Below are 72089 nucleotides of genomic sequence, written 5' to 3' on the forward strand. Positions count from 1 at the left end.
CCCGAACCTAAGAATCTAAATTAAGGTCTTTCCTGTTCTTTTCCACCTTTCCTTATTGGATAAAAGAAAAGTCGGTGGCGACTCTTGCTAACCGCGACATTGCGATTAAAAACACATTAAAGCCAGTTCACCGTATGACAGAACTGGCGACTCTGCTGGGGACGATAAAGAGAGGTCCACCTTAAAAATCATTTATGTTTGAATTTGTTCTTTCGTTTTAAGGGATTGTCTGAGTGAAAGATCCTACACCCGGATCTAGTGTACCTTAGGTAAGTAGCAATAGATCATCGCGACTATCCGGCGTATACTGGAATGGTCAAAATGATGGCTACGGTTAATGTGGCGCTTTGGTCGTCCTGATGTTCCTCATGTTCACTTGAGGAAAAATTTGGCTTCCGCGTGGTGTCATCAAAGCATTAACCAGACCTTTAGAACCCTAATTGACTCATCCTAGCCTTTAGAAAGTAGTGAGATAACTGGCTTCGGTTCCGACTGAGGTTGGTTGATACTCGATACTACACTCTTTGAGATTGGACTTTAGGGAAGCTTCGGTCAACCACTTGGTGTTGCACTGAAGTGGACTTAAGGAAAGGTCGATGATTTGAGATCCTTCTAGAACCCGGTTACTATTCTAGGACAGGTTGAACCAACCAAACTTCAGTGGGGAGGGTATTTACCTATGGAACTCATGCAAGCCTTAAAACCTAGGATTGATTGTTGTGTGACATGTCTTTGCTTGCATAACATCATAACATCATAACATCATGGCATTATACTAACCATTTCAAGGACTTAGGAATTTAGCTTTGCTCTGTTAAACAGGTTATGGCTTCCAGGAAGACTATCCGGATCAATCTTGTAACGATCTCTCCTCAACTCAAGGATTTGGTGTTAGAACTTCCCGATCATGCTCAGTTCAACAAGAAACATGGTCATCTTCTCAACTTAGTTACCACTGGTTTCAAAGAAGATATGATGAGAGTCCTATTCCAGTTCTTCGATCCTAAACATCATTGCTTCACTTTCCCAGATTATCAGTTGGTACCCACGTTAGAAGAATTCTCCCAGCTGCTCGGGATACCTATCCTGGACCAAATACCTTTCAGTGGTTTAGAAAAGATGCCAAAGTCTGAAGAAGTTGCCGCAGCTTTATGCATGACAAAATCTGACATTGAGACCAATTGGGTAACAAGGAGTGGAACGAAAGGTTTACTTGCCAAATTTCTGATAAGTAAGGCCCGAGAATTCCTAAAAGTGGTGAATGTCCATGCTTTTGAAGATGTTTTAGCATTGCTAATCTATGGTTTGGTGTTATTCCCTAATCCGGACCAATTCATAGATGTGAATACTATTAAGATATTCCTCACACATAATCCTGTGCCTACCTTGCTTGGAGATGTCTTGCATTCCCTTCACACTCGTACTATGAGGAGGCAAGGGACTCTCATGTGCTGTGTACCTTTGTTGTCTAGGTGGTTTATTTCGCACCTCCCTCAATCAGTCTTGAAGAATGATCAAAATCCGAAATGGTCTCAAAGGATAATGGCACTCTCCCATTCAGACATCCGTTGGTGTTCCAATCTCAGAGAAAACGTCACCCTCATCGACCGTTGTGGAGAATTCCCTAATGTACCACTCCTGGGGATAAGGGGAGGTATTACTTATAATCCTGCCTTAGCCCTACGTCAGTTTGGGCATGCTCGAAGAGATGGTCCACATGAAATGATTATTCAAGGTACAGTGTTTGACTATGACAATGACTCTCAAGGTCTCCGCCAAAGGTTTGTACGAGCTTGGGGCATGGTGAAAAGAAGCAATTTAGGAAAGAAAAATTCTATTCCTATGGAGCCTTATCTCAGATGGGTGCGCGCCAGAGCTCGCGAACTTGTCATGCCATATCTTGCAGTCGGACCATTGACTGTTGAATCAGAGGCCGAAGGAGCTACTTCCCAGATCATTCCTTATCCAGATATGCCTACTGATGTTGAGGAATTGAAAAAATCCTGGACCCAGTTGAGAGAAGAGAGAGATACTTTCGAAGCTCAGTTCAATGCAGAAAGGAAGAAAGTGTTAGAGCTCACCAGTCAGCTTAATGAGGAACGAAGACTCAATGCATATCTTCGCCCGAAAAGAAGTCGCCCCTGGGAGACTTGAGCTTTCATTGTATTTTTACTATTATTCCTTTTGTAATGAACATTGATCAAAAAAAGAGTAGCAATAAAACATTTCCCTCTTGTTGGGGATTTATGCAGAGTTAAATTCCAAAAGTCCTTGAAAACATTTCATACATTGCATCGCATAACATAACATTGCATAACAGGTGTTCTAAAGGACCGTATTCTCACGGTCTGCCTCTTAAACAGAAAAATGGATCTCGAACAGACTGTCAAAGATCTCCAGACTCAGAATGCTCAATTCAAGGAGATGATGCTAAGCTTGTCCAAGGGGCAGGAGGAGCTGAAGGCTCTTTTGGCTGAAAAGAAGAAGGACAAGAAAGCTGTGAGCTTCATTAACCCGGGCAGAAGGCGTAAAGGACAGGCTACGGGAATCAAATTTGGAATCCCGAATGGCCCAGAAGAGGGGGCGGAAAATGATTCAGAGGAGGAGAATGTTGATTTCTCTAACCCTGAGGATGATGATGAGGAGTATGAAAATGAACAGTACTCTCCAAGAGATGATAAGTACAAATTGCTGGAAGAACGCATGCTAGCCATGGAGGGTCAGAAGACACCTGGTCTGGATTTCGAAAGTTTGGGTCTGGTCTCCGATGTGACCATTCCTCGCAAATTCAAAATCCCCACTTTCAATAAGTACGATGGTGCGTCTTGTCCTCAGATGCATCTAAGGGCTTATGTGAGAAAGATCCAGCCGCATACCACTGATAAGAAACTGTGGATCCATTTCTTCCAAGAGAGTCTATCTGGCACTCAGTTGGAATGGTATTATCAGCTCGAGAGCTCTGACATCCGCACCTGGACTGATCTAGCAACGGCTTTCTACAAGCAGTACCAGTACAATTCTGAATTAGCACCTACTCGGCTACAGTTGCAGAATATGGCCATGGGATCTAAAGAAAGCTTCAAAGAGTATGCTCAGAAATGGAGAGATTTGGCCGGCAGGGTCAAACCCCCTATGACTGACCGAGAATTAGTAGACCTGTTCATGGGTACTCTGACTGGCCCATTCTACAGCCACCTACTGGGGAGTTCTTCATCAGGTTTCACTGAACTTATACTGACAGGTGAACGGGTGGAGAGCGGCATTCGAAGTGGAAAGTTACAGGCAGCTACTTCTACAAGCAGTAAAAAGTCCTACCATGGGAAGAATGAATCGAATGCTGTGTATGGTCAAAGGAATCATAACAAGAAAAATGGTGACCATGCCGTTGGAGCAGTGACAATCGCCGCCCCGCCGGCTCAAAACTTCCAGCAAAGACCAGACAGACCAAGAAGGCAGTTTACCAAGCTCAATATGACTTTAGCACAAGCACTGCAAAATATGCTAAAGGTAAACTTAATCACTCTCAGAGGTCCTCCTGCAAATGTCAACACTGCTTCGCCTCGTTATAATCCCAATGCCAGGTGTGCGTATCACTCCGATAGCCCCGGGCACGATACAAACGATTGTTGGTTTTTGAAGAACAAAATTCAGGATATGATCGACGCTGGGGAAATTGAGTTCGAGCCTCCGGAGACTCCTAATGTCATCACTGCCCCTCTGCCTAATCATGACGATACTGTTAATGCTGTAGAAGATGCTGATAGCGATTGCAACCTGGATAGCCGGATTTTCCCAACAATTGGTGACGGACTCAATGATGGGAAGGCTGAAGACACTATCCCGATTTCCTTTAGTCAGGAATAATTGTTATTGCTCATCTAATGTATCAAATTTGGTTAAATGTTTGTCATTTTCATAAGCATATTCATATTCAATAAATCAATGGACCTTTTGCATTCAAATATTGCGCTCTTTATCTTTCCTGTCATTTTTTTCAAACAAGCTATGTTTTCTTGCACACACTCACGTAACAATTTGCCGATCCATATCCACTCTGGATCTTGTTGGTAATGACTCTGCTACTGTTCATTATGACTTTGAAAATCCGATCTACCCAGCCGAGGATGGAAGTGAGGAAGATTGTGAAGTCCCTAGAGAACTTGCCAGACTGGTACTACAAAAGACTATACAGCCGCATGAGGAATCAATTGAAATTGTAAATCTGGGTACTGAAATAAACAAGAGAGAAGTCAGAAGTTTCTTGGGGCACTCGAATTACATTGCCCGATTCATTCCACACTTGACTGCTACTGGCAAACCCATCTTCAAATTACTAAAAAGGAAAAATCAAGAGATGGTATGGAATGATGAATAACAAAATCAGGAAATATCTCCAAGAACCTCCAATTCTGATGCTACCAGTTGAAGGAAGACCTCTAACTATGTATTTGACCGTGTTAGAAAATTCAATAGGGTGTGCTGGGGCAACATGACGAGTCTGGTCGAAAAGAGCATGTCATACACTGCCTTAGCAAAAGGTACCGACTGTGAAACAAGATACTCACGGCTCGAGAAAGCTTGCTACGCTTTGGCCTAGGCTGCTCGCCGACTAAGACAGTCTATGTTGAATCATACCACTTTATTGATTTCTAAGATGGATTCTATCAAATATCTACTTGAGAAACCTGCTGTCTCCTGAGAGAGTTATCACTGATAATGGTACTAAACTGAACTCTACACGCAGTTCAAAATAAAGCACCATAACTCTTCTCCGTACCGGCCAAAGACGAACGACGCCGTGGAGACTGCTAATAAGAATATCAAGAAGATCATACAAAAAATGACATCACGTACAAAGACTGGCATGAGATGTTACCTCTTGCTCTTCATGGTTGCGTACTTCGACAGGGGGCAACTCCGTTCTCTTTAGTCTAGGAATGGAAGCCGTTTTACCAGTGGAAGTTCAGATTCCCTCTCTAAGAATTATGAAAGATGCAGGCTTAGATGAGGATGAATGGATTCAGACTCGACTCGATCAGATAAATTTGATTGATGAGAAGAGACTTGCGGCTGTTTGTCATGGGCAGGTATATCAGAAGCGCATGACCCAAGCATTCAACGAAAAGGTCAAGAGACGAGTGTACCAAATCGACAACTTAGTTATCAAGCGTATCATTCTACCACAAGGTGATCCCAGGGGCAAATGGACTCCCACATACGAAGGGCCATCTGTAGTTAAGAAGGTATTCTCTGGTGGAGCCATGATGCTTGCTACAATGGATGGCGAAGAGTTCCCGCATCCTGTGAACGCTGACATAGTTAAAAAAATACTACGCATAAAAGAGACCCGCTAGGTCGACGTACCTAGGCAAAAGTAAGGGCATCCCGGCGAACCAAAAGGGTTCGGGCAAAAATTAGGGATAAACATATAAAGATGTACACCCGGCAAGTCGAAAACCTGAAAAGGCGGCTTGGGCAAAAACAGGTATCCTGGTGGACTGAAAACCTGAAAAGGCGGTCCAGGCAAAAATTAGGGATTCAAGCGTATGACTATGTCCCGTTCTCTGTCAGCTTCAACCAAGTTCAGGGGACTGAACAGGCCAATCACCTCTATCCGACAGCAGAAGATGAGATGCTTGAAGACATGATGACAGTAGTGGAATTAAAATCAATAGGACTTTTTCTGCATAGTTTTCTCTTTGCTTTCTTGACAATTTCCTCTTACTAGGATTTCTGTCTCCTTGTACTCACTTGCCTATTTATAGGCCCTCTTTCAAAATCAGTACAATTTCATTTCCAAAAAGATGCTTTTGTTTCTACCTTTTCTGTTTTGTTTGCGTAAACGTCCATTGATTTAACTTGAATTGACTTATGCACTTGAATATGACCCATGTTTACAAAAATGCATGCCTAAAATAGCAATAGCAATTACTACACGACTTCAGGATCGAGGAGAAGGTCTAACCACGCTTTCCAAGGAGGCTGTTACTAATTTGATTCCCCGGCAACGCCAATTATTCCCCAGAAGAGGTCGGCACCGCCCTACCGAAAGGTCATCCCTTCCATCCCCAGCCAGGCCCCGTTGGGACAGAACCCAAATCCCCAGCTAAGGAGGGGCCATCAATACCAATGTCTCCGACCAGCAGACTGAGATCTATCTCCCCAGTAGTGTCCCCTGGAAGAATGTTTCAGACGCCTAATGCATTCATTACATCATTTCATATTACACATCTACATACAATCAGTTCCTAACATATACATGCATACAATGCTCTCATTTATTCCAGACGCATAATTCACCCATCACATCATTTCACAGCACACGCATGCATACAACATTTGCATCTCATGCATCATGATATTGCATAAAGCTAACTTTATTTTTCAGGCTGATTATCCTTCTGATCACATTCAAGGTTCGAGTACAGCTCTCAGATATACTCCGTGTCAACATTCATTCTGACATCCTCCCAACGATGGCATCTATAAGCCCATCCCAGACATTTATCGCAAATACAACATATACAAATACTATCAGATATAGCCTAGCGTATGGTTCATCCTGATTCATCTCAACACATGACTCCTTCAACTCAGATACGATCTAGCGTACGATCCATTCTGACCTTCGATAACTCAAAGACAGTCTAATGTACGACCAAGTTAGACCTTCAAATCTTCAAATACCACTCAAATACAGTCTAATGTACGACCAAGTTAGACCTTCAAGTCAGATTCTGCAGATACAGTCTAATGTACGACCAAGTTAGACCAGATTCTGCTCAGTGACAGTCTAATGTACGACCAAGTTAGACCGTCAAGTCCTCGGATTCTGCCCAGATACAGTCTAATGTACGACCAAGTTAGACCAGATTCTGCTCAGTGACAGTCTAATGTACGACCAAGTTAGACCCTCTTCCCTTGCTCAGGTGCTACCTTCGGACAGGTACATTCCTGAATAGTAGTCTGGTATACGGCTACTCCCCTTGCTCAGGTGCTACCTTCGGACAGGTACATTCCTGAATGGTAGTCTGGTATACGGCTACTCCCTTTCTCAGGTGCTACCTTCGGACAGGTACATTCCTGAATGGTAGTCTAGTATACGGCTACTCCCTTTCTCAGGTGCTACCTTCGGACAGGTACATTCCTGAATGGTAGTCTAGTATACGGCTACTCCCTTTCTTAGGTGCTACCTTCGGACAGGTACATTCCTGAATGGTAGTCTAGTATACGGCTACTCCCTTTCTCAGGTGCTACCTTCGGACAGGTACATTCCTGAATGGTAGTCTAGTATACGGCTACTCCCTTTCTCAGGTGCTACCTTCGGACAGGTACATTCCTGAATGGTAGTCTAGTATACGGCTACTCCCTTTCTTAGGTGCTACCTTCGGACAGGTACATTCCTGAATGGTAGTCTAGTATACGGCTACTCCCTTTCTCAGGTGCTACCTTCGGACAGGTACATTCCTGAATGGTAGTCTAGTATACGGCTACTCCCTTTCTCAGGTGCTACCTTCGGACAGGTACATTCCAGAATGGTAGTCTAGTATACGGCTACTCCCTTTTTCAGGTGCTACCTTCGGACAGGTACATTCCTGAATGGTAGTCTAGTATACGGCTACTCCCTTTCTCAGGTGCTACCTTCGGACAGGTACATTCCTGAATGGTAGTCTAGTATACGGCTGCTCCCTTACTCAGATGCTACCTTCGGACAGGTACATTTCTGAATGGTAGTCTAGTATACGACTACTCCCTTTTCAGCAAATTCAGCCTAACGGACGGCTCATTCTGCTCAGATATGGTTTAATGTACGACCAAGTTAGACCTTCATCCCCTCAGATGCTACCTAGTGACAGATACGATCTAGCGTACGATCCATTCTGATATTTCATCCCCAGCAAAGTCATCCGCCTAATGAACAGCTCACTCTGGTATTCAGACACGGTCTAACGTATGACCCATTCTGATCCCTTATCCCCAGCAGCATAGCATGCTCTGACTCCCCAGCGAAGTCAACAGCATAATGGAGGATTCACTACACGGTCTAGCGTATGACCCGGTATGACATCCATGTCTTCAGACATCGTCTAACGTACGACACCATCTGGAAATCTCCTCAGCAAGTTTCTTGGATGGCATCTCTAAGCCCATCTCCGTCAAGACTGATGGACAAGCGCAAATTTTCGGGGCATTCTAGTGTTCAATAATCTTTCACCTCCAGACCACGAACGGCACATGCCATTCTACTCTCTCGGTTCGAGAATATTGAACAGGGGCAGCTGTCATACCCCAAAATTTGCCCGTTGGCATTACAAAGCATTTTCCAAGACCCTCTGACTTGTTCTGCAAGGCACTGATATCAAATGGACAAAGGCCCACTCACAACAGGCCCAATCCACAGGCGGCCCAAAACAGCTGGCTCGCTAGGCGAGCACCTCCTTCGCCTAGCGAACATTGCATCATGTCACTCGCCCAGCGAAGCGTTGGATCCAGGAAAAAGCCCAGACCTAGTTTGCTCGCTAGGCGAGCAATTCCTTCGCCTAGCGAAGCTTGCGAAAGTTTGAGATTTTTGGACCTCATTTTAAGCCCATTAGGTCACCATTACCACTACTATAAATACATGCTCCTCTGCCACGAAAAAGGGGAGACGGACGGAAAACAGAGACAGAGACGGACGAAGACGGACGGAAACACACATCCAGAAGGAGAAACACCGAAACCCTGCTGATCCAAAGAGTTCAGAAGGCGAAAACCCTGAAGGCCGCTCACCCGCTCCGAAGCTACCGCCGCCCAACTCAATCCGGCTCGCCAACTCAAGGTTGCAACTCGATTTGTAAACAGGTTTGCATCACTGCTATCGCTTTAGTTTCTTAATTGGCATATGATATCCCTTTAGGGTCTTAAGCTATCTATGATTATCACTTTGTATTCTTATTTTGCATGTGGTACCGCTTTAGTGTCTTAATTTGCATGTGATATTGTTTGGTACTCTCATTTGGCATATGGTACCACTTCATGTTCTTAATTTGTGGAGGATATTATAATTGAATTCATAAACATTTTGAAGTTTTGCATGAGAATTTAAATGTGCTCGAATATTGTGAAACTGAACCATATAATTATGTGTTGGATGCCATAAGCCATGCTGCAGGTTGAGGTCATAATGTTCTCAAATTCCAAACCCGTGGCTGCTCGCTAGCTCATCGCTAGGCGAGCCTGCAGCGAGCCTTCGCTGAGCCTTCGCTAGGCGAAGCAGAGGCGAACGGGACAGGGGCTGCTTTGTCTCTTTGTTGCCCATTTTATGTTTACCTAATGATGATTCTGCATTATTTGGCTTAAATTCCTGGCTGTTATATTTATCTTATGGTGCAATTTCCAATTGTATTTTACCTCGATGCTTTAATCCGTGTGTTCATGGTGTAAAGGCTAACATTCTTCCGAAGAAATAGTTGGCTAGGTACTCCGCTTTATGCATGGGAAGCCTTCATGGAGATGGATTCTAAATTATTTCACTTTAATGTGAAGATTCATATTGATGGCCCAATTAATCTTAATGTAGTGATCCTTAATGTGTTGATTTTAATGTATCGATTTAATGCGGTATCACCATAATTACCTAATGAACGTAAAACATGGACTTTAAATAAATGATATCGGACCTCTCTTTATTACCCCCCCGATTACAATATTACGGTCATGCCCCGCGAATGTGGGATATCCTTAGCAAAGACCCTTCGGTTAAATCATCATAGTCCCTCGGATGTTGCCTTCGGAAATACGACTTTGTCCCTCGATGACCCTTCGGTGTAGCCTACGGTTAAATGATGATAGTCCCTTCGAATGCTAAGGTATCCTCACAACTGTTGCCTTCAATGACCAATCGATGACCCTACGATGACCCTTCTACATCCCAAGGATAAAACTACTTACTTCTCAATAGTAAGGACAGTTTTACCCTCATAAGGATAGGAAACGCCCGGAAAGACCTCGGACAGGTATAACCTTAATTGCTCACTCATAACAAAAAAATATACTTTTCACCTCACACCTTTCAAACATCTTTTTGGAAAATCACCACTTAGCATACATCCGCACTAGGATCATTGCCGAGTTATATTTTTCTAAACTATTTTCTAAATTAAAACGAGATAACCACTTTGTATACATTCATGCAAGAATCATTACAAAGTTAAATTCTCATTTTGCAAAACATTTTTCACACCTTTCTCAACCACCTTTTTCAAACTAGAAAACATAAATGATTGAGCAATTAAGAGCCCATGGATAACCATGGATACAAAGGGTGCTAATACCTTCCCTTTGTATAAAGTACCTCCCGAACCTAAGAATCTAAATTAAGGTCTTTCCTGTTCTTTTCCACCTTTCCTTATTGGATAAAAGAAAAGTCGGTGGCGACTCTTGCTAACCGCGACATTGCGATTAAAAACACATTAAAGCCAGTTCACCGTATGACATTAGTGACACATTTTTGTGTTTTTGGTTAGTAAACAAAAGTAAGAGAAACAATGATGTATAATTCAAGCATGCTTGGTGATCTCAAACCAATCACAAGGAGTCCCACCCAAAGGCAAAGGGAACCAAGATGCTAAAGATCCTTGAGGCAATGCAAATGCAATGTTATGATGCCATGAGGGATCTTAGGGTCAAAATTGGGGTCTTACAACCCTCATTCTCCAAAACGAACCTCTCTCTTCCTCTTAGAGCAAACACAAGCTCTGCAACTTCTAAACACCTCCGATTGCAACCTACCGGAGAAGACGGTAGTTGCCGGCCAACGGCGGCGGCGCCACCTTCTTCTCCGGCGAACCACCACTCAAAAACCTAAATCTCAAATACTAACTCCCCTTCATTCGGGCTCGTGATTACGAATTCGGCCACAAAAACACCAAAATCCCAACCAAAACCCCATATCGGAAGCCCTAACACAGAAAACCTAACTTACACAAAACGAAATTAAACCCAATATCGACGGAGTCTCAAGAAATTACCAAAGGAAAAAGGGTCAACGAGAAGAGCTCTACATCAAGACAAATTTAAAAGGGTAAAAAGAAACTCAAGACTACCTACTCGGAGAGATTCCGACGTGATTCCGGCGACAAACTCGAAGGTAATGTAATTATTTTCTGATGATGAGTTTGAGCGGTTAATGAAAAATGAGCTTTAGGGTTGGTGAGGGGTGAGCGTTTTCTGCAGCGTAATGATAGGCTCCCTTTCTCAATTCCCGTCCTCCTCTATTTATAGGAGAATACTCTTAGATTTGGTGAGCTGTTTTAGCCGTTAGGATCAATCCGTTGGGGGATTTCATCCACCCCTGATTTCGTGGGATTCCATTTGCGTTGATCTGTTCTTGTTTTAGACCAATTTTTGACATGCTTTTTGGATATTCATGTTCGTCTTCTGGGTAAAGTTTTGAACCAAGTAATTTATTTAGTTATTTTTCAGTTCCTTAAGTGCTTCTGAAAAGTGCTTTTTAATTAAGCTGTTTTTTTCTCTTTGCAGGTTACAGGAATGAAGTGACCCCTATTGAAGGGTGAAGTCTGCGCCAACCCTATTAAGGAGGGGGTTGGATTTTAAGGCGCTTTGGCCTAGACGACGGTCTTGGGCGCTGGCTTTTGAGAGTTCTATTTCCAAATTACTGGATTTTCAGCAGCTTTTAATTTTTCAATTTTAGTCATCAAGATGTAACTTTGGACCCTTTGGATAATTGTGTCAACTTTGAAATTTATTTGTAATATCCTAGACCAAAAAGCATTTATGTAATTAATCTCTTTTCAAACATTTAAACTTTATTTTAATATTTCAATTAGGAACTTGCTAATCAATTAAATCATTTTGAACTTTGTCCTCTTATTTTAATTGGCAACCTACTTGGGCCACCATGAACATCCAACCAAAAATTGTTTCTAGCATATTATCATTTAATCAAAATCTAACTATGACCAGAAATTTAAAATGAGGCGTGTCAATGCAAATTTCAACTTTTAAAAACAACACACTTTCAACTTAGGTACAAAGAAACCAAATATAGTGATTTAATTTAAAAAACAACACAATCTAACTTAGGTACAAAGAAACCAAATATAATGATTTAATTTAAAAACAACACAATTCTAAATATGATGCTTTAATTTAAAACCAACATATACATGTCTCAAAAAAAATGCAAATTTAATTTAGGAACCTATGAAGGATTTAGAACTTGGCATAAATATTTGGGGTGTGTAAATGGACTAATAAATAGTGATCATAGAAATAATAATATGGCTCTTAATACTTACTAATAAGAAAATAGGTTTTGGATTAGTAATGTAAAAAGATTCAAACCACATTTTAGATCATGAACACTCTTATGCAAATGGGCCTTTGAAACAAAGAGATCTCATGGGTAAACCACAAATGGCCGGACAAAATTGGGGTATGACAGTACCTTATGCATCTCCTTTAGCTGTTGTGGAAGTTTTGATAACTGCTTAGTGAGTTCTTCCATGGTCTAAGTAAGTAACTTATTTTGAGCCAAGGTTGCATCATTTGTTCCTAATTCAAGTATCCCGACTTTTTTCTGTGAAGGCATGCACCTAATGGTCGTTGAGTGCCATTTGATCAATGATGGTTATTGCGTCTTATGCACTCTGTGACATTCAAGAACCTCATGCAAGCGCACCTAACAAAAGCTTTGGTTATGGTTAAATACCGTTACGGAAAATATGAATCTGACCGAGATCATCGAGCCTATGGTTTGGGACATTTCCGCGGCATGGACTTGTACCGCCCCCATGCTTCACAAATTGTTTCATTAGAACCTTGAGAAGATACAAAAATTGTTGTCTTGGCCTCCATGAACTTGTTGTGTGGAAAAAACCTGTTTACAAAATTTTCCCCAGTGCATTCCAGTCGGTCATAACTTGAACCGGTTGGTCGTGATACCAATCTTTAGCTTTTCCAATTAGAGAATGAGGAAATAATATCATAAACAGAACTTCCTCCTCAACTTCAAATGCACCAAGTGTACCGACAAGTTCATAAAACTTGGTAAGATTAGTATATGGATCTTCATGATAAAGTCCCGCAAACGGATTCACATAAATGATTTGAAGCAATCTAATTTTCATCTCAGAAGCTCGAGTTCCATTCTTGTTGTTGTCGATGACTTCGTCCATACCGTTCTCTAGTAGAGGAGATGTTGAAGAAACCGAAGTAAAAGTCCCCTCATGTTGATTTCTTTGTTTGGCTAGTAACTTTCTCTTTCTGGTTTTGTTGTTGTTGCGTGTCATGGTTCTTTCAATCTATGAATCAAAAAGCAATTGTTCTTTTGGTGTTCTACCTTGCATAAACAAATTTCAAAAACCTAGCCAACACCGGTGAGCAACAAAATATATGTATATACAATAATAACAAGTGCAAAATTGCTTAAAACGATAAAAATTGTCACAATGCTTGTAATATCTAAATGTAAGTCCCCGCCAACTGCGCCATTTTGATTTTCAGTAATCAAAAGCAAGTATTTTATATTGTATCCATAGGGATTGCTGCGATATCACTGGCGTTCAATAATTAATATGTTTTAAGTCGATAATTGGAAAATTGTTTTGATCATAAAATTACTTTAAAGTAAAAACGGTAATGGAATAGATAGAGTTCAGAGATATGATAGATTGTTGGGATTGATTTCATCCACCGATTGCGCATGCAGTTTATCGATTGCTTATACATAATCTAAATATTCATGATTCTCTTCACAGATCGCTCATAACAATATTTATGTCTAAACACCTGATAAGATATCTACCAGATTGTTTAATCGATGATTTCTCAATCTATCAAACAATCAAACAACATTAAGATTCGATCCTTTAAGTGAATACTTTAACCCTTAAGTCTATGTCTAGAAATTAAAGTTTGAATAGATTGTTATCTTAGATCAAGATTCAGTCTGTATTTATCATTAACAATTCCAATTTATGAATTTTAACAATAAAACGAAGATAACATTGATAAGCATGGATAAAGATATTATATATATTACTGTAATCAATAAACGTACATGCGGTTACGTTGGATTACTTTCAATCCCAACAAGAGAGAAGAATTAGCTATCCATCATCATGATAACTTGATACAAAATGGACGAATAGAGATAAATGAGTATCAACAATGATTTTCCAACAATTGATGTGTATCCAGCTTGTATCCTTGGATCTCTCTCTCTTACTATCTCCCTTATCACTATATTAATGATGTTACAAAAACAAAATCATAAATGTCATGTTTTTGCATATATTTATAGCAATGGTTCCCTGCTATTTTTTTCTTAACGAACTAATACCCAACTTTAGCAAAATGTCTTACTTCTCCCTTAAGAAATTTCAGACCTCATTTGCTAAGCCATTTGCCTTTGCGTAGCGAAATAAGGCTCGCTAAGCGAGCTTTCTCGCTTCCTCCTCGCTAAGCAAAAATGCTAAATTTTGATTCTGAAAACATTCTGTTTCTCTTCGCTTGAACCTCGTTACTACTCGCTTAGCAAAACTGATGAATTTTGATTCTCAAACTTTCTGCCTCAGTTTGCTTGTGTTTTGCTAGGCCTCTCTAAGCGAAATGCTGATTTTGGACTTTGAAAAACCCACTGCCTCTTCTCGCTTGCTGCTCGCTAATGCTCGCTTAGCGAGATGTTATGGTGAGTTTGCTATTTGTTAGCTTAACGAAGTTTGCAGGACAATCTTTATTTGCTTAGTTGTCCAAACTTTATGTTTATTCAATAATCCTACACAACTGAAACAAATCAAGAGAAACACACGTATAATTCTTGATATCATGCTCCAAGTTAATTCTTTTTAACAAAAGGGGTTTTGATGCTAGATACTTGCATTACAAGTCAATAAGTGTTCAATCTAAATATGTTTAATCACCATATTCTGGGCACTTAACACTATGTCGGTATCATATAACAAAAAATGTGAGAATTAAAAATAAAAGGTTGTTGGGATACAAACAAATCAAGGGTAGCGATGTATTTTTATGTGATACCATAAAACGCAATTTGTGCGAGCTTTTGGTTATTTATGTGTCTTTTTGATCGCATAAATGTTAGATGCTCATGTAGTGAACATTCCATTCAAATATATGTTCTATCACACCAAGCTAGATATACGTGTAGACATCAAAGCCACTAAAATTTGCTTTATGGATGCTTTAAAGAAGAAAGAATTTATTGTAACATGAAAAATTATATATAAACCATATCAAGAGTCAAAAGAGAAAAGAAGATAAATGAATCAACTAGCATCAACATCATTAAAATGGATACTCAATTTAACGAGTTTAGCTAATGCAATAAGGAAAATAAAATGTTACTCCCTCCGTTTTTAATTATATGTCGTTTTGAAAAAAAAAATGCCAAAATATAAGTCGTTTTGTAATTTCTATGTAGAATTAATTTTTCTCTTCCTAAAATACCCCTAATTCATCTCTTTTTTCTATAATTTTCATAATTCAGTGAACCTTGTATTCCAATGCAGAGTGACATTATGAATATTGTTTTTCAATGCATTAGTCCAACTTTTTATAGAAAAAGTCTTCCTCTCATACAACTGTATATTAATTTGTGATTTTTTCAAAATTTCGCTCTCTTAAGAATATTCTAACTCCCAATTAAAACTCAGAAATATCTCTCCTCAATGTGAATTCTCAAGTTTTATATATCCTGAATTTTTTAATCCTTCTTCCTATCATAACAAAAAAATCCTTAAAAAAATTGGCAATGGAATATCCCAAAAATCCATCGATAGAAATAGTAGAAGATTCTATAGTTTCTGATAAGGTTACCGATAAAGAAAATGATAAAGATCCAATTTTTCAAGAAATCATACAAGACTCCGAGGATGAACAAGACGAAGAAGATCCCATTGATTTAAATATCCTTCTGGATAATGGATTGATAGATTTAAACAAATTTCCAGACGAGGAAGATGAAACTTCAGATGAAGCAGAACGCAAAGAAGAATGGAAGAAGTTACGCAAGATTTATCTTTCAAAATTTTATTAAAATTTAATACTATTGTTATAATTATCTTTGATTTGAAATGATTATTTTCATTTGAAGAGATTTTTAAAATCCTTATTTACTATAGTTACATTTCTGTAAGTCTTTATTGCATTGTTTTAGTTAATCAAGTGAATTAGAAGTATGTAATAATTTACTCTTTGGTTTAAAATATCCCATTATAAAGCAATTTTATAAGGAATGAACATAACCCTTTACTTACTTTTTTTTTCTGAATAAACCATTACAAATAGAGAAATTTTAAAATGGTTAATCATCAGCAACAATATCTAAATATCACATAACATCTCGCACCAATTTGTTATCACATTTTAACCGTGTTGACAATTGATTTCTAGCTTCCAACATTTTTTTCTTCATATGTGGAATTTTATAGTTGTGGGAACCTCTTGCTTTCATAATTTCAATCATACATGATTGAAGTGTTAAAAATATATGATTTGATTTGGTAACTTCAAATTCTTGAAAAGACTTATCAACTGCACTCACAAGTTCATCAATAGAATTAGGAGACTCTCTATGTTGTAAGGCTTGTATTGAACTGAAAAAACCAAGATCTAAAACATTTAAATCAGGTGAATTTGGAGGTTGACACATTAATCGAATGTCAAATCCATCTTGTGTGGCTGCTAGACGAAATTCTTCATCTTCACAATGAATGTGTGTTCTTGTGTTATCTTGCTGAATGAATATCGGATGACCGATTTCTTCTCTTGGCCATTTTTCTTTAATAGCGGGTAACACTTTTTGAATCAAAAATGTTCTCATAACATCTTTAGTAATTGACGTCATTGCTTTGGTCTCAAGTGTACCTGCAGGTCTATTTACACTAGATCTTCTAGCGGGATCTTGTATGACAAAAGGATATACACCAATTAATCCGCTGAATGTTACGTTTTGTTGCAAATTAAATCTTGGCCTAGCTATGGCAACTAGAAACATAACTTTTGGTATAAAAGTTTTACTTTTACAAGTACGAATGGGATCTTCTTCATCCTGTACCAAATAAAAATTTCTTGACTTTTCTTTCATATAAAACCATTTTTCGTCAATGTGAACAATGTTATACATTCCTTTAAAACCGGGATCATTATTATGTATGCTATCACTATCTAGCATATCAATGCAAAACTGTAATCTAGCTCTCTTATTTTCTTCTGTTAAATAAGGTTTGATAGCATTTGAATGTCTTCTTATTTCTCTCAACTTTAAAGATCTTATCAATGTGCTTGTACTTACTTCTAATGCGTGAGAAAGAGATCGAATATAGGTTCTTTGCTTTAAGGGAATGTCACGCACTAGATTAAGGTTTATATGGACTCTTTTGCGTCCGCAATTTCCTACCTTTTTATGAGTCACATCAGCATGCACTCCTTTTTTCTCAGCAAGTTTTCAAATACGTTGTACTGTGCGTATATTAACTGAAAATAGAGAAGACACTCATTTGGCCACCCCTTTTTTTAATTTCCCATCAACACTTTTCTCTAATAAAGCCTCATATATAATCCTTCTCTCAGAATTCGACAACATCCTTCTCTGTGTGATTACTTCTGAATCTGTACATATGAGAAAACTAACATATTAATTATATTGATTAAAAAGAATAAATTTAAAAATATTAAAAGAGAAATTATGATACCAAATTCAGATTCAATGTTGACATGAATGTTATTTTCCACATCATTTTCTTCATTTTGTACGTTGTTGTTTTCCACATCATCATCAGCATTTTGTATGTTGTTGTTTTCTATAATAATTATTTGACTAGGTCAAATAACATTACTTTGAAGTAGATGATAATGAGATTGACTTAGCTAATGTTATTTGACCATATTAATTTTTGAGATCCATTTACTAAGTACTACCTTAATTTAATATTAAGAAGATTAGACCTAGGTTTAAACATGTTGCATAAAAATACAACATGCCTCTAATTTGTCTCTTTCTTAGATTTTCTCCAAATTCCTCCAAGTCACCTATAATGTAAGTTTTTTTTATAACTCCAAGAATAAGACATATTCTCTTTTTAGGCTATAGTATGATATTGCAACTTCACATATTTGACATCTTTTATTCTTACTTTGTATATTTTTGTCCTTATCCATTATTGTCGGCTCAACATACAACTTCATCGTTCAAAGTCTTCTTATGATCAACTTTTGTTTTCGAGTCATGAGTCTAATTAGCTTCTTTTGTCACTTAAGCATGTTGTAAATGAACAGTCAAATACTATCACGACACCAAACTAATCATGCAAACTATAATATGCTTAACTACATCAAATGAATGTTGGAATTCAACAGTGAAATACTATCACGATACCAAACTAATCATGCACATTGAAAACACTAGTGAAATCCTCGATCAGAGCATATAACATACTTAAATATATCAAACGAGTATAAGAAAAAAAACGACAAACTTTATTTCACTTAAGCATATTTTCTAAACGATACATCTTTTTCAAGGTAAAATTAAATGTAAATTACATTTAACTTGATTTTTCTCTATTTTTTCCATAAACAACAACCGATCAATTCTTTTTTTTCATCTTTCCCATAAAACATACTTTAAAAAAGACGCAAAAATTTAATTTTTTTTAATAAGTGTGAAATATTACTTTTTTTCTTCTTGTTATAAACAATTATAGAGTAGTATTTGTGAGTAAATTCATCATTCATTTTATTAATACTACATCCGTTCTTTTATGTTAGAGATAATTTATTTTTTAGATTCATTGAATAATCAATGTATTTGATCAGTTTATAGGCTAGATATATTAATTATTCAATGAACATAAAAAGTAAATTATCTCTTATAAAAAAAAAGGAGTTAGTAATTAAAAATAAATCTTCTTATCTTTTTATCTACAATATAATAGTATATTTTTACCTTTTCTAATATATATTATATGTATTTTATCCGTGTTTCTTTTTTAATAAAGAATAATGTTAACTTTACTTAAAAGACACATATTAAAGAAATCCACAAATCAAAAATTTGTCTTAAAAAAATAATAAAATAATTAACTATATAGTTTCGATAAAATCATTACATGATTTATGACAAAAATGTCATAAAATTTCTCTATTTAATTCTTATCATGTACCTTTAGAAAACAAATTAACATTATCCTTGAATAAGTTATCTATAATTCCGCTCATTCTACCTCATTGTTTTAATTTAACACGCGAGTCACCCTGCCTCTACCCTACTTCAACTAATTTTTTCAGCAAATCTAACTAGATAATTAATTAGTAAAATCAAATAAAAAATTTCAATTTAGTCCATATAAAATAACGAGTTTGAAAAGAAATGTTTAGAACAATAAAAAAGTAATGAACACAATTGATATGAAAAATAGATTTAACTTAATTATGCATTGCAGTTGGACTGGTATTATTGACATGATGTTTACAAAATAAAACTTATATTGAATGAGATATGTAAGATTTCAATTTCAATACAATTACTATTGAATACCCCTCCATTTGGGACGGGGTTTTCGTCCCAAGGTGGAACTAGCTTATGTGTTTCTAACAAGAAAGCTTAGAGTTACATATTTACAAAAATGTCATTTAATCAAATAATGAACAGCCAATGCAAGGCTCAATTAGCAGTGTAAACTAAAATATCCAAACTCCCTAGAATCCCTGTTTGTATGCCCCATCTTCAGGGTTCAAGAATAAATAAATTGAACTGACAGTTAGAAGTTCGTATTGTAGGGTTCTTATTTTATGAGTTGACTTGGCGAAGTGGGGAGTGGGAAAGAACGTAGATGACCTCCTTTAATGCAATTAAACACCAATAGTGGTTGTGGAGGTCACCTCTTGTTGGGTTGGTAAGGCTAAATATCTTTTTTCTTCCAAATTCCAGTAGGAACACCATAGCATATAGGAGATGCACCTGTTAAGAAGGGAAGCTTGCAAACATTACGCGCCTGGCCCATGAAAGCTCCAATTTTGGGTCTGTGGCTACAGTTGTTCTTAGGCGAATCACTCTGCAACAACTCTCTTGATTTTTTCTTTGGAACTTTTTTCTTTCCTCTACCCTTGCCGCCCTTCAGATTCATGGCCTCAAATTCTTCTGATTCTAAGTTGCACTGCAAGCATTGCATTGAAACTTCTGATCTTTCTTTCAACCAGGCATTAAACATAGCTTTGCCAAACCGATCTATATCCTTGTCTGTTACCTCCCACAGATTGCCAACAATGGATGGAGAACCGGCCAACAGATATGACAGGGGAACACCTTGCGGTGCATAGCTCCCATGTAAGGTCAGGGAGCCACTGCTGCACCCCATCAGAAGTGTAGCACCGCACTGTTGGAGTTTCTGAATCTTCCGCCTGGGAAGGTACTGTTCTCCTGCGAAGACAGATACAAGTTAAATCGGATGGAATGACAATATAATATATGTATTAGGTATTATTTAGATGTTTTATTTTAAGCTTTACCACTTCCATGTCCAAAATACATAAACAGATCGTGATTTTCTAGAGCAAAAGCCAATTCTTCGACAGTTGGCTTAGAACCCGCCTTTCCCTGTAAAGTAACATGATAGGAAAAGAAGACGTAAATATTCACTGGACCTGTGGATAAAACAACTAGCAGGAATACAAACAGACATAAATATTCTTCTTAGCTCTTGTTAAGAAATGTAGTTGGACCTAACTCAACCCTACAAAATTGGTTGGTAGAGTGAGGACTGTCCCCACTTATAAACACATGTTCACCATATATTATCCAATGTGAGACTCTTAACACACCCCCTCACGCTCACGACTAGACAACTGAAGCGTGGAAATAAATGGTGGGTGACCCGATAGCGGAAGGTGGTCCACCGGATCTTAAACGAGACTCTGATACCATGTTAAGAAATGTGATTGGGCTTAACTCAACCCTACAAAACTAGTTGGTAGAGTGAGGACTACACCCCCACTTATATAAACACATGTTCAGACCATATATTATCCAATGTAAGACTCTTAATAGCTCTTATCAATTTAAAGAAATGCATTACCTCAAGGTTTTGTTCTCTAAAATAATTCTCAAATTCAATCTGAGTGCCACCGAGATCACCATCTGGATTTACTAAGTAAAAAGCATCCAGAGGATCTATATTAGGAAAGGGCATCAAATTCTTTCCCACTTGTTCCTTACGTTTGTTGCCATTATCAAGAACTGCAGAGATGCTACTGACCGAAGGCATGCGGTAAATTTCCTGGTTCCGTAGTATGGGCAAATTTTCCCAAGGAAGCATCTGTTGCAGCAGAAGAGTTTTATTATTGAAGTCCGTATTAATTGATTAAAAGCACATAAGGCCACCAGTTAAAAAATACAATCTGATTATATCTATTAAAAGTACTACTATTTCGAATGTCAAATATAGGGCATATGTATATTGATTATTGAAATATGAAATAAACAAAAGCTAATGCTCATTTCAACATAGAAGGATGAAAAAAAAATTAAGTATAAGCATTCTATTCTACTGTACCGCTATATGGTGTATTCCTAATCATTTAAAAAGTAGAATTTAATGCTTCAAACTATTTCAAGACAACACAATAAGCAAGTCAGAAACAAATGATTTACCTGCACCTCAGAATCCAACACAAGAATTACAGGCTCTCTATTCACATAGTCATCCACTTCCAGCACATTTAAGGCTTCATTTAATAGTTCAAAAGCATCCTCTGATGAAACTAATTTGCTGGCCGCATTTAAAAAAATCCCACTTCTTGGTCCAGCACAATAGCCTCCTTTAGCAATGTAGCAGTCTTTCTTTGAGCATAGCTGTGAAAACAATGTCTTTCCTTCACTAATAGATTTGGAGCCTCCAAGAACAATTTTAAGAATACCCTCATTTACATTCAATTTGCACTTAGATCTTAGATCATTCGCAAGATTTTTAAGCACCAAGTCAAATTTTTTGCTATTTAACCATTCTCCAAGAAGCAAGCATTTCCACGAACCAAACCACAAATCTTCAAGGTTCCTAGTAAGGTGTGACAATTGCACAAAGAGAGATAACAATTAGTTTCTATTTTTTGATGACAGAATAACAATTAGTTTCTTGAAGGTTAAAACTAATTCAACGCTGTCAATGATGTCATTGTGCATACTGCTGTTTAAAATTTTAAGTTTGCTAGTAATGAATGTATAAAGTCCATAGTTGTTCAACTACAGAGAAAGGATACAAAATATGCACAATACATTCTCAAATCAAAGTCTAGAAATTGATGAAATCGTACAGAAGTAGTGTACCTCAGAAATTTATCAAGACAATGATCAAGGTTCGTTCTTTGCTTCCACCATGATATCCTATTCTGCATTGTATCTTCAAAATGAGCCGTTGATGACATGTAATTCTCTTTCAAAATGGTTTTGAAGGCTGGTGCAATGTCATCAACCATTGTAAAATCCCATGGACAATTCCAGACTTTACTAGGATTCTGAAAGATTTGAAAAAAGTCTGAACCAGTACTCAGATCACCCTCATCTGACAAAGGTGGTAAACAATTACAAGTTACCTTGTCAAACTTTGCGAGATTTATACGTATATGATTTAATATGATGTTAATATGATGTACTATGTACCAAGAGTAGCTATATACCTTGTAAAACAGAATCCAGAGGCAATAACATCACAACAGGTTCAGTCTTAAAATTCAGTCGTGAAACCAACATCCATGCTTGAACACATGCAGGATAAGGCAACAACTCCTGAAGTAAACTAGTATATTCAGGTTCTAGCAAACTTATACCGATAATAGTTGTGAGTGGAAGACCGGCAAAAAACTTCTTCACATATTCTGCAAAATCTACAGTGGAATCAGGAGCAACCCTGCAACACGGAGAAACACATACAACAGAGTATTGCTTCAGATTGTGTTTGAATTGATTCATTGCCTTATTATATGCAATAAGAACAATTGTTACCTGAGTGAGTCAAACGTGACTTCATTGATGAAAGAAGATCCAGTAACATATGGACCCTGAAATTGAAACTGATTAATTTAATGTGCCATGCTTGTCATATACTCCCTCCGTCCCAAAATAACTGACTTGGTTGACTAATTCAGCAAATTAAGAAAAATGTATAAATAAAAGAAAGAGAAAATGTTTTTACTAAAATACTCTAGTTATATATTAAGGTATTCACTCTTTTAGTATGAAAGTATAAATTGAGAATGATGTACAATTGGAAGATAATCAATTGAGAATGATGTAAGAATAAATTAAAGGGTACAATTGGAAGAAAAAAGATTATTGTATTGAAAATTGAAAGGGACGATTTTATTTTACAAATGAGTTAGTCATGTTGGAAGGAGGAAGAATATCATAAATGCAGCATACAAAATTGAACAAAAAGTAAGAAATCCAAAGATACATTTACAACAACAACCAAACCTTATCCCATTAAGTGGGGACGATTACGTGGATCAAATTACGCCATAATATTATATTAAAGCCGTATCCCACCAAGGATACATTTGGTTTGCTAAAAAATGAAGGGCAGGACAACGTAAAATATGTGTTCATGTTTGGTCAAATACTTGTTATGTGGATACCACCATCCAAAAATCGAAAATAGACGATTTTGATACCCTATGAATTTGGGCAAATCTCATCAACATGGATAGAGAACGAGCAATATCACATAGCCTCCTACAATCCTACCCCACCCATCCCTAATATTTTCCATTAGTTAACCAGCAACAATGAAATAAATAGTGTTACAACACAACTACTTGTATACTTGTATTGTGTTGTTCAACTTGTGTTATCCCTTGGGTATTAAGGTGCATATTTCTTCCTTATATATTTGTTGATATTTGTAAATATAGTGTTAAAAATACTTGTATATAGAATAGTCTCACGTCGATTATATCATGTAATTAGTTGTAATCTCTCTATATATAATAAAGTCTCCGTAGTGCTTTTTAAAACACACGATTTAACCTAAATGTCTCTTAGTCTCTCCTAATTTAATATGGTATCTAGAGCCTACTAAGAAACAATTCTTCGCTTTGCTTTACGCGGTTGACCCACTGTCTTCCGATGAGAATTTTTTTTTGCAAACCGTGTCATCGCTCCGGTTTGCCTCTCACTTCTCAAAATTCTCAGGTAAAACTACCTTGCCGTCCGATCCGGCCGTTTTTCCAGCAACCCCGATTTGTTTCTTTAAGCCATGGGAGATGTTGATTCCGTCTCGTTTACTAAAGTTCCGCTTATCCCATGTGAAAAACTAATCGGATCAGCCAACTACAACATATGGGCTCGTGCTGCCGCAAAACTCGCTAAATGGAAAAAAACTGATGCCTCTCTATGTACTGTGTTATGGTTTTCCATTGGACCTAACCTCCAAGCACATTATCAAGTCTTCTCCACTTGCAATGAGGTTTGGGAAAAGACTAAGAAAGTCTTCTCCAACAACGTTTATTGTCTATACAATGTCATCCTCAAACTCGACACACTGAAGTTGCAAAATATGGATATGCAAGCCTATCTGAGTAAGTTTGATGCCTTGAAAGCGAGTTACGCAACCCTCATGTCTTATGCAAAAGATGCAACAACTCATTCCGAACAACAGAGTAAAATTTTCATGGTCATAGCACTTAAAGAACTACCACCTGAACTCGAGTCCGTTCGTAACTAGATTTTATCAGGTACTATTGTTCCTAACTATGATGTAGTTAGTGAACAACTGTTGCGCTTGGCTATACCTCGTGCATTTGGTCCGGTTTCCCCTCCATCTATTCTTGCTCCGACACCAGGTGACATTGCTGCCCTTGCATCTCTTGGCAACAATCAGAATCGCCTTCAAGGAGGGTCATCCAACTCCAAACCTCGTCCCAAGTGTGACCATTGTAACCGGCTTGAACATACTATCGATCGTTGCTGGAAGTTACATTGCAGACCTCCACGATAGGTAAATACATCTCAAATTGATAACCCAGATACTATGCAAACTTCACCTTCTCTTAAGAGCCCAACGCTAAGCTAGGAGGATTTTCTCAGGTGGTGTCAGACTAATCAAACATCTGGTTCCACGACTTCGATTGCACACACTGGGAATTCATCTGTTTGCTTCTATCAATCATCTCCTCTGGGTCATTGGGTCCTCGATTCTGGTGCATCTAATCATGTTATCGGTAATAAAGGTCTTTTCTCTTCCCTCTCTACCTCTGATTTCTTACCGAGTATAACTACCGCAAATGGTTCTCAAACTCGATCCCAAGGGATTAGTGTTGTTCAAATCCTACTGTTAAGAAGTGTGGTTGGGCCTAACTCAACCCTACAAAACCGGTTGTTAGAGTGAGGACTGCCACCACTTATAAACACATGTTCATACCATATATTGTCCGATGTGGGACTCTTAACACACCCCCTCACGCCCAGGACTGGACATCTGGAGCGTGGAAATAAATGGTGGGTGGCCCGATAGCGGAAACCATAGTAGGTGGCCCACCGGATCTTAAATGAGGCTCTGATACCATGTTAAGAAGTGTGGTTGGCCCTAACTCAACCCTACAAAACCGGTTGGTAGAGTGAGGACTGCCCCCACTTATAAACACATGTTCATACCATATATTGTCCGATGTGGGACTCTTAACACCTACCATCTCTCTGTGACTTCTGTCCCATATGTACCTAATTGCCCATTTAATTTATTGTCAGTCAGTGGTTTAACTCGTTCCCTTAATTGTTCTATCACCTTTACTAATAGGAATGTAACTTTGCAGGATTGGAGTTCGGGACAGACGATTGGCGTCGCATGTGAGTCACAAGGCCTCTACTACTTCTCTATGTCATCTACCACATGCTCCACCACAGATTCTCCACTCATTATACACGCGCAATTAGGTCATCCAGGTCTTCCCAAGCTACAAAAGTTTGTGCTTAGTCTATCTAAGTTATCCACTTTACATTGTGAGTCTTGCCAGTTAAGGAAACATACTCATAGTCACTTTTCTGATCGAGTCAATAAACGGGTTGCATCCCCTTTTGCTTTAGTTCACTCCGATGTTTGGAATCCCTCGCGTACCATGTCTATTTTTGAGTCTAGATATTTTGTAACTTTTATTAATGATTTTTCACGTTGCACATGGCTATTTTTAATGAAGAACAGGTCTGAATTGTTTTCTATTTTTGAACAATTTTATAGAGAAATAAGAACCCAATTTGGTTTGTCTATTCGTACATTAAGAAGTGACAATGCACGTGAATATTTATCCCAACAATATCAAACTTTTAGGTCATCCAATGGTATTCTGCACCAAACGTCTTGCCCTTCTACACCCCAACAAAACGAGGTAGCCGAATGCAAAATTCGGCATCTTGTAGAAACCACTTGAACCCTACTTCTTCAAGGTGATGTTCCTTTTCGGTTTTGAAGGGATGCGGTGCTCACGGCATGTTACCTCATAAATCGCATGCCCTCATCTGTCCTTAATAATAAAGTCTCTCATTCAATCTTGTTTCCAAACTCTCCTCTCCACCCAATTCCTCCTCGAGTATTCGGGTCTACGTGTTTTGTACACAATCTCTCCCCTGGTCTTGATAAACTAGCAACTCGATCACTAAAGTGTGTCTTTCTTGGTTATCATCGTTCACAAAAGGGTTATCGTTGCTATTCTCATACTCTACAACGATACCTCATATCAGTCGATGTTACATTCTTCGAGTTTGTTCCATATTTCGAGTTCAGCCAAGTATCTCTGAAACCTCTTCAAGAAAGTACTCCCACACCTTTTCCGACAGTTAATAATGTCTCGCCTACAATTATCCCCCATCAATCTATGGTATGGTCTGTAGTGAAGCTGACCATTCTGTTTTTTATCGTCACTTAGTCCAAGGATGTATTTATCTTATTGTGTATGTAGATGGTATTGTCATAACTGGTAGTGATCAGCAGGGTATACTCCATTTAAAACAACATCTCTCGAATCAACTTCAGACAAAAGATCTTGTTAAACTTCCTTATTTCTTGGGTATTGAGGTAGCTCATTCTAAAGATGGTTTGGTGATTTCTCAACGGAAATATGCTATGGATATTTTGGAAGAAACTGGTTTGTTGAATGCTAAACCAGTTGATACTCCTATAGATCATGGGGAGCCTTTATCTGACTCAGGAAGGTATAGGAGATTGGTTGGAAAGTTGAATTATCTCACAGTGACTCGTCCAGACATTTCTTTTGCAGTTAGTGTGGTAAGTCAGTTCTTAAATTCCCCTTGCCAGGAACACATGGATTCTGTTATCCGGATTCAAAGGTAAATCAAATGTGCTTCAGGAAAAGGTCTAATGTATGAAAATAAAGGACATACTCAAATAGTTGGATACTCCGATGCTGACTGGGCAAGGTCACGCATTGATAGACGATCCACCTTTGGATATTGTGTACTTGTTGGAGGAAACCTTATAGTCTGGAAAAGTAAGAAACAAAATGTAGTTGCAAGATCAAGCGCCGAGGCAGAGTATAGGATCATGGCAATGGCATCATGTGAATTTATTTGGTTAAAACAGTTGCTCAAGAAACTTCAAATTGAAGAAGAAAAATCAATGACATTTATTTGTGATAATCAAGTTGCATTGCACATTGCTTCAAATCCAGTCTTCCATGAGAGGACCAAACATATTGAGATAAACTGCCACTTTGTCATAGAGAAAATCGAGTCAGGTGACATCGTCATAAACTTTGTCAACTCTTATAATCAATTGGCATACGTGTTTACAAAATCCCTACGAAGTCACGGAACTAATTATATATGTAACAAGCTTAGTGCATTTGACTTATATGCACAAGCTTGAGCGGGAGTGTTGATATTTGTAAATATAGCGTTAAGAATATTTGTATATCGAATAGTCCCACATCGACTATATTATGCAATTAGTTGTAATCTCTTTATATATAATAAAGTATCTGTAATGCTTTTAAAACACATAGTTTATTCAAATATCTATTAGTCTCTTGTATTTCAAGAGCGACAAAACTATTCAATTAACCTATTTGCAAGCTAGGAATGATCGATACTCATTCACTAGCTTGAGAGAGTGGTTTAAATAGACATATACTTTGTAATTATGTTAATCATTGTATTTGGCCAATTATTCAGGCATGTTAGGTATAGCACAGTCTATATAACAAGTTAGCGTTTGTACACTTGACACAGTATTGATAAACATTCAGATCTGTCTCAACATCAACAAGAGACTGTACCTTGCATCGCCCAGTCAAATGTGAAAGAAACTGGTAAGTAAGATGAGTTCCAATTGAAGCCTGGTGGAAGTATGAAGACCAATAATTTTCATCGAAAACTTTGCTAAAAGATGGCATTGAAAATTGTTCACTCACGGAAGAAACCGTGTACATCACAGCAAGTAATTTAGACACCTGTTGCAGTATCATTACCAAAACTAAGATCATAAACTGTGAAAGAGCTCAAGTGATAAAATAATGGAAAAAACAAAAGATCAAAAAGCTAAGAGTCAAGATTATTAAGCAACACGACATGGATTTGCACATCAGAAAAAAGGATTGTTAAGCAACACAATGTGCTTTTGTACTTCATAAAACAAGAAAACAACAAGTATACCATGACCTGTTATATCCAATTTCAAAGTTTTAAAATTTTGAGTTTCTTTGAATTCTATAAAGTGGATACTTTTTACTTAACACCTATGTGGGTTGCTATATCAGAAACTTCTACTTAACTTTCAATTATAAACAATGAAGAGGATATATATTTGAGCCTTGCACATAAGGATGTGGATTTCAATTAGCATAATAGAAAGTAGTAGAAATCCAAGAGTTACATTCTCCAGATTTAGTTTTATTTTTTTTAGCTTAAAAAGTTGTCAAGACAGGTATCAATGTCTGAGGTGTTCATAATTACGAGATTATAGCAGTTAAAAAACTAAACCAATTATGCAAAAATTGTCACAAGATAATAACATGAAGATAGAGAATACAACCTTTTGAAAAACTATGGGAACCTCACGAGAGAGTACAAAAGCTACCATCAACCAAGAAACAATGTCTTCAAACTTGATGTGAGATAGATTACAAAAAATGTTCCTGTAAGGAAAAACCAAAATGTCCCCGTCTATATAAGTTAGTTATCAAATTTTATGTTCCCAAAGCAGAAAATATAACAAATTTTATAAACATAACTCATAGGGAGAAACTATTTTAAGAATATTAGAAAGCAATACAAGATTTCCACAAGAGCATAAGGTGGAAGAGCAGGAAAAAAATTGGATTCAGAAATCAATATTTTCGCAACAATTTTCAGGTGCTTTTTTTTTAATCGGAATATCATTGGATAACTGTCTGTTAAAAACTGCCAACTTTTATCTATTAGTACAACTTAGATGACACTCCTAGTAAAGCAAACATATTTATCTTGATGACAAACATACAGCTTAAATGCCATATTTGGAAGACGCAAACATTTTCTCAAAGCATGTCAAAAGGTATAGTAAACCATTCATATATTACTGCTGAAATGACAGGTCAGCCACTGTCAGAATGTTTTGGATGCCAATGCCTACCTTGTAAGCTTGGAATGATAGCATTTCAAAGAATACCAACATATGCTATAAACTATCTCTGCACGCTCAATAGCAAAGACATCTCCTGGTATCTCCTTAGCAACCAATTGGTGAAAAGAATCTAGAGGCATTGATGAAAAACTATGGCAGAATGGGTCTCTGCCAAACAGAAGCGACATGCTTTTTAGAAGAATTTTCTGTGCTTCATCGATTTGACCAGGATATGCAAAACACTTCACTGCAGATGAACAGTCATATTAGAAAAAGAAAAGGCAAAAACTTTATTCAATACGGGTATATTTGGATTGGTGGTATAAATTGGAATGGAGTAAAATGACATAACATTCAATTTTTTTTTTAAATCTAACTATATTCCATTTCATTCCATCTTATACTATCAAGACTATCAATTCAAACATACCCAAAAAAAAATATATATATATATATATATGACTCAGTTATTGAACCAATGCTTAATCTGGTGAAGTTACAGCTAATGCTCGAAAAATATAAATGTAAGTTAAGACTCTATTCACTAGGTGCAAATGACAGCAGGACAATCATGTATTTACACAAGACAAAAAATGTGAAATGGTACACATACCTATTCGAGTGAGAAGCTTCATTGAAAGCTTCCTCCGAACAAACTCCCATTTGAGAATAATAAAATCATTCAGCAACCCAGATTTCATAATTTCAGATGGAAGGTAGTTCCAACACTTCATTTTAGATAAAATGCATGATATTGCACACCTTGAAGAAATGCTGCAACCTATCTCCTTCGAAATTGACTCTGTCCGTCTAAGCATGTCAGACGGATCAGAAATTTGGTTACCTTCCACGTTTTCATTGACTTCTAACTTCCTAGAAATGTTCGCATGTTGGTTCTGTATAGATCGATATCTGGAACGAGTTAATCTTGGTTTATTCTCAACTACTACTTTTGGTTCCTTTGATATAACCTTGGCAGAATTTTTAGACTTTCTACTTTGTTTGGGTTCAATTTTGGTTACTGGCCCTACTTTAGTAGATTTCGTTACATCTTCACCCACCTCATTCATTATAGAGCAAGTACAGGTCTTTCCTGGAGCACATTTTGCATCTGTCGCAGTTGCATAACCATTGTCTTCAGGACAACTCAGAGGGTTTTTCCATTCAGAAAGAGTTAATTTATTCAGAGCTGATGTGTACCAATTTTTTGCAGTCTCTTCAGAAACACCCTCTTCACAAGCGTTAAGTTTACTTTGACACAAATCCCCAAGACACCCGTGAAGAGTAACTTCAAGTATTAATTTACACTTTGAGCAACAAAATGGTGTGCTGCTATCATTCAAAATCTGCTGGGCACATTGAAGTTCCTTTTCTGCCAAATCCCAAAGTCTTTTCCTAAGGTATAGTTTTCCTAGGCAAAGCAAAAAATGGCAAATTAATTTTACACTAAAAGTAGAGAACAAAACCTATCAATACAATGGGGGAATAAGGCTACAAATAACTTACACACCTAAGAGGGAAGAGAAAGCAACAATAAACAATGGCAACTGAAGCGAACAGGATATTGCTTTCCCCCATCGAATATAGGATTCAGCCTCAATTGCATCTCCGATAATTTCATAGATGACTCCTATCTGCATGTATATATGGCATTGAAATGCAGTTCATTAAAAGCTTCTCTACAAATACTATAAGTCCATAAATGATAGGATGACAAGATATAAGCCAAACCTTAAGAGTGCTCTCAAGGTAACACTGCATAATTTTCCAAGGACTCAGATAATTGTCTTTTGAGTCCCATGATATCGAATCAAATAGAAAAACCTCCCTGACAACTGACTTGCCCACTTCAATTTTATCAACACCGTCCATAAGATTCTTCGAAAAATCAACTTTTATATTATTCTCTTCATTGTTCTTCTGAAAAATGTGCCTAAATTTCCCGTTGAAGAGTTTGGCATGTAATCTATGAGCTTCTTTTGCAAATGAAAGAGCCTAATAAGTTGATAAGTAAAAAAGACAAGAAATACTATAAGTCAGGAAACAAGGCAAGGGCAACGAAATGTAAAACAAAACAAAATTATGACATTCATTGATACGTCATCTGTAAATGCCCACAAAAAAACACACAACTTTGAAGATTAAAAAACTTCATCTTTTGCCTTTTAAAAATCAAGGTCTGCTTGTTGGAGTAGGAAAGAAATTGAAGGAGAAAATGAAAAGGTGTTATAAATAATCAACTCTAAATCCATTATGCTTTTACATTCCTATTTTTCATCTAAGCTTAAATTATAGCCAAATAAGTTTTCACTATTTAACTACCCAACCAAGAATATCGCTCAAGTAGAAAAACAACCACATAGGAGTGACAACAAATTTCAAGCTTTGACATAAAAAATCTAGGTCTGCTTGATTAAATAGGAAATTTTGTGAAGAAGAAAAGGACAAGGTATTATAAATAATTAAGTCTAAATCTGTAATGTTTTTTCATTCTTATTTTTCATTTAAGCTTAAATCGTGCCTAGACAAGTGTTCGATATATTCACCTACAAAAGTATGAAGATTGTTAGGGTAGAAAAAACATTGACAAGTTATCACACATTAAAGTCTAACCCAGTTTTGGCTGACTAGAAAGGAAAAACACAGAATTCGAAAATCCATCACCAGCACTGCAATCTCTCACATGAAAAGCGGCACTTGTGGCAAATATGAGACATGCTTCGAATAGCAATGGTATAGTTAAGTTAAAGGGATGATGATCAGTATTGAAAGGACTAAAATCAAAAACATTGCTACTTACCTCTATTAATTTCCCATTTGCAATGAGTCTTTCGCACAAATCACTATAAAGATATCCAGCAAGAAAAGTGCAATGACTTGGAACAGGATCCTAGGAGAAGATTAACAGAGAATGGAGTGATGAGCTTAAATAAAATAAAGGTATAAATATAGAACTAACAACTTGACATTCCAAAAAACTAAGCATGATAAATTATGTCTAAGAAGGGCCATACATTTGAAATCAGTTTGAGTGCAGCTTTTTGAACTTCGTCAACTGTGATTTCTACTTGAAAAGAGCTATCATGGTCGCAAGAACTCCTATGAGAGCTTGCAAACAAAAAAGAGAAATTCTGTTGAAACCCTATTAATGAGGTTTGGTTTCCCTTAAGATTATGCATCCAAAAATTAATATTTGAAAGATCGCTAAACTCATCCAATGAATTCAGGATGAATGCCTCATTCACAGGCGAAACGCAGAGGGCATGACTAAGCCTCCTACTTTCCCACAATAAGGTCAACCACTTCTCCACCGAGACACTCTTCAATTTGAACATTCTGATCAACAGCCGGTATGCATCATTGAAGAGTTCCATGAAACCCTGAAGAGATGTTGAAACCAAAATACTGACACTAGGTATCTTGTGCAAAAACTATATAAACCAATAATACTTAAGAAGAAAAACAGACCTTCAAATGTAATAAATCGATTATATTATAAAGTAGAATCATTATACTGTCAGGCAATGCAGAACATCCTCCCTCTTCAAAGCAATCCAGAGAAGAAATGTCCAACCATAAACCCAAAGCAGCCTTAACATCTTCAAAAATTTGCTGCTTAATGCACAATCAAAAATGTTTGATTAATAATAAAATGATTATGGAGTTATGAGAATTAAAAAAACTTCAAAACTGTAAGAAAACTTGAAGAATTGTGAAATCATCAGTGACAACTCACTTCCCCAGAAAAAAAATTAGAAACAGTCTAATGACAAAGTGGAAGGTATCAGCATGTTTTAGTACCTCTGAACAAGGTTCAGCTTCCTGGGTACATAGTGCACGTAGACAATATGCCACACACAACTGATGATAAATGGGAATTGCTTGGGAACACATCTCGCCAGGAATCTCCTTCTGTGGAAGGGGACTTCATATTAATGGTCTATGCATATCTAACATACAGAGCTAAACAGAAAATAGTGGTTATATATTTGAGAGGGACGAGAAGAACCAAACACCTTACCATGATGATGATTGCTTCCGACAAACAACGAATGCAGTCCCGGAGACCATCTATGCCGCAAAATCTTAATGCCTTTCCCTTTCTGACTAGAGTGTGTGCCTTTTGAAAACAGCTAATTGGCGTGATATATATATTTTGAAGGAGGATGTTTGTGATTTCCAGTTGCATTTTCTGACAGAATTCAGGGTATTTATCACTCATCTCCTCGTAGGCAGTAAGTTCCTAAACAGAGAAGGAGGAAACGATACACAAACACAATAGGTCTAATAAACATCAAATGCATAGCAAGATAATTGTGAAATTTCTATTCAAAAGAAATGTCTACAATGTGGCTGAACCTGCTCTAAGATTGTGCCAATGTTCCTCTTTGACAATTCTGTAGAAGATGACAATAGATTGTATAAGCTGGGGGAATCAACTTTGTCATCAACATCCGTAACACGTCTGCATTCTATCTACATGCATACAATGTGATATAATAATCAATAGGAAGAAGCAAACTTAAAATGTAACTGTTGAAAACAAAATTTAAATGCTTTGTAATGCTACCTTCACCCACTTCTTCACCACAGGTATAGGAGCTGGAATCTTCTCATACAGATCGCTAACACTGGACCAGTTTTTAAGAGTCTCAATCAATTTCTTCCTTATCTTAAGATTGTTGGTTTCATAAAGAAAATCTAAAAGCAAGGCACTTCTTGTGTAAGCATCCACTACAAACTCTTTCAAAACATCTTCTGACAGATTACCATAGTGGCATTTAATACAGAGCCATGATACTTTACAGCATAAGTTTAGAACCTTTGAAGCCTGTAGTGATAGATCATAGAACAAAAATAACTTAGCAAAAAATACTAAATTCTTAATACAAACTTTTAGTCACAACTCACTGACATTGTCATAGTTCAACCACAATCTAAATACTTGAACTTATTTAATTTTGCAAAGTCATAATCTATAGAAAGAATACAGCAGTCTTGCGGGAGTGGAGATGTTTTACTCATAGCCTAGGCACTCTTACTTTTATGCACACTGTTGAAGAATCCGTGATTTTCTCTTTTTAATAGTGCATATTTTCTGTTTTTATTTCATAATATGTTGTTTCTATTTCCTAAAGTTTCTCTTTGATTCAAGGAAGAATACTAATTGTATTCTCCCTGTTTAAACCAGGCTTTGGCTTAGGAATAAACATAACAGCACTCACCCTATTTATTTCTACATGCGGTTGTAGAAAGCTATCTTGTTAATCTCAAATAGCGTTGCAAAGCACCAACCACCTAAAATGCTAGATAGTGGGATAGCCGTTATTGCAAAGGCTAAAATTCAATGTACTAAGTAATCACAAATACTCAAAAATTGAAAAACAAGCAGCTAAAGAGACTTAAAACTTAAGAAGAGAAGAACATAATAGAGTTGAGCGTAGAAAGAACAGAATGATTGTTCGTGAGCAAGAACATAATAGAATGAAAAACTGTACAGTACTCTTAAAAGGGTTTGGATTGAAATTTATACCCTTAAAAGGACAACAGATTAAAAGAAAGATTTTGAGAAACTGATCCTAGAAACTCGAATAGAGGAAACAATGGCGGTTTGCGGCCCAACAATCGTTATTGCTGAAAGAAAAAATAGGCACTTACTGGAGGTGGTTAGAGCTTTACTTTTTTCAAATAAAGCATCAAAATATTTGTGGGATGAAGTGAAGCAATTGTGAAATCAAATAAAGTACCCTATCTAAATAACAAGGTGCCTTCCAAAGTCCTCAGATTTCAAACTCTAAACCATATTTTCAAATACCTTCCGAAGTCCTTAATTTCAAACTCTAATTCATATTTCCAAAGAATGTTTTCATGTTACTCATGTTTCAACTGATTTGATTTTAAGAAAAATTGGTTGCACAGCTTTTGTCCATTAGCATAAGAATCTTGGCAAACTTGAACCATGTGCTATAAAATGTGTTTTTCTTGGGTACTTTCCAACCCATAAGAGGTATATATGTTTGATCCAAAAAGCAATAAAATGTTGGTCACTGTCGTGATGTTACATGCTTTGAAAAAGAAATCTTTTTGTGATAATACTCATCTTCGGGGGAGAACTTAGAGAAAGATTCCTTTTCAATCGAGGACATTAGTTTCTTTTTGGTAATTTGTGAACATCACAAAGTTCCAAAACTTGCACTTCTCCACCATCAGAAAATGGTCATGATTTATTATATGAACCTACCCCCACTATGAGTAAGGAACCTAGTGAATTTGTGCCTACATTTTTTCATGAAGAAAACAGTGGAAATCTTTAAGATGATAATAATGATGAATTAATTGAATTGCCACAAAATGACGTGTGTAAAGAAAAAAGGTTTGAAGTAGGAAATGAGACTTGAAAAGGAAAAATATTTGTGATGAAGAACCATAAAGGTGATGAATCCACATCTCAATGTTGCCATGAATCAGAAGCGGGGTTGAATCAGCCTCCTAAAACAAACTAAAAATGTAAGTCTATTTTTTTCCAAGAGTGATGTTTTGTATCCTAATATAGAGTAGATCTTGCACTAAGCATCATACGTCTACTTTTATATCATATTCAAAATTGTCCGCATCTTTTTCAGCTTTCACCTTACAATTGTCCAGTGTAGAGATTCCAAAGAATATATAGGATGCTCTAGAAGTTCCAAAGTGGAGACAAGTTGAACTTAAGGAGATGAGAGCTCTTGAGAAGAACAAAACTTGGAGTGTCATGAAACTACAGGATGGCAAGAAAATAGTAGGACGTTGTTATCCCATGTGAAGGGTGATGTTGTCAAAAACAGTATAACGGGCAGGTTATCAAGGGAGGGAGAGAGTAGTCAGATAGTTATATTGTAGTTTTTTTTTCATCCATAGTATCTGGTAGTTTTGAGAGTTGAGAAATATCTTCATTTTGTTCATATTTTTAGTATTCAAATATAGTAGTGTGTGTTTCTTCAAAGAATTGTGATCCTTGTTTTCATATACTATTCAGAGACTGACTTTCAAGATTCAATTTCATTTTTCAACCACATTGCATCCCCATTGGCCTTTCATATAAGCCACTTGTGGCAAAACGGGTCGCCCACCCCGCCCCGCCTTAAGCCTGCCAGAAAATGGGGCATGGAGGGCTTGCCCGTCTATTTTTTTAATTTTTTATTTTTCATTTTTTTAATAGATTAATAGCTTTATTTTTACATTTCAATTAAATTTTTCACTTATTCTTTCGAACAATTTTTTATAAAGCATCTTTTTAACAAATTTTACTTAAAAAAAATTGCATACATTCACAAATAAATGTATAAAACAGAATCATCGACAAACATCACAAAACTATAGTTCAAGTATTAACTTTCAACCAAACAAAATAAATATTTTGAGTTCTTGATAACTAGGTTGGCGGGTCAACCCGTCCCTTTTTTTGACAGGTTTAAGGTGGGGCGGATTGAGCAGGTAGACGGGCACAAAATTCCATTCCAACCCGCCATATTTTGGTGGGTGTGCGGGCCGATCCGGCGGACCACGACCCATTTTGCCACCTCTTGTGGGTCGCTAATAAATACCTGAAGTTTTGAGGCCAAACTGTTAAGTTAACATAATATTGAATTAGATGATTTGAATTACTTGAGAGAAATTAATCTCAACCTTATTATTAATAACCAAGTGATTACAGTCCAATCTACAAGTAAATCCCTTGATCATAGGAATAAAACCAACAAACCTAATCAAAGATATATTACCTAACAAATTATAATTTAAACCTATTACATACCTTAACACTCCCGCTCAAGATAAAGCTTACTAAGCTTTTAAGCTTGTTACATATATACTCTTTAAAATAGAAGGTCAAACCAAACCAAACAAACCAATATTAGAATCACGTTGAAATTTCACAAACAACATCAAAACAAAGATGCAACGAGATTGGATCAAATATTGTTCTTTGCTTGAAACAACCAACTCAAGTGTGTGATTGGTGCTAACGAATCAACAGTGACGACAGTTGGACAACTTAACTACCAAAAAAGAAAAAACTAATGTAAGTGAGAAATGTCATTTGTGACTTGTGACTCGTGCCAACGATTCAACATTGACTTTGATTAATATTAAGAATAATAAATCAAGTGTCAGTTGGAGTCCCACATTGATTATAAATATAGAGACTTGAGCATTTATAAATGGGAGAACCCACACACCTATCACCTTAAGGTTTTTGGTGAATATGTGGTGTCCCTCTCACTTGTGTATTGCTCTTAGCCCAATGTTGACACTCCTCCTCATGACCCAATAAAATATATGAGAGTCTTTGGTTCGAATGGTGAATATGTGGTGTCTCTCTTACTTGTGTGTTGCTCTTATCCCAATGTTGATGCTCCTTATTGCTTAGTCTCAGAATTTGGGTTAGGCCTAACTAATCCCTACAAAACTGACTTGTAAGGTGAGGATTACCCTCATTTATAAACACAACACATGTCAAATCTCTAAGCGTGGGACTAAATTCACCCCCTCAAAACTAACACAAAATGAAGGTGTTAGGAGCTGCAATGAGGCAAGTCAAAGTGCCGCAATTAATTCGACTAGGGGCGGACCGCAATTAAGGCGGAAAGCCCAACACACACCCTTGGGACTTTCCACCTTAATTGTGGTCCGCCCCTAGTCGCCTCAATTGCGACACTTTGACTTGTCTCATTGTAACCCCTAACACCTTCATTGTGTTGGTTTTGAAGGGGTTGATTTAGTCTCACATTGCTTAGAGATGTGACATGTGTTGTGTTTATAAATTGGGACAATCATCATCTTACAAGCCGATTTTGTAGGGATGAGTTAGGCTCAACCCATATTTTGAGAATTAGGCGAAGGGACTACCTTATACTATTGACAGTGTGTTGAGACCAATGACCGAAGAGCCTTCCATTACAGACAGAATTGAGAAAAGGAAAAGAGCATTGTATGACAAAAGTGACATGGACAGATGATCATCAGACAACTTGGAACGGAATGTAAGACTTAACATATGACCACATACCTCCCATAGATGTTGCTAACCAACAACCTCAAATAAAAAGATCCGCAAAACTAGACCAGTGAGAAATGCGCTAACAAGATATAGTGAAACACTACAAAACAGAATAAATGAGCAGTCTAAAAAGACGCGCAACAGACAAAATATTGTGACCGAGGACCTAAATTATTGTAGAAACATGCAATCAGTGAAAAAAGACCAAAACACTGCAGAGAAGCTACCAGGATGCATTCACAACCATTAAAAAACCTATGAACAGCAAAGAAACTTGGAGGATGCCCCTTAAAGTGAAACCAACAGACTGGAAGTAGTCTCAACTAAACTAGGAATGCAAGGCGAGTCTAACAGGACCAGTGGCGACCTTGTCAGAGATCTGGAGGGGGACTATGGCCATCACGCGTCGGCTGTACTGATGGCAACAGAAATGTGTGGCGGCGACTGTGATAGAGGCTGACGGAGGTGTTTCAAGGACTGGCTGATCTAACTCTGGAGAATCTGATGGTCACAATGTTGTCAGATACAGCGGTTGAATTTCTATGAAGGCAACAGCAGCGACCCTCAACTGTTATCCAAACTGAAAATAAACTAGGGTTAGCCTTGATGGTGGCTGAACCCAGAAACAGAGAACTATGATTCCGGACCTCATTCGAAAAAGAGTAAACTATTATCATATTCCCAAGTGTTAGGGAACTCAACAGCAGAATAGTGACAAGATAGTTCGAGGAGGATCAAACCAAACTCTTATACCAAGTTAAATTAGATGATTTGAATTGCTTGAGAGAAATTATTCACGACCTTGTTATTTATAACTGTTAAAAGAGTCCCACAATGAAAAAAAGGATATGGTCTGAATATATGTTTAGAAGTGGGGACAATCTTCGTCTTACAAAACAGTTTTGTAAGGTTGAGTTGTCCAACCACACATTTCAAAATGGTATCAGATTCAGGTTCATGCATCATTGGGTCACCTCCAATCAGATATCTGCTTACGGGGTATAAAGCCTGAAAATATGTTTATAAGTGGGTTAATATTCACCTTACAAGTCGGTTTTGTAGAGATGTGAGTTATGCCCAAACCCACACATTCTAAGAATGATTTTTTCTTGATTTAGGATTGACTCTATGTATCCTATAAATATGAATTAGTTGAGTCTTTTGTATCAATTCAATAGCTATTATCAATAATTAACGGTTTTATTTGAATACATTAACGGTTTTACTTTAGAATTGATTTAAATATGAACACCTCTTAATAGAGAGTAGATTAGTTTACTATTAGTTTGTTATTGTGTTGTGCTGTGACAGCTGTATGCCAGCTGTACAGTTTGTTAGTCTTGAGGTTTCTATATATAAGTGCCTTTGTATCCTTTCTATTAATAATCAATATATGAGAATTACATCTTTCTTCTTCTCTCTCACTCTTATGGTATTGTATCATGGTATCTAGAGCTTCTATTTTCCCGATCCAGTGATCTTCATCCATGGCGTCACCGTTTCGCAGCGACGGCGCTTTTCCTTCCGCTCACGTCAAGCTCTCTGTTAAGCTTGATGATAAAAATTTCAAGCAATGGAAGCAGCAAATCGATGGAGTTGTGCGTGGCCATAAGCTTCAACGCTTTGTCACTGTTCCGATGATTCCGCGGCGATCTCCGGTGACTTTTGATCCGAATCTCGGTGAAGTCACGGATGCGTATCTCGATTGGGAGCAGCAGGATGCTCTCGTCTGCACGTGGCTTCTCTCCACGATTTCTGACTCGCTTCTTCCCAAACTCGTTGACTGTACTCACGCGTGGCAAGTCTGGACGGAAGTTCACCGTTACTTCGCCGCGCAACTCACGACGAAGGCTCGTCAATTACGCTCCGAACTACGTCGTCTCTCCAAAGGCAATCTCACGATTGATGAGTTCATGGCGCGTGTTCGCGAAATCAATGAATCGTTGATTTCAGTTGGCGATCCTGTTCCGCTTCGTAACCTAATTGAGATTGTGCTGGATGCGCTTCCTGAGGAGTATGATTCTATTGTTGTTGCTGTCAATAGCAAGGAAGATCTCAGTACGTTAAAGGATCTTGAGTCAAGTCTTCTTGCTCATGAGTCGCGATTGGAGAAACACAGGAAAGCGATTCTTACTGAACCTGCATCTGTTAATTTAACGCAGGTTCCGTCGTCTGAATCATCTTCTCCGGTTGATTCTGTTTCTCAGACTTCTGACTCGTTTCCCACTGGTACTAGTCACGTCACTGCTCACGCTGAAAACAATGGTTACAACTCAAGAGGAGGCCGTTCAGGGCGTGGTGGCGGTCGTTTTGGTCGTAACGGTGGTCGTTTTGGCAAGACTCAGTGTCAAATCTGTCACAAAGGTGGACATGATGCATCTGTCTGTTACTACAGGTACTCCCAGTCTTCTTCAATGTCGTTTCCACCGCAACGTGCTCCCTTCAATCCATTTCTGGCGAATGCTCGTCCTGTTTATGCTCCTGTGTTTGGTTATCCTTCGCCTAGATCAGCTGCACCACGACCTTCTCTACCTCAAGCCTTTGTGGCTAGTTCTGATTCCAACTTCAGCAACCAAGGTGGTATCCAGACTCAGGTGCGTCACATCATGTTACACCTGATTCTTCAAACGTGCCTGATGCTCAATCTGTGACTAGTTCTGAACAAGTCTTCATGGGAAATGGCCAAGGTTTGTCCATCAACTCCATAGGTTCCATGAAATTTCCCTCTTCTCATCTGTCTCACAAACCACTCACACTTCACAACTTACTTCTTGTTCCTCACATCACCAAAAACCTCATTAGTGTGAGTAAATTTGCACAAGATAACCAGGTTTTCTTTGAATTTCACCCCTATTTTTGTCTTGTCAAATCTCAGGGTTCTTCTGAGGTGCTTCTTCATGGTATTGTTGGAGATGATGGTCTTTACAAGTTTCAGCTTCCCTCTTCTCAAGTGTCCAAGTCTTTGTCTAGTCTCAACTCTAGCACAACTTTAGACTTGAATAATTGTAATCCTAGGGTTTCATGTAACACTGTTTCTCATTCTAATGACAATAGTCATATTGTTACTGATTGTAATACTTCATTTTCTGTGAATAAAAGTGATGTTTCTATTGTTAATTTGCCTATGGTTTATTCTACTGCCAAGTCTGTTCATCCTCTCAGCAAGTATGCTCTGTGGCATACCAGGTTGGGTCATCCCCATCACCAAGTCCTTGCTGAAGTGCTCAAAACCTGCTGCATTTCTCTTCCTTCTAAGTCTGCAGCAGAGTTTTGTTCTGCTTGTTGCTTAGGCAAATCTCACAGACTTCCTACTTCCCTCTCTACCACAGTCTACACTCATCCCTTGGAATTAGTGGTCTGTGATTTATGGGGCCCGGCACCTATCAAATCATATTTTCTGACTTGTGTAGATGCTTTCTCTAGGTTTACCTGGATCTTCCCTCTTAGGCTAAAGTCTGAAACCTTTTCCCAATTTGTTCAACTCAAAACTATGGTAGAACTTCAATGATCTTGGAATTGTTCATAGGTTTTATTCTCAAACTGATGGAGGTGGTGAGTTTAGGCCTCTCACCAAATACCTCAATGATCTTGGAATTGTTCATAGATTTACCTGTCCCCATACCACCATCAAAATGGTATTGTTGAGCGCAAGCACAGACACATTGTTGAAACAGGCTTGGCCCTGTTAGCTCACTATCACTTGCCTTTTCAAATGTGGGATCATGCCTTTATTACAGCCACTTATCTCATTAACAGACTTCCTAGTGTGTCTCTTGAGAATAAAACTCCATATTTCAAGCTGTTTCACAAGTTTCCTGATTATGCTCACTTAAGAGTTTTTGGCTGTGCTTGTTTTCCCTTCCTACGCCCTTATAACTCTCACAAATTGGATTTTAGATCTCAAGAGTGTGTTTTCCTTGGTTACTCCACCATTCATAAGGGCTACAAGTGTCTATCTGCTTCTGACAAAATTTATGTCTCTAGGGATGTTATTTTCAATGAGACTAAGTTTCCTTACTCTACTATTTTCCCATCTTCTGTCACTATGCAATCCTCATCATCCTCTTCTACCTCTTCTGACTGGTCTTTTCCTCTTGCTTCTACCATCCCTGCTTCTGCTACTAGGGCCGTTTCTGCTATGCCTATTACTCAGATTCCCTCTATTCTCACCACTCCTTCTCATGCTCACTCTGCAGCTCTTAGAAGTTTCAGTCCTACTCATGCTAATTCTGCTGCTTCCCCTGTTTCTGCCCTACCTTCTATGCCTGCAGATTCTGTTAATTCTTCTATATCTGCTACACCAGCCAATTCTCTGTCTGTTACTCCTCTGCATTCTGACATTGCTGAGGCTGCCACTATTTCCTCTTCTTCTACCCCTGTCTCTGAGTCATCCAACAATTCTGTTCCCACACTTCCTAACCCTTCTATTCATCCTAACAATGTTCACTCCATGCAAACAAGAGCTAAGAATGGCATCACTAAGCCTAAACTTCATCCTACTCTCTTGCTTACTCACATGGAACCTAGCTCTGTTGGACAAGCCTTGTCTTCTCCTCATTGGCTTCAGGCCATGAAAGATGAGTATAATGCATTGTTGAAGAATCAGACCTGGACCTTGGTGTCTCCAACTGTTTCTAGGAAGCCAATTGGCTGCAAGTGGGTTTTTAGGGTCAAGGAGAACCCTGATGGAACCATCAACAAATACAAGGCTAGATTAGTGGCCAAAGGTTTCCATCAACAGGCTGGCAGTGATTTTACAGAAACTTTCTCTCCTGTGGTCAAGCATGTAACTGTCAGAACTGTTCTCACTCTTGTTGTGACTCACAGGTGGCCTATACAGCAAATTGATGTGAATAATGCCTTCTTAAATGGCACACTTGAAGAGGAAGTTTACATGCAGCAGCCTCCTGGTTTTGAAGCTGCAGACAAGACTCTAGTTTGCAAATTAAACAAAGCCATTTATGGCCTCAAGCAGGCTCCAAGAGCCTGGTTTGATAAACTCAAGGGTTCTCTCCTAAGTCATGGGTTTCATGCTAGCAAGTGTGATCCTAGCCTCTTTCTCCTTCATACTGGCAGCCTAAGCATTATGGTTTTGGTGTATGTTGATGATATAATCATCACTGGCAATTCTTCTGCCTTTATCAGTGGCTTAATTACTCAGTTAAATTCTGATTTCTCCCTCAAACAGCTTGGGAATTTGGATTATTTCCTTGGCATAGAAGTGACTCATCTGCCCAATGGTTCCTTGCTTCTTTCCCAAGCCAAATACTTGACTGATCTGCTAGCCAAAGTAAACATGCTCAATGCCAATGGCATGCCCACTCCCATGGTGTCTACTAGTAAACTTTCTAGGTTTGGGTCTGAACCAGTCTCTGATCCCACACAGTTCAGGTCTGTGGTGGGTGCTCTTCAGTATGCTACACTCACCAGGCCTGAGATCTCATTCTCTGTTAATAAAGTGTGCCAATTTCTATCAAACCCTTTGGAGGAGCATTGGAAAGCAGTTAAAAGGATACTGAGATATCTCAGTGGGACTCTGCACTATGGTTTATTGATTCAGCCTGCTGTGTCTCATCAACCTCTGTCTTTACTTGGTTTCTGTGATGCTGACTGGGCATCAGATCCTGATGACAGGAGGTCAACCTCAGGAGCTTGCTTATTTCTAGGTCCTAATCTTATTTCTTGGTGGTCCAAGAAACAGCAGTTGGTGGCAAGGTCAAGTGCTGAAGTTGAGTACAGGAGCATGGCTCAGCTAGCATCTGAAATCATCTAGGTGCAGTCTCTACTGCAGGAACTTCACTGCAGATTTCACACTCCTAAACTGCTTTGTGATAACCTAAGCACTGTAACTCTTGCACATAACCCTGTTTTGCACAATAGGACAAAACATATGGAATTGGACAAACTTTTTGTAAGGGAGAAAGTGATCTCTAAGAACCTAATTGTGGAGCATGTTCCTGCTCAAGATCAGTGGGCAGACTTGTTGACCAAACCTCTCTCAGCCATCAAGTTCCTACCACTGCGTGACAAACTGAAAGTGTTCAATAAACTTAGTTTAGTTGACACACCCTCAGTTTCTAAGGGGGACTAATAGAGAGTAGATTAGTTTACTATTAGTTTGTTATTGTGTTGTGCTGTGACAGCTGTATGTCAGCTGTACAGTTTGTTAGTCTTGAGGTTTCTATATATAAGTGCCTCTGTATCCTTTCTATTAATAATCAATATATGAGAATTACATCTTTCTTCTTCTCTCTCACTCATATGGTACTGTATCACCTCTAACCATAGTTGGTGATTACAATCAAATTTACAACTAAATCCCTTGATTATAAGAATAAAACCAACAAACCTAATCATAGAGATATTTATTCAACAAACTATAATTTAAACCTAATACCTATCTTAACAATAACGAACCAAATAAGATACTTGTAATGGTTCTATCTATATTACACGGCATACTTCACTTTTGACAAGTTTGTTTCTCTTACTGATGACTAATGGCTCCTACCAGGAGCTCAATGCTTGTTGAAATATTTTAAAAAGCAAGTGAATGATGTTTCACGATATATTTCATTGCATGGAAGATTTCAAGTAAAAAACGGAATGGAATACCTCTTCTGGTTGCTTGTTTTTGTAGAAAAACAAAGCAGTATTAAAGAGACAATTAATTATGTATTTTAACCCATCTGAATCAATCCACTTGCTAGCAATGACGTGCTTAATCAATTGCTTGCTTTCCTGAAATAGAGGCAAAGAACATTAGTTTTTCTAAGACACGATTAAATAGCTTTCTGCAGACATTTAAAAATTCAATAAGATATTTTTGGTTGGAAAAATATTATAGCAGAAAATTAGAAAACGATAACACGTAAACGGCACTTCATTATACTAAGGAGAACCTGGAGTTTACGATTGGTTCTGATGGAAAGGGTGAAAGCTGCCAATGTAAAGCAGGGCATTGTTCTACTCTTTTCGGCAAATCCATCATCATCCTTTTCAAATGTAAAACTGCGGCGAGAAAGAAGTGGAATTTAGAAATTTGTCATCACAAATAGAACAAGATGAAAAGTAACAGAAGGTGTAATCTTTCAAACTTGTCGAGATATCTTATAAATAAACAGTAGGCAAAACAATATGTTCTTAGAAACTACTCAAGAGTTAATGTGACGGGTGAAAATTATAATATAACAGATAGCAAATCCAAATATAAGACAAATGACACGAGGAATGGAAACTATTTTCTTCCATAAAATCAACATAATAGCCTATAAAGAATCAAATAGCAAGGCATATAAGCTGATCATGAAAAACTCTACTTCACCGCAATAATTTGGACATTGACAGAGTATACCTTGGACTATAAAGAATAAATTGACAAAGGGCATGAAATGCATCTTCAACAGTGGAAAGCATAGTCATAGTAGAAGCATCGTTCTTTTCAGTAAGTAGCTGTTTCCTTTCTGAATTTACTGATTTAGCAAGCGGTAGGCATAGAAAGTTCAATGCCTCTACATAAAATGATTGGTAAGTTGTAACGGCCTCGCAATCAGAAGCTGACTGTGTACATGTGTGGCCATCAAACTGTTGGTCTTCAACACTAGATGACATACAACTACTTCTGCTGCAAATGTGAAAGGAACCGAGCAAAGGTGGTGAACTCTGTAGTATTTTCTTATTTTCAAGTAAAGTTCCCATAAAACATTCAAATTTTGTGGTGCCGGAGGATGCAAGACCTTCAGCTCCAGACTTCAACTTAGACTTCAACTTACAGCTAACAAGGAGCAACCCGGCAGCATAAAGCCTCAGTATTGAATTAAGGGGTTTCATAAACTGCCAAAGTTCCAAACTACTTCAATTAAAGTGGAATACAAAAGGTTGAAACAGCTGGACAAATAAAAACTACAAGAGAGGAACATTGAATAAAAAACCTGTTTATAATGCTCTGCTGTTTTGTTCAAATATGTTGCAAAGGTATGACAAAAACTTGCATTTGCAGTCTGGCATTTAAGGACACAATAGTATACAAGTTCAATAAACTCGACTCCGGCATTTCCCTTGTCAACCTGGAAGGATAAATATAATAGATTAATATAAAAATCAAGAAATCCAACAAGAAAATACCAACATTGTTGTTTAGATGTAAAACAAACTAAATTAGTAACTAAAAAGTGGTCGTAGACAAAAAGAAACTTGTCAAATGAACAAAATCAGCTTTTAATTCTTTGAAGAAATACTTGTAATTCTTCTAAGTAAGAGTAGTGCAATAACAATAAAAATCCAAACGCAGGGCGGTAGCTTAAATGGTGATACGCTGCATAGGGCATAATAGCTAGGCCAGGTAGCTTTGTATGATTACTTGTACTAGTGCTCTTACAACTTGAACTTAACGGCATTCAATTGAATGGAATTAAGAACAAAACGCATCGCTAGATAAGCAAATTTTGATCCAAAATCACCGAGTTCTAGACATAGAATTTCATATACATCCTTACCTTGTTTTCACAAGCAAAACAATCCAGTATATCCATGATATACAACAAGTTATTCTCATCCAGCGTGAAAAGTATGGAGCACATCTTTTGGGCAATCTGCATTCAAAAATTCATCAGCATGGTTAGTGAAATGTTTATTGATAAACATAACTGAAAGTAAATAATTAGCTTACCTTGAACAATTGATCTTTAAATGAAGATTTTGCATACTCATTCAATGCCGTTCGGCACAAAGTGATCACTAAATCTTTATCGGAGAATGGCGCCTTCTCAAGGAAATTTAAAGCACATTTACCCAAGTGATATGCTAACGCCTTGTGAAATTTCTCATATGAATTGGAATCCAATCCCCTGGAACAGTAAGTTGTATAAGCATTAAGCACAGAATAGAATAGCTTTTATCGGTCTCATAGCATACAAAAGAGATAACCGTTGCAAACACAAGACAAATACCCAAATTAAGTGGAAGTGAAAGCAACCAAAAACTAAAAATATTGACCTACCCAAGCCACGGCCTTACTTCATCCATCAAATGAAGCACCCTTCTGAAGTAGCCATCATCTTTAACAGAAGCCATTGATGCACACTTCACTAAACTCACAACAATATCAACAACCAACGAGGATAAATCTTTATCAACAGCACCACCTTTATCAATCTCAGGAAGTATCTTCTTCCCCTTGCTTTTCACTTCATGGAGCCTCTCTAAAAGCTTAAATCCTTCAGCTTCGGCCTCATGGAACCGTCTACAAGACTCATAGCAACGTATCAATCGAAGTCTCAGGAAATGCATAGTTAAGGGTTTGGAATCCAATTGAGAACACACGGCTTCTAAACAATTCAAACAGAGAATATAAACTTGGAACAACTCACGGATTAAGACCTCGTTGGAATTTGAAATTTCTGGAATTCGTTTGGGGAGAATCGATAAAGAGCTGTTGATGAATGGTACAAAACGTTTCGCTAATGTTCGAATTAGGGTTTTCTCATTCTCAGAAGACTTAATATCGGAAAAGGGACGGAGGTAATCGGAGATTATGGCGTATATACCTGGAGAATCGGAGGTTTTCAGCTTAGAGACGAGAGAGGCTTCGATCGGAGAAGCCATGGAGAGAGAGAGAGGGAGAGAGAGAGAGAGAGAGAGAGATTTATGAAGTGGTGAGATGAGAATTAGAAAATGGAAGTGTGTGTGAGTGAGCTTAGTTTTGAAGGCGCCAATACCAACCCTTTTCGGTTTGCAATTTTATTTCAAAAAAATACAAGATGAATACAACGGTATATAACCTGGCAGGAAATATATTTCTTAACCTTTTTTTAAGATTTCTAGCTATAAAATAAAATAGTTTGGTTAATTTGTAATTCTAAAATATCATTCATGCCTTTTTTTTTAGTGTTAAGTATTAATTGTTGTTTTGTAAAAATTATTTTTAATTATTTATTATAGAGAAAAAATTAAATAAATTAATAAAATATTAAATATTAAATAAATAAATAAAAGATAATTATTGTTTAAAAACTAAAAAAAAAAATGTTTTTTATATATATAAAAAGTTAAAGAATGAAAATTAAAAAGGGACGAAAGGAATAGTTTTTTTTTTTTTAATATTTTGGTTTTTTTTAAGAGATTAATTGAAATACGTGTAAAAGGGTTTTACACCGTCACTTAATTATAGACGTCGGATATTAAAAGAAGTTTGACTTTTATTTTAAAAACCTATAAAATAATACAAACGGGTGATGGTGATGAACTGACGGTGTAAAACTTTTTACACTAACAGTGTATAGTAATTAATCTCATTTTTTAAATGTATAATTTTTTTAAAACTTATCGATTTGGTCAAAAAAAATTAAAAATATCAATATAAAATAGAATTATTTATTTAATCAATATCAATTCAGTCTAGTATATATAATTTATTTATTTAATCATAATTTTTTAAATAGACATTATTTATGTATTAGGATCATTGAATTTTTAAAATCTATATTCATTTAAATACCAGTGTTATTAAGAAGTATTGTCAAAAATAAAATATAATGTTGTGGGGTGTTAATACCTTTCACATACATATTCGACTTCCGAACGTAAATTTGTTGTGATGACCATATTTTGTGTTCTTCAAGAGTTTTATCAAAATTATCCTTTAAAAAATAAACTTTAGTAGCAATTTCATTATCATTTGAGCGTTCATTCACTCGAGTATTTTTCGCGTCGCGACAGTTACACGTCAGAGTTTCTCCTGAATGGGTCTCCTAGTCATCGTATGAGCGATGCGATTCTTGGGCGAGAGCGTCCTGGCTTGGGACATCCGCAAATATAACATCACGTGTGTATGTTAACTTTTAAACATAAAAAGCATCCGGAATATTAAACTCCACACATTTTGTATTCCAATAATTTAAACTATATACTTGAATGGACTCGTATATATAAAATCCCTATCATAACCCAAATTTTGTGTTTCATATGTCTAGGATACATGTTGAGAAGCAATTTGGGAATGTTCAAAGTCAACCAAGTTAGCATCATAAAAATTAAAAAGATTAACACATGTTAGTTTACAAAATAAAACTTGTGTTTTGAAAGTTATAAATCTTACGTTAATTTGAAGTGTTGTACTTATGGATGTTCCAAATTAATGTGAAGTCTGGATTCATTCCAAACATTAGACAATATTGGTTTTTTAGAAGTTTACACGATAATGGAACCACAATATATAAGTATATGAATAACATGGTTAAGATAAATAAAATTGGGATGTATGGTTGGATAGTGTATGTGTTTCACTTACCCCAAACATGGGCAATGATAATAATAGTTTAACGAACATTGTTGTTATTCTTAACAAAATTCATTAATTTACAAGCAAAAATCTCCTAGAGAGTGTAATCTATGATATTTCCACTTCCATCAATTAGTGTAGTGTTGACGCATGATTTTCTTCCATTCCCGCCACTTTCTAATTTGATGACCTCATGCACACAACCAATAACATCTAATAAAAATCATTCAATAAAGGAAAGGATTAAGGTGTAAAAAAATGATTAACAAAAGTTTGTCAATATTAATGAAAAATTGTTTCCAACAACATCATTACCATATAAGCAATCATGGTTGAAATATTCATTAAGCAAGTCGGAGATAAGTTTGTACTTCAATTGGTGAAGAGGTATATCAGGCAATTATGCCTTAGAAAATGTTATGTCATAGTTAAAAAGTAGTTTAACTTTGTTTTCACAAACTTTTATTGGAAAATCATTGTCCAATGAGTCACAATTGTACAATGTATAAGTCTGATTTTCACTTAGCTTTTCCATCTAATCTGTGTAATCTCTATGGTGGATTAAGATGTGTATATGATTCTCTATATAGATTTTAAGAAAAATAGTTATACAACATAAGAACAAACAATGAGTTGCTATTTTTTTCCTTTTGAATCTTATATCACCAAATCTCAAGATGAAGCTAGTCAATTTTCTTTTTTCGTAAAGGGATCAGATGAAACTTCGAGATTCAATAATTATATGAACAAAAAACTAAGCAAAGGTGAAGAATAAACAAAATTATGAATACATACACAAGTTGTAGATATACCAATCACCTTTGAGAATGATATAATGAACCTAAAATTGCATAATATAAGTATGAAGAATAAAAAAGATTTTCAAAAAGGCAAAGACGAACAAATTGTAGAAAAACGACTAAAATTTTATGAACAAAAAAGTAAAGAAAATAAGAATGGAGAATAAAATAGATTATGAAATCAAACTCACACAAAGTTGAAGAGGTATCACAATCCAAGGTTAAGGAACTCAGTGAAACTTTACACATTCAACAACTTTATGAATAAAAAATTAAAGAAAATAATGAAGAATGAAAAAAAAAACGAAATCAAACCTACACAAAGTTGTAGAGATACAATAATCACCTATTATCACTTAGAAAAACATGTTCATAAAAAGTATAAAGAATAAAATGGAATAAAAGTCACTCGTCTACGATCACTTTTCAGAATCAAAGACATAAAAATATGAGAAAATGTGATATGCGCTGACAATGTAAATTAATTTTACATTGTCAATCAATCACGGTCATGTATTCCGCTAAAATAGACTATGATTTTTAAATTATTGGTATAACATGACTGAGTGATGTATTCTTATTTGACGACAATGTAAAACTATTTTACATTATCATTATATAACAGTTCAACTCTAAAAATTTGATAATTTGAGTCTTCAGCTAAGTAACAAAACTTCAGAAGCTTGTCATTTTTTAAAACTTGATAATCAGAGTCACATCCAGAAGCAGAAACGGAGAGATCATTGCAGTAATAACATAGTGTCTTTCCAAAACTTCTCATGAGCGAATCAGCGCAAAAGCAGAAAGAACATTGCAGCAACAACATAACGTCTTTCATAATTTCTCATGAGTGATTCAACACAAAAGCGGAATTAGAAACAAATGTTCAAAAACTGATGGCGTAGCACGTCATAAACTCATAATCAGAACTTGTTGTTAAAGCTACACAATAACAAACCATTAGAGTATCAAAATTGTTCTCACACGGATATTACATTATTATCATCAAAACTCAAAGGTATAGATGCATAATCAAATCTTGTTCTAACATATTGTGTTTTAGTGAGGAGTTTTTTTCATTCCATTGGTCCATTTTAATTCACATGAGAAGAATGATATGTGGTGCATGAAAGTGAAAGAGCATGAACAATAGTGAGAGAGATAGTTCACGTTGGTGTGTGGTTTGTAATTTGTGACATGTGGTGGTTTTATTGGTGATGAGAGTTTACATAAAATATAGGAGGTAATTTGGATGTCTTTAAAATATGAAGGAAAAATGAAGAGTATTATTGCAGAAAAATGAAGAAGATAATGGTCTTTAAGTTGTTATGAGGTGTAGTTAGTTATGAAGCAAAAGTTAAAAGATGATGATGAGAATGGTAGTAGGAATAGTATAATAAGATGGAGAAAAGTAGTGTGTATTATGTGAGTGAAGATAAAGGTTATGTTGCTGGAAAAAAGTAGCATGTGGGAGGCTAGAATCAATGAAGAAGAATGGTGAGTATTTAAACTCTGCTTTATTTTTCTATTATGAAAAGTGAGAGAACAAATCTGAATGTACCCCTTGTGTTGTTATTTTTTCAATTGACAAACACCCTGAATATATATAGCATGGACTTAGGATTTTGCAATTTAATAAAATATCAAAAATATCCTTAAATATTTTTTAAAGATATTTTTATGAATTAAAGATAAGATCAAAATATTATTTTTTTCTAATAAAAGTAAATAAAATCAAATTAGTTAAATATTTTCCTCTATTTTTTTTTTGACATTTTGATAAAAAAACGAAAAAAAGAATTAAAATAAATAAAATTTGGATGTAAAAATGCTCGAAAAATTAAAATAAATGTACCATAATGATCGGTGCACAATAAATTTATAAAAAACAAATAGATTTTAATCAAATTTTGAACTAAAAAGTTGTTGGTTAAAAAGACTCCAACTCATCAAAATGCAACCAAGAAAGGAGTCATAAATATAAAACGAGCACACCGAGTTAGACTACATGAACCGTAGATTAATAAAATTGACATCTCCAAGCTCGACTTCAAAAAAATTCACCCGCTAATTTCGCGTACATTTGAGAATCAGTTCATTGGTCTGTCTGTAGATCCAAAAATTTATTCTGATTGATATTATGCATGATGAAATGACTGCTATGATATGCATGATGAAATGACTGCTATGACATGCAGACGATGCAGATATCACGATGTATATATCAATTTATTGAATGAGGGGCAAAATTAGGGTGACATTTATCATATTTTGATTATTGGACATCTATGTTGTACCATGTGGATGTTATGATTTTAATTCATGTTATTTTGGTATCTTTGATATTCACTTTGTTGATATCTTTATCTTGTTTCCTTTTTCAAATTGTGTATTTGTGTTATCTCTTATATGCGATTTGTATGATTTGTGCTTATAATTCACTAAGTATGACATCTTGAGTATTGGGTTGTGTGCTAGCTTGAATTTTATCTGTGCGTTATTTTTTTATTTGGTTCTCTCTGTTTTGATATTTGATAAAGGGGAAGAAGTAACTTAGATATTGTCGATATTTACGCGCATTAAATATTTAATGTATATGGCTTTATAACTTTTACGACTCAAAGGAAGTATTGTGTGATAGTCATCAGATTTAGGGATCTTGTATTTTGTTAGCAGTTTGGTGTCTACATCATCAGAGGGAATTATCGTTTGATATTTCGTTGTAATCAAAATTTTATAAATAAATTATCATAGTGGAAGATCGTGATTATGTTCCGATGACATCATCCATTGAAGAGTATATGCAAACAAAGTGAGGACGGATGTCGAAGCACTATCTAGTGTGCCCTTTTTGTTTGTGGCCCGAGGAATCTCACACACACCTATTCATTCGGTGTTTTGCTACGGTTTCGGTTTGGCAGGGTTATCATAGTTGGATTCGCTTAAATACGATAACAAATGGTGTTTCGATGGTGGACCACAAGATGAATTTCAGCGCACAATTGAAAGGCAAAATCACCAAGAAACTTGAGGCTTTTGTTTTAGATGTCCGCTACTCGATTTGGCTCATAAGGAACAAAGTTATATTCAAAGGTGAATGTTATGGTGCGCTCGATATAGTGTCGTTGCCTAAATCACTGTCTTAGAATTGACTAGGTGCTAGATTCAAAGGGCCCATCAAAATTGACTGGAATACTTGGCTATCTTGTTCGTTATCCTTTTTTGCTTAAAATTTATTTTGTAATGGTTGGTTTGTAACTAATTTTTTCATTTTGGATTATTCCCATTTTTGTATTCGGGTTAAGCATGCGTCCTTTGTGTTTGCTTTTAAAACAATTTGCCTAGGAAAAAAGGGATATCTTAATTCACCATATGATTTATTAGGGAACTTCATGAAAAGTCAAAGATACCCCCAGAATTCGGATATGCGTCTTCGAATGCACCCCATGCACACATAACTCATTCGTTTTTTAGTCACGCTCCAATTTTATGAATAAATTTAATCTGAAATGCATTTCTGGAATACCTCCGGAAATGTATTCCTGAAACCTAAGCTTTTCTTATCTCATTTCCTTCTTGAGTAGTGATATAGTTCATGTGAAACTCTTTAACTTTGTCAAATGCAACAAAAAAAAACATGACGGTTGGTTTAAGATTTCATTATTTTAACTCTTCACCTTCTGATGTGATTTATTCATTAATTTGTGTAAGTATCAAGATTATATGACATTGTTATACTGTTGGTTGTGCAGGTAATATTGAGGGAGATGAAACCTGACATGTTATCACACGAGTTGCAAGAATCTCTTAGTATGTATGAGGTTCTCCTCCTTCATGGCTTATTAACATATAGGTAAAATGAGTGTCTTTGAATGTATATGTGATATTATTATGTTCACGTCTCTTTATGACATGAAATTTTATCTTTTTTTTCTTCAAATTTTATTGAATATCATCTTGGTGACGGTTAGGGTAAGCTATGTTGATGAATTACAATTTTTATATTCACTCATCTTTAGATGGATTTCTGAATATTTGTTTCTATTAAGGGGATCTCAACACCCCTTCATCCCCTTTTTCATTTCTGAGCAGTTTGGACGTCGACTTTATAGTGATGTTTTTGTGAATATTCTACATCAATATTAAAATATTAAATTATATATCGGTCAAATAAGGGTGAAAGATGTTAGAGTGAAATATGTATCTGTTCCAAAAATATTTTTTCGAAGATATTTCGGAAATGCATTTTCGAATTAAATTTAATCATAAAATTGAGGTATGACTCAAATACGAATGAATTGGATCTCCAGAAATATCTCCGAAAATTGAAGGTCATTTTCGATTTAACTTAAGGTATTTTTCCATCTTTGAACTAAAAAATTAAAAAATTAAATAAAGAAAAGAGTATGTTTAATCAGTTAACCGTCACAAAAGTTTACTAAAATTGGTCTTGAAGTAACAGAAGCATGGTAATATAAAACAGAAGCTAGATCCGCGCGTGAAGGCAATATCACTATATGTAGTTGTTGATGTTCCCATCCCATCCACCGGAGAGAGTGAAGTTTCAACAACTAAAATTCGAGTTGAGTTCGGAACCCTAACCGAAATCATCATTTTCCTTCTCTTCACCCTTTCTTTTCGGTGATACTTTCCGATCCAATCCTTAGATTCGCCATTACCAAAACCGAGATCGAGATCCATGTTGTTCGCATCTTCATTCCTATTTTTATACTTATTATTAATATTTATATCTTCCATTCTATTTACCTCTTTTGCATCCATTCATATCTATAATCATGAACCTTTTCAAGATGTCGGTAATGCTTTTCTCCTCTCCGGTGGCAGCGAAGGTATCGCCGCTTCCCTCACCGCCGATACACACTCCAACTCCATCCACGATGGACGTTCTTACATTCGGTACTCTCCCTTTCTCTCTGCTTCATTGCAATTAACTAATACTGTAATGTGCATTGCTTGATTTGTACTGTGAGTTACTTTACTTGTGCATGGTTTAGATGAATTGGTGAATTTGTATCAATTTACTAGTATTAAGTGATATATAAGTAATTGGGGTGAAATCGAGTGTTAACTTTTAAGCGGACCACCGGAAACACAACACATATAATAATTTGAAAAATAAATAAATAATTACAAGTGTCGGTTTCAGACACCGGCGTAGACACACCTTTTTTTTAGAGGTGTCTACTGAGCTTTTATGAGTATGTGCAAGTTCAACACCACATTTCTCTGATAGGAACTGCAAAAATTGATGGATCAGATGCTATGCTAGACTGAACAGAGGGGGATAGGTCAAAATAATACTAAATCTGTGTTTGGATTTTGGTTTCTTTACAATCGGTAATGCGGCCAAGTGAGAAGTTTTGTCCGGTGTTTGCTTTAAGCAACATTGCTAGTTGTTTCTTCCTCTGATGTCTGAAAGTAACTAACACTATTTATTGTAAAAGTGTATAAGTTTGAATGTTAGATTTATTTATGAATGATGCTGCGAAGTGTCAATATAAGATGAGCTGGTACCATGGGATGGGACTGATGTAGTATGATAGGAAAATGTGTCTTTTGTATGCTTTGAATTGTTAGAAATTGCATATGGATTTATATTTTTTGAATGCTAAACTTAATATTAGTATTGTTAGTATTATGTTAGGCGCGAAAGCAAACTTTCTCCTTCCTTATCACTCCACTCTTTATCTCCCTAATCCCAACCAGAAAACCAACCTTATATGTTTCATCTCCTTACATATGTATTTATATAATTCATATCTCTTATTCTCTTATCTTGTATTTGAATTATTTGTCAAACATAACAAAAAACTGACTTTTTTTTTTACTTATGGGTGATAGATTTGAGAATATAACGTTTAGGAGAAGAAAATATGAAGCCAAGGCGCGTGGTACAGTGCCGGTACACATTATTATTTTTGAGGCTGCTGACCGTGATGATATAGGTGGTTCTGTTTACGGCGGACAACGAGCAATCTGTTGCACCCGTGATTTAGCAAAGATGGGAGGTTGTAAGCAAGGAGAGGTTATTAGGAGAGGTTCTGCAACGGATATTAATTGGCCAGTCATTGTAGATGTATATTTCAAGGGGAAATCCAGAATTGCTAGTCTAGATTCTAAAGAAGTTCCTATCACGAAGACTGGAATGTATAATTTGTTTTTTGTAGCTTGTGACCCCAAGCTCAAGGAAATTGTAATGACTGGGAAGACAATCTGGAAAAACCCTGATGGGTTCTTACCTGGTAGGATGGCTCCATTAAAGAAATTCTATGTATTTATGGCACTGGCTTATATCTTCCTTGGTATGATTTGGCTCTTTCAGTATGTGAGGTTTTGGGATGATATACTGCAACTTCAGCACTGTATCTCCGCTGTCATTGGTCTTGGATTGTTTGAGATGATTCTCTGGTATTTTGAGTACACCAATTTCAACAATACTGGAGTCAGACCTATTATTGTCACAACTTGGGTTGTTACTATTGGGGCTATAAGAAAAACGATAGCAAGGCTTCTCATTCTCTCTGTTTCCATGGGTTATGGTGTTGTGCGACCCACTCTTGGTGGTCTTACATCAAAGGTCCTTTTACTTGGAATAACTTACTTGCTTGCATCAGAGTTGCTGAACATTACTGAATATGTGGGGACCATCAATGATGTGTCTGGAAGGGCAAGGCTCATTCTAGTTCTTCCTGATGCTTTCTTGGATGCGTTTTTGATTTTATGGATTTTTACTTCTCTGTCAAAAACACTGGAACAATTACAGGTATCTTTTCTTCTACGTAGCTTCTAACTTTTTCTGTTTGGGATTTTTTTACTATCCTTTTTTTTTTCAATATTTTTTGGCTTTCATTTTGTATCTTTCTTGTTAGGCAAAACGGAGTTCTGTTAAGTTGGATACATACAGGAAATTCTCAAACGCACTACTAGTAACGGTGATCTCCTCAGTTGTTTGGATAGGATATGAGGTAAGGCTTCTAATCAGTTTATTTATTTTGTGCAATATAACCCGGGCATGGACTTCTTGTAGTTAATAACTGAAATTATTGTTTTAGCTTGAGAGAAATATAGTTATGTGATTCATATGGAGAAGAGAGAAATGAGTGATGAGAGCTTGCAAGAAGGAACCGAAATACCACAAAACACATTCCGTTGTCAACGTATGGTGCTTGTGTCCTGGCTAAGGGCTCTTAAGCCTCTGAAATAAACATGTCTTTGCCCTAGCTCCCTCATGTTTGGAAACTGGCTACTCCTTTAGATTTTATCTATGCCGTTTTACCTGCAGGATAGAGATGCTAACATTTGGGACTAACATTAAGAAAGCTTAACTTGTAAAATGAAACCTGTTATTATCTGTAACTTTTTCTTTGGTAAATATCAAGTGCATATGTGAGAAGAAGACTAAGAGGCTTCTGATTAAGAAAGCTTAACTTGTAAAATGAAACCTGTTATTATCTGTTACTTTTTCTTTGGTAAATATCAAGTGCATATGTGAGAAGAAGACTAAGAGGCTTCTGATTAGAAAAGGGCGAGGAAGACCTGTGAAAATAACCTGATGATCAAAGGTTTTACAAAAAATTGGTTTTTGATATAGTTCAATGGTAATGATCCATGTAGCTGACGTACATATTGGAATGAGGCTTGTTATTGTGACATTCAATGGTTTTACAAAAATTTAATTTTTGATAGAGCTCAATGGTACTGATCCATGTAGTTGACCTGCCTATTGGAATAAGGCTTGTTATTGTTACATTCGAAATCAAGAAAACAAATTATTAATAGAGAAGAGGCAGCTCAAAGACCGTTGGCAAGGAATCCCCAACAAATTAGAACTAAATGTTTACTACTAAACCTATCAGCAAAGTGAACAAGAGGAAAATGCATGAACAGAGGAGCATGCAAAAAGTGCACGGGCATTAAAAATAAAATCAAGTTGATCCAATGGGTCATGAACTATTAGACACGGACACATCTAGGAGTGTCGCGGTGCCGGACACGCGTCGGTGTCCGACACTTGTATGACACGTGCCGGAAAAATCAAACAAATGTTGGAAAAATCAGACAAGTGTCCCTTAAAAAATTGTTCTTTTCTTTGCATCCACACTTATTGAATTAGTGTCCGACACCGGAATCACACTCATATCACGTATGTTAGACAATTCTTAGAAGTGTTTCAAACAAAAATTTGTTTTTTTCTTTACTTTAACACGTCTTTACATATTTTTTGGACAAATTTCACACACATCTGAAAGGGTCAAACATGTATTCAAGCAATGTTATCAATAAAAAATTAAAAGACATTAATTTTAATTATAATATTTTCAACTCTTTTAATAATAGATGGATAAATGAAGCTCAAATACTATCTTATATGTAGTGGTGTCGGTGTTATATGTTTTTGAAATTATTGGCGTCGGAGTGTCCGTGTCGTGTCCCGGTGTCCGTGTCTGAGTCCGTGCTTCATAAGTTATGAATCAAGTGATGACTAAATGGGATTCTTCACTGTATGGATACATTTGAAAGAAACATTCCAGAGATGATTCTGTCTCTGGTTTTAATTGTGTTTGACTTATCTGAAACTTCTAATCTCTATTTCAAATTAATTACTGAAATGCAGTTTTCTTATGGAAATAAACTGTCATCATGTTGCATTCTTCACAAAAAAAAAAAATTACCTGGGCCACCAACAGCATGTGCTAATTTTGCTTTTACAGGTTTACTTCAAAGCAACAGATCCATTTAATGAACGCTGGCAGAGTGCTTGGATCATCACTGCATTCTGGGACGTTCTTGCATTTGCACTACTCTGTGTAATATGTTATCTCTGGGCACCTTCCCAGAGCTCTCAAAGGTGCATTCTATTTTTCAAGTCGTCAATATAACTTTTCCTTCCAACATATATTACCGGTTAAGTTTCAATTTTGAAATGATTCATTAGACGAATCTCATCAATACATAAACTTCAAACTTTTGAAATTTATGACTCATCTAATGGGACTGCCTTGTCCTGAGAGGAAACCTTATATTGTTATGCCAAGTTGTGCCCACAGCGCACTCTCTACTTATGCTATGCTAAAGTTGTCTTGCTAATCCTAGACTTGTAATTGCGAAACGGTAAAATAAAACAAAAACAGCATGCAGTTTCATGATGTAACATGTGACTGAGATGTTTTCGGGTAGAGTCTCACTTCTGTTGCTTTATTTGCCTCTGCAAACTACTTAGGTATGCATACTCAGAGGAAGTGGGAGAAGAATCTGATGATGAAGAAGCTCTGTCTCTAACTAAGGGAAAGCAAGAAGGTCAAGGAGAACTAAGTTTGGTCAGGCAAGAGAAGAATGCCCGAACTGATGCATCTTCTGATGAAGACGATGAATCAGATGAGGATAAAAGGGAATAGCTTTTAACAGGATTCTTTTACCACGTTTGTACTGTTTTCCCTGCTGGGCTTTTAAGTCATAAGACTTCTGCCCCTATCCTCGGCAAGAGCTGTTGTAAAATTTTGTTCATTTGTACTGAAATGTAGGTGCTTCATATTCTTTGTCCCAAATTTATTTTATATCATGTATGTAATTAATGTATAACAAGTGTTACCCGTGTTGATGCTCAAATTTGCTGCATCTTTTTTGCCCTTGGATGCTGGGGAAGCTGTCAATATTTGAATTAAATATGTCTGATTAAAAAACTACAACCAGCACTACTGCCAAACTTAATGAAAAATCTGACCTTAAATGGTCATTGATATCCAGGGTTCGAATAGTACGAGATTAGTCAATGCAGTTGCACGTTGAAAGATATTTGATTATTATCAGAAAAAATGGGCATTGGCGCCTTGTTATGCTAGTGGGGTTGTAAGGATTAGATAATGAGAAATCTTTCTGGCACCCCTTATTTATACACGACACTCTCATATATTTTCATAATACTCATGTTATCCTTGTTAAACTTTTATCAAAAAGTTCAGACAATATCAAGTAGAACATATAAAAAATCCTCTATAAATCAAAAATTTGATAGTATATCTGAAAAATCCGAAGTATCTGGTATTTTAAAAAATCGGTATTGTTATGTGTTCGAACATTATATCAATATTTTAATATAGAGAGATGAATTTTAAAAAGTTCCTTTAGTTTCACATCATGTGATTCTTGAAAAAACTATTTAGTCTCACATTGTTTATATGAGATATCTTATCTAGCTCATATTATTGTACAAGAAAATTTTTGTTTCATTCCAAAACACACCAAAAATTTATTTTGAGATTTTTTCTCCTTACTCTCATAATTTTGTGTCTTTCGAATTGTCGAAGCGTCAACTTCTCCCCCTTTCTTTATACTCGTTGAATTTTTCGAATATTTTCTTGAGTTCTCTTTAGAGAATTATCTTAATTTCTCCTTGTTTGAGTTAAGAAATTACAAGTATTAACTTTTGGATTCTCTTTGGAGAATTCTTTGAATTTCTCTAGTTTGAGAAATTATTTTGTGTGATCAAATGACCATTATTGAATTCTCTTTGGAGAATTATTTGAATTTCTCTTGATTTGAGAAATTATTATGACGGGTTGTTATACCAGATACTACGAGTGGTATTTAAACTATATTCGAATAATCTTTGTATCATCAAAAAGTGTATTTTTAGACCGATTGTCTACCGTGTAAGTAGTAATCGTACAATATAGAACTGAGTTGTTTTATCCTGGAGGCGACGGGTAGTTCAACTGTTTTACATGATTTTGGACAGTGCCGTGAAACGTCTTAAAAAGAGTGAATAATTTTGCGACTCATCTCGATAACTTCTTCAGTGGCTATTTTTAAAAATTCAAAAACAACAATTTTAAGACGTTTGCAAAACAGTCATGGCTATCGAAGAAGTTATTGGTAACATTGCGGTCGTTGTCACTGACAAACCATTCAAGTTTGAGAGTTTTCACTTCAAAAGTTGGCAAGCTAAAATGATTTTTTTTCTAACCTTAAATAAGGTTGCCCAAATTTTCTTCTGGATCAATCGAACAAACTAATTATAACAAAACTGTGAATTCATACGGAACTAATAACTCACCTGGATTAGACTCTGCTGCAAAAGCTAAAGCAGGTGATTTACAGCTCAGAAAAGAAATATTCATTTGAAAAAATAATGATTATCTTTGTAAAAAACACATTCTGAACAGTTTCGCCGATGATCAGTATGATTACTACAGTAACTGCGAGACTGCTAAACAGGTATAGGAAGCTCTGAAAAAGATATATGACACTAAAGAAGCTGGAACAAAGAAGTATGTCGTAAGTCGATAGTTAGTATTAGATTGTATCAATGAAAGGTCTGTGGAGACTCAATGTTACGAACTTCAAAAGATTGCTTACAAGATCATCACAAAAGATATATGTTTAGATGAACAATTTTAAATTGCTTTTATTATTGACAAATTGTCCCTAGTTTGAAAGTTTTTAAAAAAATTGCTTCACCACAATACAAGATTTTTTTATTGAGAGTTTGATTATTCGTCTTCGAGTTGAGGGAGAATCTCAAAGACAAGATCAAAAAGAAAAGTCTTGGTTGTTTCAAGAAATCAATGTAGTTCTGAAGTCATTTAAAAAATGATTAAAGAATCAGAACCGCAATATTGTGAACCGAATTTAGAATGAGAACTCTTCAAGGGCCCTAATTACTCCGGTTGATAGGCAACCACCACCGCCATAAAGAAATGACATTGATTTTTTCCTCTTAATTCAATTGTGGCCAAACTAGGTCATATGATTAAAAAAATGTAAGATCAGGCTTGAACCTCGTGTTGGCCCTAATGCACATGTTAACCTGACTGATAAATAATTTATTGTTTTGATCACTAAAATCAACGTGATTGGTGATTATGATGGTTGGTGGTTAGACATTGACTTCTCTCATCATTTTTGTCATGATCACGCAATGTTTAAAACATACACGAATAATAAAATGTTTTTGGGAGTTGCCCATACCACTAATATTGTCGGTATTTGAGAAGTGAAACATAGTCCACCTCTGAAAATACTTTAATCTTGAAGGATATCGTGTATACTTTAGAGATTATAAAGAATCTTGTTTCTGATTTTCTTCTGAATAAGGCATGGTTAGTTAGTCTATTGGGGTAGATTTATACACAATCACTAAAAATGATATCTTTATGAAATTGTTATGTTTAAGATGCATGTGAATGAGATTGAAAATCAATTTAAGATTAAGAGACTTTGTAGTGATAGGAAAACTGAGTAAGATTTTAGGTTATTTAATGAATTTTATAAACAACATGGAATTGTACATGAAACGATTGCATCATACTCTCCTGAAATAAATGGTAAAGTAGAAAGAAAGAATAAAACTCTTATTGAACTTGTAGTTGCAATTATGTTGAATTATAGTATTGTTCCTCACTGGTCGTTGCAATTATGTTCTGAATAGAGTTTCCAGGTCAAAAAGTAAGATCTTTCCTTATGAGATATTAAAGAAAAGACAACAAAGTTTATCTTATTTAAGAACTTGGGGTTGTCTGGTCTATGTCAGAATTTCAGATCTGAAGCGAGTCAAACTCGCTAGTAGAGTCTATGAATGTGTATTCATTAGGTATGCAGCAAATAATAAAGCATATAAGTGTTGTGACCTAAATTCTAAAGTGATTATAGAATCGAACGATGTTGAGTTCTATGAAGACAAATTTCCTTTCAACTCTAGAAATAGTGTGGGCACTGAATCAAATCACATTCATATGATAAGAAACACTAAAAGCAACAACAAGGTAGAAACAAGACTTCGGTGAACTAAACAAGTAAAAGTTGCTAAAAGCTATGGGATCTATTATGCGGCCTATACAATAAAGGAATATCCAACAAATCTTCAAGAAGCCTTGTCATCTCTAGATGCAGATTTATGGCAATAAGCTATTAATGATGAGATAGATTCTCTAGAATCTAACAAGACCATGCCCTTAGTAGAGTTTCCTTCTCGTTGCAAACCAATCGGTTGTAAACGGATTTTGAAAAAGAAACTAAAACCTGATGGACCTTTTGATAAGTACAAGGCATGCCTTATACCCAAAGGTTTTAGGCCAAGAGAAAATATAGATTTCTCTGATACCTTTTCTTCAGTCACTAGAATTACATCCATTAGGGTACTAATTTTAATTACTGCTATTTATAACTTAATATGACACCAAATGGATGTAAATACAACTTTTTTAAATGGGGACTTGGAAGAAGAAATCTATATGGATAAATCAGAAGGGTCTGTGATTCATGGACAAGAAAACAAGGTATGTAAGTTAGACAAATCTCTATATGGTCTAAAACAAGCTCCAAAGAAATGACATGAAATTTTTGATAAATTAATGATATCGAATTGGTACAAAGTGAATGAAAGTGACAAATGCGTTTATTAAAAATTTGAGAATTACATTTGCATTATCATATGTGTCTATGTAGACAATATACTCATATTTGGATCAAACATTCAAACCGTAAATGATGTGAAATCATTATTGTGCAACAACTTTGATATGAAAGACCTCGGAGAAATGGGTGTGATTCTTGGTATCAAGATCACAAGATCCGAGCAAGGAATTTATTTTGATCAACCACACTATGCAGAAAAGTTCTTACAGAAATATAATTACTTTGATTGTAAACCTGCAAGAAAACCATATGATCCAAGCGTGAAACTGTTCAAGAACACTAGTGAAAGTGTCAGACAAACAGAATATGCAAGCATCATTGACAGTCTTAGGTATGTCATTGATTGTACTAGACCTGACATTGCATATGTAGTAGGATTGTTGTGCATGTTTATTAGTAGATTAGTAATGAGCATTGGCAAGTATTGAGCGAGTCATGTGGTATCTTAAATAGACCGTGAATCTCGGTTTGTATTATCAGAAATTTCCTGATGTACTTGAATGATACAATGATGCAGATTGAAATACCTTATTAGATGATTTAAAAGCAACTAGTGGTTATGTATTCAATATAGTTGGAGCAACTCTATCTCGGAAATCAAAGAAACAAAATATCTTGGCTCAATCCACGATAGAGTCTGAGATGATAACATTAGCGACTACTAATGAAGAAGCAAGTTGGTTAAGATGCTTGTTAACGGAGATCCTTTTATGGAAAAAACATATTCTAGCTGTGTTAATCCACTACGATAGTACCCCAGCTATTGCAAAAGTTGAGAACCGTTAGTATAACGGTAAGTGACGTCAAATAAGGAGGAAGCACAACACTGTTAGAGACTGTGTCTCCAAAGGAGTTGTAAGAGTGGATCATATACACTGATGATAATTTAACAGATCCTTTGACAAAATGTTTAGCTAGAGAGAAGGTTTATAATACATCCAATAAGATGAGAGTAATGCCTGTAGAAAAATGAGTTTCTCATGGTGGCAATCCAACCTAAATGACTGGAGATCCCAAGAAATAGGTTTGATGGGTAATAATAAGTTATGAGTAATATGAGGTAATCATGTTAGAGTAAATAAGAGAAGCATGAATCTTGAAGCAATAAAAGGATGAGATAATATAAACTCTTAAAGAGATATATATTATGTATGAGGGAGTACCTAAGTTACAAGATTACTCTTGATAAACTGACTTATGTGATTGTGGAACTTAGGTCGGTTCCTATGGAATTTCAAGTCTGAATTCCTAAAGTCTTCACTAAACCGAGATACATGTTGTTACCACGAAAAATCTCTAAGGCATGCTGAAAGCGTAATTAATGAAGGAGTCCTGTGAATGTGGGGGTTATACCCCATCAAAGGATGAAGAGATGTTAAAGGCAAGCAAGAGTAGAAAAAATACAAAGCGAAGGATGAAGCCGATAGGGGAAGCTGGCCTTGTCGACAGGTCATTTCTGTCGACCAACGTAAAGTTTGGGACTTAAAAGAATTACAGCCAAGTGAGCAGAAGACAGCGTCGCCCTAACATCTGGGCGGGAGAAATTTGAAATTTAAAATGACCAGCAGTTATAAAAAGAATAAGAGCGCCAGGATGTGGGGCAGTCAGCAAGACATGGGTGCAACGGTTGTGCAGATCGTGTGACATGACATCTGCTAGTTTCTAGGAGTTTTAGCTTATGAGAAGTTTCCTCTAGCTTAGTATAAATAGAATGTCCCACAAGGGGCTCAGGGTGTTCACTTTGTACTAAAAATCACTTGTAAGAAAACTTCCCATTCCCAACGCGAGGAAGCAAGAGTTTTTTTAGAGTGCTATGTATGTGAATCACCACATTTATTTCAATGCAATTCCTTACTTTTCAATTGTTACCGTTGAACATTTTATCTTAATTTCATTTATTTTTGAGTTATCATTTTACGTTGTCGTTTACGCTGTCGACATTGATTCTATTACGATAATAGAGTTTACCAAAAGCGTGTTCGTCGTATACCTCTTTTGAATGTTATAGCGTTGTCGGTCACGAGTCACCTATAGGCGATAACATTATCTAAACCGTTCGTGTGGAAAAAACCCTACGCTTGTTCGACGCTTTGTCATGAGTCGTTCCTCACAAAGTCATTCTGTCGAGTTGGACAAGCCTCACTTGCACTAGCACATGTCATAGGATCAACTGGTCGATCCTGCAAGTAACCCTTTGTTTTAAAGCCTAAGGAGGACCAGCGGTTGTTTACCAATTTCCACAGTAAACAAAATGGCACGCCCAGTGGGACAGTGCTAGAGCAGTTGCGAAAAAAAATTGCATGAAACTTAGAAGTGGCAAACTATATAGTAAGCCACGAAATAGTGTGAAAATGTCAGAAACTAACACAGATGAAGTTCCACGAGGAACTTTATCCACTACGGAAATAATAGTCTCATAGGTTGCCACTTTGCCACCGATGACAAGTGCATCCTTAACCACGTCGACTACGGGTGCAGTTGGAACGTCAATGCCTCATCCTCCACCGGGGGGTTCAGGATCAACGTGTTGGTGTAAGCCCTAGAGGCCAATACTTTTGGTACTTGTATCGAATTATTTATTAATAATAAAAGGCATTTTCTTTATTATGGTTGATTATGAAAGTCCCTGGAATAGATAGTCCGTTTAATGTATTAAGTGTGACTTAATCATGAGAACACATTAAACATAAGGACATTGTTCTTAAAGTATCCGTAGTCGAGCTTTAATGTGAAGTGGGATAACATTAAAGCATTAAGACTATTATGTTTGTAGACTGATGATCACATCTCATGGGTCATGGATAAAGAGTTATCAAGTCTTAAACATAGGCATGAATATTAGGAGTAATATTTATACCGGATTGACCCGCTATGAGAATACTATATAGAAAGTTATGCAAAGTGTCATAAGTTATTCTCATGGTGATAATAGTGTATACCACTCTTCGACCTGAAACCACTATGGATCCTAGATGTAGAGTTGAGTGCCTTATTACTGATCCAACGTTATCCGTAACTGGATGACCATAAAGACAGTTAATGAGTACTCCACGAAGCATGCTGAGGGACATGAGTGTCCTAGATGGAATTTGCCAATCCTGCGTAACATGATAAATGTCTATGGGCCCAATATTGAACTGGACAAGGGTGACACGGTCTATACCTTGTGTTCAATATAGACATAAGGGCAAAGGGGTAATTATACACATAATTATTATCACAGGAGGTTTTGTCAGATCACATGACATTTTCGTGACTTGGGTAGCAGTGATGTGTTGCTAGATACCGCTCACTGTTTATTATGTTAAATGCGTGATTTAATATAATTGCCAACGCCGCGAAAACCTATAGGGTCACACACAAAGGACGGATTGATGAGAGATAGAATAATTAAGGAACATCGTAAGGTACGGTACACTTAAGTGGAAACGAAATATGGTAAGGTACCAAATATTTAAGTGATTTTGGCATATTATGAGATATGGGCAAAATACACTTAAGTGGGCTTTTTGGCTTGAAGCCCACACAAGTGGTTCTATAAATAGAACCCCTTGGGTAGAAGCATTGTCACTCCACTCAGACAGAAATTCAAGTAGAGACTTGGAATTTTGTTTCCCTCTTTCTCTCACTCAAAGCCTTCATTCATAATAGCTAGCACTGCGATTGAAGGAATCCGTTCGTGTGGACTGAGTAGAGACGTTGTCATCGTTCAACGTTCGTGATCGCCCCGTGGATCTGTATCAAAGGTTTTGATCATTATCAGAGATCTTCACCAAAGGTTTGAATCGCCACAAGAGGTAACGATTCTATCACTGATCATGCCCATTCGTAAGGATCACTAAATGGAGAAAATTTTAAATTCCGCTGCGCCATGGATGGCTATTCTCCAACAGTGGTATCAGAGCCACTTACGAAACCATGAATCTGATATCTGTTTTTGTTATGTAATAATATGATTAAAACAGAATGAATCATAGGTTAAATTGAGATCGATCAAGTTACATATATGTGATATATGTAACCCTGATGCAAAATACATTATATATGATATAATGTTCTTGTTTCGTTCATTCAAAAACCTCGATGATTGTTTTCCTTTGAGCGATCAATGGTCGTTTGCTTCTTGATCCGACATTAGTATGGTGAAGCAATGACGTGTTGATCAATCATACTGAATTAACAATCGAGACGTGTTTGACGGTCTGAAATTGGTGCATTAGGGTTAGTGACGGCACAAGGGTTGTGTTGTCAGAGAGTTATGCGATTGGGGTTTGAACGCACAAGAGTTGTGCTTCCTAAACACTTTTTGGAACAGTGTTAACCGGTTAAGACGTATGGTTAACCGGTTAACGGAATGCGAAATAATTTTTTTGAGATTTTCAAACAGTGTTAACCGGTTAACGCATTTGGTTAACCGGTTAACGCAAGGCGGAAAACAGTTTTCCAAAACATTTTCAAACAGTGTTAACCGGTTAACGCATTTGGTTAACCGGTTAACGCAAGGCAGAAAACAATTTTTTCAGATTTCAAAACAGTGTTAACCGGTTAACGCATATGGTTAACCGGTTAACGCAAGGAAATTTTCGCCCATTCGGCTAACCCAGTGCTTTAAAAGTGTCAAGTGTTGATACGAAAAGCGACATCGATTTTAAATGAATTGTTCATTAAAATGTGATGATCGGTCGTCGAAATTTAATTTGATTTTAATTAATTAAAGGAATTAATTATAATAATAATAAAGTGTTTATTATTGTCTTGTGGTGATCGGTTATGGCCTTAGTTTTCCTTTGTTTTATTTTGGGTTTTTAAAATACGACTTGCGTGTCGTGCCTCTCTCTTAATCTCCCAAATGTAACTTCTTTTCTCATCTCACTCCCTCGTATGTAAAACGAGTTTCTTTTATGTAATGTAATGACATGAAGAAAGCAAAGAAGTCAGTGCCAAAGGAGGACAACCTTGAAGATCTTGCTTGGAGAAGCTTAGATCGTTGTAGGTTAGCTTAGGTTCTCTCATTGGCTTGGGAGAACAATTGCGCTAGGGGCCATAACTGTTTCATTATATATGTATGTTGATGCATGTGAATGTATGTTGATGCATGTGAGAGACGGTTTATATGATAAACAAGTCGGTGAGATCAGAAAAATTGCAATTCCCTCAAATTAAATATTAAGTTTATGCTTTCCAAGTTTTAACACTCATCAAGACTAGTAATGGATAATGTAGGTTTCGCCTACGCGAGGTGCATGATCTATATATTAGTAAGGTGCGATGGGATAATTGTAATATCTAACTGTTAAAACAATGGGTCAAACTTAACTAAACAAATTATAATAAGATTATATATATGTTTAGAAGCAATAGTTGGGAATGATCCATATGATGGATTGGAATAAGGAGTTATTCACCCAACTGAAATTTTCGAGAATTGTATGAGATACAATTGCAAGGAGTTCCTACCTAAATAACCTAGTTTTGTGTAATCCGCCTACGCGGACTTAGAACGAAGTGAAATATGGATCTCGACCCACTAGAAAATCTTCCAACGGGATTTTCCGAATCAAATGATGAGGGTCATTTGTTTTGAGTAAAATAGTGGGAGCATATTTAATTAAAGGCCTAATTGAATATGTCAATGATACTTATATTTTCATTAATCCTTATGTAGATTACCATGACAGCAAACACCTCTAACAACATCCTGCGATCAATCCTTGATAAGGAAAAATTGTCTGGGACAAATTTTCTGGATTGACACCGAAACCTGAGGATTGTCCTCAAACATGATAAAAAGTTGTATGTCTTGGAGACACTTGTCCCTGAAGAGGAACCTCCTAGCTCTGCACCTAAGGCAGAAAGAGATGCTTATAAGAAGCATGTCGATGATGCCAATGAAACTGCTTGTCTCATGCTGGCTACCATGAACTCAGAATTGCAAAAGCAACATGAGAACATGTCAGCGTTCGATATGATCGAACACCTAAAGTTGCTCTATCAAGAGCAAGCAAGGCATGAGAGGTTTGAAGTTTCAAAAGCCCTTTTTCAAAGCAAGTTAGCTGAGGGAGCCCCTGTAGGTCCCCATGTACTCAAGATGATTGGGTATGTGGAAAACCTTGAGAGATTGGGTTTTCCCCTCGAAAAGGAACTTGCAACTGACTTGATCTTGCAATCGTTGCCAGATAGTTTCAGTCAATTTGTCCTAAATTTCAATATGATTGATATGGACAAATCTCTTCCTGAACTGCTCGCCATGTTAAGAACTGCCGAGCAGAATCTGAAGTCAAAAGGGAAGTCCATTCTGATGATCGGAAATGGAAAGAGACAGAACAAAAGGCCCACTAAGCATAGTGATAAGGGGAAGGGCAAGGAAGTTGCCAATCCCAGACCCACTGCTGCTTTGAAGCCTAGTGGAGGCATAGCAAAAGAAGGCACCTGCTTCCATTGCGGTAAGACCGGACACTGGAAGAGGAACTGCCCAAAGTACCTGGAAGATAAGAAGAATGGAGTAGAGACTTCAACTTCAGGTATTTTTGTTATTAATTTATCTACTTCTACATCATGAGTATTAGATACTGGATGCGGTTCTCACATTTGTACAAATGTGCAGGAACTAAAACGGAGTAGAGATTTGGCAAAAGGTGAAGTCGACCTACGAGTTGGCTATGGAGCAAAGGTTGCTGCTTTAGCCGTAGGAACTTTTGTATTGACTTTACCTAGTGGTTTAGTAATTCAATTAGAGAACTGTTATTATGTACCTGCAATTAGCAGGAATATTATTTCCATTTCTTGTTTGGACAAGTTTGGTTTTTCATTTATAATAAAGAACAATTGTTGCTCAATTTATTTGAATGATATATTCTATGCTACTACACAAATGAACAATGGACTATATGTCCTTGATCTTGAAATGCCTATTAATAACATTAATACAAAAGGGTGAAACCTAACGAGTTAAAACCAACTAGGTAAGAATATTAAAAACTCTTCGATCAGATCGAGGTGGTGAGTATTTAAGCCTAGAGTTTGATGACCATCTGAAAGAGTGTGGGATCCTATCCCAACCCACTCCTCCTGGAACACCCCAATGGAATGGTGTGTCTGAGAGAAGAAATCGAACCCTGTTGGACATGGTCCGATCCATGATGAGTCAAGCCGATCTTCCAAACTCCTTTTGGGGACATGCGTTGTTGACCGCAGCTTACACACTTAACCGTGTTCCATCCAAAAAGGTTGATAAGACACCATATGAGATATGGAGTGGTAAGAGACCACATATGTCTTACATGAAGATTTGGGGTTGCGAAGTTTATGTGAAACGACAAATTTCAACTAAGCTTGAGCCCAAATCTGACCAATGCTTATTTGTGGGGTATCCTAAAGAAACAAGAGGATATTACTTCTACAATCCTTCTAAGGGCAAAGTGTTTGTCGCTCGAACTGGAGTTTTCCTAGAAAAGGATTTTATTTCCAAAGGAACCAGTGGGAGGAAAATAGAGCTTGAAGAAATTCAAGAATCACAAAGCATCGATACACCCATGGAGGAATTAGAGCAGGAAACACAAATGGTTGTGGAAGAGCAACCTGCTCAAGTAGAACAAGACCAGCGTAGGTCAGGCAGGATACGTCACCTACCTGAGAGATATGGATATCTCATAACAGATCAAGGTGATGTATTACTCATGGATCAAGATGAGCCTGTCACCTACCCATGGAATCTTCGTTTTGATGAAACAGTAAAACTGTATGGATTCATCAAGAATGAAGATGAGACTTGTGTCTACAAAAAGGTTAGTGGGAGCATGATCGTATTCCTGATATTATATGTAGATGACATATTACTCATTGGAATCGATATCCCTGCCCTGCAACAAGTAAAGTCTTGGTTGGGGAAATGCTTTTCTATGAAGGATCTGGGT

General features: G+C 36.6%; 3 protein-coding genes across 3 annotated transcripts; 1 reads left to right on the forward strand and 2 right to left on the reverse strand.

The window, feature by feature from the left end:
* Window positions 1–16354: 16354 nt before the first annotated feature.
* On the reverse strand, window positions 16355–17197 carry LOC127115312 (uncharacterized). The gene has a single exon (XM_051046892.1). The coding sequence runs from the start codon at window positions 17195–17197 to the stop codon at window positions 16355–16357; it is 843 nt and encodes a 280-aa protein (XP_050902849.1).
* A 2294-nt stretch (window positions 17198–19491) lies between these two features.
* Window positions 19492–48387, reverse strand: LOC127085273 (separase). The gene is made up of 27 exons (XM_051025807.1): window positions 47663–48387; window positions 47333–47510; window positions 47160–47255; window positions 46596–46730; window positions 46019–46497; window positions 45567–45675; window positions 45280–45405; window positions 34198–34458; window positions 33987–34103; window positions 33649–33870; window positions 33429–33539; window positions 33096–33239; window positions 32642–33007; window positions 32428–32517; window positions 31359–31622; window positions 31138–31261; window positions 30241–31038; window positions 29637–29874; window positions 29058–29160; window positions 28303–28476; window positions 23021–23076; window positions 22696–22925; window positions 22346–22580; window positions 21674–22076; window positions 21099–21338; window positions 20533–20620; window positions 19492–20443 (listed from the first exon to the last, which is right to left on the reverse strand). The coding sequence occupies exons 1-27, from the start codon at window positions 48265–48267 to the stop codon at window positions 19926–19928; spliced, it is 6510 nt and encodes a 2169-aa protein (XP_050881764.1). The 5' UTR covers window positions 48268–48387; the 3' UTR covers window positions 19492–19925.
* A 6816-nt stretch (window positions 48388–55203) lies between these two features.
* On the forward strand, window positions 55204–60413 carry LOC127085281 (uncharacterized). Its single transcript, XM_051025814.1, has 5 exons — window positions 55204–55659; window positions 56605–57526; window positions 57633–57728; window positions 59475–59611; window positions 59984–60413. The coding sequence occupies exons 1-5, from the start codon at window positions 55442–55444 to the stop codon at window positions 60156–60158; spliced, it is 1548 nt and encodes a 515-aa protein (XP_050881771.1). The 5' UTR covers window positions 55204–55441; the 3' UTR covers window positions 60159–60413.
* Window positions 60414–72089: the final 11676 nt, after the last annotated feature.

Source organism: Lathyrus oleraceus, chromosome 1 (genome assembly GCF_024323335.1).
Source record: "Lathyrus oleraceus cultivar Zhongwan6 chromosome 1, CAAS_Psat_ZW6_1.0, whole genome shotgun sequence".
Classification (NCBI taxonomy): domain Eukaryota; kingdom Viridiplantae; phylum Streptophyta; class Magnoliopsida; order Fabales; family Fabaceae; genus Lathyrus; species Lathyrus oleraceus.

Bases quoted from the DNA above. Each gene is read 5' to 3' on its own strand.
- LOC127115312 (XM_051046892.1), bottom strand. From the start codon at position 17,197: ATGCTAGATAGTGATAGCATACATAATAATGATCCCGGTTTTAAAGGA.
- LOC127085273 (XM_051025807.1), bottom strand. From the start codon at position 48,267: ATGGCTTCTCCGATCGAAGCCTCTCTCGTCTCTAAGCTGAAAACCTCC. The intron at 45,406-45,566 runs GTTCTCCTTAGT...CCTCTATTTCAG, and splicing joins GAACCAATCGTAAACTCCAG to GAAAGCAAGCAATTGATTAA. The intron at 33,871-33,986 runs GTTCAGCCACAT...TTCTCTGTTTAG, and splicing joins TTGGCACAATCTTAGAGCAG to GAACTTACTGCCTACGAGGA.
- LOC127085281 (XM_051025814.1), top strand. From the start codon at position 55,442: ATGTTGTTCGCATCTTCATTCCTATTTTTATACTTATTATTAATATTT. The intron at 55,660-56,604 runs GTACTCTCCCTT...TATGGGTGATAG, and splicing joins GATGGACGTTCTTACATTCG to ATTTGAGAATATAACGTTTA. The intron at 57,729-59,474 runs GTAAGGCTTCTA...TTGCTTTTACAG, and splicing joins TTGTTTGGATAGGATATGAG to GTTTACTTCAAAGCAACAGA.